The 72,089-nt window shown below is 42.5% G+C and overlaps 1 long non-coding RNA gene across 1 annotated transcript; it reads left to right on the forward strand.

Moving 5' to 3' along the window:
• Positions 1-13,120: 13,120 nt before the first annotated feature.
• On the forward strand, positions 13,121-38,006 carry LOC123364479. The gene is made up of 4 exons (XR_006577123.1): positions 13,121-13,188; positions 21,843-21,967; positions 35,561-35,612; positions 37,828-38,006. It is a non-coding gene; the product is annotated as an uncharacterized LOC123364479 (long non-coding RNA).
• Positions 38,007-72,089: the final 34,083 nt, after the last annotated feature.

Consider the following 72,089-nt stretch of genomic DNA (forward strand, 5'->3'; position numbering starts at 1 on the left):
AGCACCCTGATCTCATGAAAAAATCAAGTTAGTTTGACAAGATCCATATACCCATGTTGTTTGGCATTAATTATATTTCCCTCCTTTATTTTTTTATTAATCCAATTGTAGATCAGTTGTTCCATTCTTTTGCATGGGACTGATGTCAGGCTCACCCTACTTGCCCCTTTTAAAATATTTGTACAACATTAGTTTTCTTCCAGTCCTCTGGAACTTTCTCACAGTTCCAAGATTTATTGAAAATCAGCATTAATGGTTCAGAGAGCTCCTTGGCCAGCATTTGAAAAATCTTGGATGCCAGTTATCCAGACCTCCTGATTTTAAAGTGTTTAACTTTAGCAGTCGCTATTCAATATCCTCCTTTGTTATATTGCTATTGGCACAAGGAAATCATTTGGCTGCTGGTTATGTTCCTAGAGAACTGTTTGAGCATAAAACATATGAGTGTTACCTGCAGCCCTCTGAGCTATTCATGGTGCCAAAATTAGGATAACCCATATAGATCTTCCAGATGCATCATAAGGGTAAGTTATAGAAGATTGCAACTCCTTAGATTTCATTGTGACTCTTAATAGGGATGTTTTGCAGCTCTATTCAGTAAAAATGATGTCTCTATAATCACAGTTTTGACACTATGTCTAATAATTCCTGCCCCAGAGAGCTCACAACCTAATACTATGACAAGTTGCAGCAAGTTAAGGAAACAGACAAACGGAGGAACGATGGAGGAGGAAGAGATAACAGCAAATTAAAGATATGATGCATAATAAGTAATAGTTTCAGCTTGCCACATGTTTATGCAGTTGTACTAATGGGAGTTCTATATGTACATATAAGAAGAGCAGATAGTGGGGAAAATACCACTGCACCCATCTTTTTAAAAGATATATGCGCTAAATCCGGAGCAAGTTCAAAGATTTTTTAAATATGGGTTTTGAGGGGGCGGGGACAGACATATTCAAGTATTAAAGAGCATTTGAACAAACATAACTAGTAGGGAGGGTAACTTTTTCATACTCAATAAAAGCCAAAGTGATTTTAAAAAAAAAAAATCTGGAATAATTCACCTTTGGTCTGATCATTTGTTGAAAAATCTTATCTTAAAGGGTAATTTTATTTTCCAGTATGAATAAAGGTTTCTGAAAACAGAGGCTTATAAAGCGTATAATACCTTTTCAGCATTAACTGTAATATCTTGCTTCTGATACTACAATGCATAGCCTGATACATTTATTTGTTTGTATAAAACTGATATATCACCTGCTTAAATTCACCCTACACTACTGATTTGGAATAATAGCCTCTTAAACCAAGCATTTCTTGCTCAAATAAACTGTTTTGTGATTTGGAGCCATCCTACCCAATATGATTCTCCATATATTGGATGGAAGACACCACAAACTTTGTTTTCTAATAAATCTTATGAATGTTCAATCAAATATGTAGCATGTATTACCAGGTGAAAGGTGTCTAATAGAACTTTCAGACAGCAAATACATGGTGAACTAAGACCATTATGGCAGCTGCTGAATCTGAGCTATCCATTTTTGAACCTGGCAAATCAACTTTGAGAAAAATCTGTCAATGACTAGAGAGGCATTAATGTCAGTGTCAAGAAGTCTCAAGATGAAGAAAGGTAAACACATTAAAACATCACTCTTGTTGCTGCTTTAAAGCTGAGATGATTTGTAGTAAAATATTAGCACGTGTAGACTCAATGCTCCCTAAGAATGATTTAATAAATCCTTATGATAAAAGGTAATAAAAAGACAGATTAATCTGTTGTGAACTCTTCAGTGAAAAGAAAAATATATTGTTCCCTTCATGTGAAAGGAAGCCAAGGAAATAGCCAACAAATATTGTCTTTTGAAGTTAGGTTATTTTTAAGAGGATACAGTTCAACAATGTATATCAGTGCAAGAGGGAAAAATTTTTTTTCCTGTTTCTTTTTTTAGAACAAGTAAGGTGACTAAATAACTAGCTTGATGAGAACTGCATATGCAAAGTCCCTCTGAAAATCAGGTCAGTTATCAATGCCTAACTTTAGGCTCCCAAGTTGGAACATTTTGCCTCAGACTTGGTGTTTTTTTCCAAACAGAACCTGCAAGTCATCTGCGATTTTTCCCATCACCACATCGCTAGGGAATACACAAGGTTCTATGTTGTGATGGAGTGAATTTTCAGTAGAAAGTATTTGCCAATAAGGAAAATAAAAATGAGTCACTTGGTTCCTTTTTTTTATGACTTTAATGCCACATGTGCAAGTGCACAGCTGGCTTTTAGATAAAATCAAAGCCCACTTTACATAAAAGAACAAGACTGATCAATAGATTAGTTTTTATACCCTTTCAGAGGGGGAAAACTGTTAAACAAAATTAAAATAGTTGGCAATCTGGCTTTGGAAATTACAACAGCAACAAAACATTATCATTTGTTCTTCGTCTACATTAAACTGGCAGGTGCTTATTCTTAGAATTATGTGAGGTGGGGGGAAGAGTCTGACACAAATTTACATTCACACAAAAGGGAAAATAAGCTGCTTCTTGATCAAAGCTGATAAGATAAATGTTTTGCGTTTTGCAGCATAAAATGTTAGTGATAGTTTTCATAGTCTGAATGTCTTGATATTAGATCAGTCAAATGTTCTCTCCTTGCTTTTCCAATGCCCCATGCTCTTTTTTCAGACCATTATTTGTTTTTAGATCTGATCCTGAAAAGAGATGAGCATCTATTCAAATTTACAACACTCAGGACCTCACAGACTCTGGTCCTCTGTCTTTATAAGATGCATGTCTCAATACTATATATTTTCAAGGTGAGTTTTTTGATCATTAGCATGGAGAAATTAGGGTCTCACTGGAGAGCTACAGTTTTTTCTTGGTAGCAGTAGCACAGTCTATTCTTTATCTGAGAACAGCTCACACTGTAAATACAATGTACCTGTCATGGGGAGTTCACCCCTACACTAACCCAGGTGGAGTTAATACAGTAACTCCTCACATAACGTTGTAGTTATGTTCCTGAAAAATGTTACTTTAAGTGAAATGATGTTAAGATAATCCAATTTCCCCATAAGAATTAATGTAAATGGGAGGGGTTAGGTTCCAGGGCAATATGTATATGTACACACAGTATAAGTTTTAAACAAACAAGTTAATACTGTACATAGCAATGATGATTGTGAAGTTTGGCAGCACAAATAGAGGGAGGAGACACAACAGACGCATGGGATGGCAGTGACTGAAAACATATCCTGCAGAAACTGAATGTGCTGATGAACCCACGCTATCCCACTGGAGTGCACCAGTCCCTCTACTGTACTTTCCAAAGTGCCAAGGAGTGCGTGTGTGTGTGAGACAGACAAACACCATGTGTGTATGTGTGTATGTGTGTGTGAGAGAGAGACAGAGACGTGCATTGCCCCTTTAAGTACGCTGACCCCACTCTAAGTAAACTGAATTTTAAGTAGATCAGCAAGTTGAGACAGCAGCTACTGCCAGCAAGCTTCCTCCGTCCTGAGCCCTGTAGTTTCCCCCCCGCACTCTGTGGAAATAGGGTACAGGAGCAGGGGGCAGGAGCGGGTGGGGGGGAGCGGCACACCCTGACATCAGCACCTCTCTTCCCCACCCCCCACACAGCAAGCAGGAGGCTCCTGGGAGAAGCTCCAATGCAGAGGGCGGGAGCAGCACATGGTGGTGAGGGGAGGGACAGCTGAACTGCTCAGCAATTGATAGCCTGCTGGGTGGCTGCCTCACAGGGAACTTAGGGGAGCTGATGTGGGGGCTGCCAGCCCACCCTGGATCCAAGCTCCCACCAACTAGCTCCAATGGGCTGCTCTTCCTGCAAGCAGTGGACAAAGCAGGCAGCTGCCAAACAACGTTATAAGGGAGCATTGCACAACTTTAAATGAACATGTTCTCTAATAGATCAGCGACGTAACAACGAAACAATGTTAACCTGGACAACTCTAAGTAAGGAGCAGCAAAGAGTCCTGTGGCACCTTATAGACTAACAGACGTATTGGAGCATGAGCTTTCATGGGTGAATACCCACTTCGTCAGATGCATGTAGTAGAAATTTCCAGGGGAGGTATATTTATGCAAGCAAGAAGCAGGCAAAAAAAGCTCATGCTCCAATACGTCTGTTAGTCTATAAGGTGCCACAGGACTCTTTGCTGCTTTTACAGATCCAGACTAACATGGCTACCCCTCTGATATCTAAGTGAGGAGTTACTGTATAGGCAAGTGAGGCCAATAAGCCATAGGTGGCACCTGGAGGGGAGCAAGGATCCAATAAGGCTTAATTACAGATGAAGCTCACCTGGGCAGAAACAGGTGGGACTTCTATAAAGCCAGGGAGTTGGCAATGCAGAAGGAAGGCCCGCAGGGAGGAAGCCTGCAGTCATGCTTCCTGATGCAAGAGGGAGAGTAGAAGCCTGTAACAGGCAGTGTAGGAAATAGTCCATTCTTTGGTGGCAATTCGGCGATGGGTCCTTCCCTCCGAGATAACATTGGTACTTGTTTAATCTAGTTACTGAGCATGCTATCAAAGCACAACTAACTACAACAGCAAAAAAGGACCCTGCTTCATTCTTTGGTGGCAATTCGGCGATGGGTCCTTCCCTCCGAGAGGGACCCGCCGCTGAAGACCCAGCCCTGCCCCAGGCCTTCTGGCCGGCCCTGCATAGTAAATTAAAGTGGCCTAATATAAAAGAATTGATATTAGATTCTAGAATATTTCTGAACTGCCAAGTCACACACAACAAGGTTTTAGAGAGTCTAAAGCAAATTGTCCCAATTAAAACTAATGAAAGGCCAATTAGTCTTTTGGCTGATGAAATAGTAATCAAAGTTCTTTTTAAAACTGTTGAAGCTTCTAATGACTGTATTGTTACAGCTGAAGACATCCAACTGAAAGCAAGAAAAACAGCATTATTTTATGACAATAATCCCAGAGTTAATATTAGAGCAACACTCAGTAGCGCCACTATAATTAATGTTATGTCAGCATTTCCATTATAAATCCTGGTTTTTCAAGGGTGTATAATTTGGCTGCAAAAATTCATTTTGGCCAGAAACTACTCTTATAAGGCTTCAGCTTTGCAGGGAAATATTTACCATGTCTTTTTTCTATAAAATCAGTTCTGATTCATTTAAGTTATGGAGGTATATAGGAGAAAGCTAGCCTTCTTTTCTATGCCTAAATGTCCTTATCTAACTTAAAAGGGAATTTAGTCTCAAAAAATGAAATTTACTAAGTGATTTGTCCACAATACTTTTGATACTACTTAACATTTTAAATATAACATTGGTACTTGTTTAATCTAGTTACTGAGCATGCTATCAAAGCACAACTAACTACAACAGCAAAAAAGATACAACTATATAAATGTAACCCAATTTATATTAAAATTGCATAATGTACATAATGCTAACAAAACATTAATAAAGTATCAAACACTGCATTTCTTCCTCAGGAAAATCTCTCATTAAAGTCAATTGTCCTTTTTGGCCTGAAAAAGGACTACAGGATTTGGCTTATTATTAGCAAAATCCAAACATATTTAAATAATCCTAATAGAAACTAACACTGATTATTATGTTGTTATGCTGTGTTAATCCAGTGACCAATTAACTGTCATTTCTATACAGGATACTACCTCCTTTTTCATTAATTTCAGATAATAATCTGAGAGACAAAGTTTCAGAAAGACCATAACCTGGACGCTAATTATGCATCCACATATTTGTGTGAACAATTGTTTGTAAAAACAAATGGTATAATTTCAACATGCAATAGTAATTATCTAAATTGGGGGTGTAAATGGTTGCGTGTGCAAAATTTCAGATTTAAAATGCAAACATTGCTTTTTGGAATTTGACACTGAGAGTTATTTTGATGGCGATTTGGTAATTAGAATTTTTTTTTCAGAAATGCAAGATTTTTGTTGTAGTTTTAAGAAAGTATACACAAAAGTGTAGTAGAGTTAATATAAGATAGTTATAGTCTATCTAGTGTTCAAAATATATAATCTGACAAATTTTTAAAATGTGTGTGTGTGAGAGAGAGAAAGAGCAAGAGAGAAAAATACATGATGCTGTTGCAGAACATAAAATTTTATCAGCATGAGTATGGGGTGGCTGCATTATTCACAAGTGAATTATACAGGTCGCGCCAACCTGGGCCTGCTGAAAGCCTAGTATATTGTAACTATAATAGAAGAGAGGGATTTTGTTTGGACATTAAGAACCCTCTTATTGCGGTATGCCATTCCAGTAATGGAAAGAAGCCATAAGCCAAGTATAAGGCTGCTTTGCCTCAATGGAATATTGGAAAGGAGCATTATTATACCAGTGACTTCATAAAAGTATTTAATAAACATTCTAGGGGCTTCAATGAGCTGTTAGAACAACATTTGTTTTCTATTGTAGACAAGTCTAAATAAACTAGTTCAAATAATTTAATTACTCTAAAAGTGAGAATAGTTTAGAAGTTCATTTTTATTCACTGCACTGACAGCAGTTACACACCTACCAATTAGTTAATACTTTTTTTTAAATGTCTATTTTAAAGATTATGGACTAAATACTAAAGTGAACTCAACAAATTAGGTCTAAAAGATACAATTTAACCTTAAAACATTCAAATTAAATAAAAGATACTCACTCACTACAACATCCACCCAGCCCAAACTCCCCTGCTTTCCCTCTGTCAACATTTCTCTCACTCTGTGTGGGGCCTTTCTCCTCTCAGTTAATAATTTTTTTGTTTGACCAGAATTAAATATAATAGCCTGAACTGATAAATGAAGCACCATAAAGTCAGTGATCATATATTATATATCTAGAGTAGATTGGATGGGGTGTGCATGTGTGTATATATATTTATAGTCTGTAACTCGTGGGTGGGGCTTTCTCACTTGCACCGGGAGGGTGGCTAGAGAGGGTATTACTGGATTTCCAGCTAATATGAAGAGAGTGGATGGAGTAGAATGCCTTTTCTGTTTCATTACAGAATAGTGGATGAGTATGGGAGGAGGAGAAAGTGGTTATATATGGAGAATAAGATGTGACTATATTGTAGTCTCTGGGTAACTGGGATGGGGAGGGTCATGTCTCTGAACTGTAGAGCAGAAGGCAATAATTTGATTTCTCATTATATTAATAGTTGGGTATAGTAGAAGGCTGTCTGTGGTTGGTCTTTGCACTATTTTGGGGGGACAGGTGGTGTTTTGAGAGAATTTTCAGTCAATACTGGAAATGTATAGGGAGTAGAGTGTGTGAGGATAAAAGGTTTTTTGATCTATATGTTGAAACAGTGAGAAGATATAGGGGAAGGGGAAGACAGGTTCTGGAATATGCAGTGTGATAGATGTGATATTTTACATGAGCTCATATCATTTAGTATATGAACTGAGAGTGTATCTACATTCTCTTAAATCATTTCCGTAATTTTAAAGAAGGTGTTTAACAGAACTTTTTCTTTTTGTGTGTACACTGTAGCAATATAAATTTAATGTTTAAAAAATTATTGGCTGCTCTAATTAATATGTTAGAATTCTATAGAGTTCTTGGAGTCATTGTGGATACTTCTCTGAAAATCCCATCCTCAATGTTTAGCCGCAGTCAAGAAAGCTAACAGAATGTTAGGAACCATCAGAAAAGGGATAATAAAACAGAATAATATAAAACCAGGATAACAAAACAGAAAATATCATATTGCCTCTATATAAATCCATGGTATGCCCACCTCTTGAGTACTGTGTGAAGATCTGGTCACCCCACCTCAAAAAAGATATATTGGAATTAGAAAAGGCACACAGAAGGGAAACAAAAATTTGTGGAGTATGTAACAGCTTTTGTATGAGGAGAGACTAAAAAGACTGGGATTTTTCATCTTGGGAAAGAGGTGACTAAGGGGGGATATGATAGAGGTGTATAAAATCTTGACTAGTATTGAGAAAATGAGTAAGGAAATGGTATTTACTCCTTTACATAACACAAGAAATAGGGGTCACTCAATGAAATTAATAGGCAGCAGGTTTAAAACAAACAACACACAGTCAACCTGTGGAACTCTTTACCAGAGGATGTTGTGAAGGCCAAAACTATAACAGGGTTCAAAAAATAACTAGATAAGTACATGGAAGAGAGGTCCAGCAATGGCTACTAGCCAGGATGGTCAGGGTTACAACCCCATGCTCTGAGTGTCCCTAGTCTCTGTTTGCCAGAAGCTAGGAATGAGGAACAGGGAATGGATCACTTGATGATTGCCTGTTTTGTTCATTCCCTCTGAAGCACCTGGTATTGGCCACTGCTGGAAGACAGGATACTGGGCCAGGGCCTGATGGAGTATGGCCATTCTTATGAGCATCATGGTACTAAGCATCTCTGAATGCCAGGCCATTTGTTTAAGTGTCTAAAAAAGAATTTAGGAGCCTATCTTTGGTGTTCCTATTTTAGAAAATCTAGACTCTACTGGTCTAATGCTGCCCTCAGTTGCTTGAGGTCCTGGCTCCTTACATGAAAAAGAGGCTGGGTCACCTGACTCCACATCCTAAGATTTAACAGATAAGTCCCATTGCCTCCCACTTCAGGTTACTTTCTAGTTATTGTCATCTGTATCATATAAGATTTTTACCAGAGTCTTCTTAACTGGAGTACATAATTTAAAAGTGATTTGTACTTATTTTCACCCAACTGTTTGGCTGTAACTGATGTGAAGTGCAACTGAGGTTTTGTTTTTTGTTTGTTTGTTTTTTTAATAAAACAAGAGGAAAAGTATTTGAATGCTTCTTTTTATTTGATGTCTGCTACTGCATGAAAGGGATACAAGAACTGTATGGTATGGTAATGTATAGGGCTCCATGTCTGTCACAGGGGTCACTGAAGTCATGGATTCCATGACTTTCTGAGACCTCTGTGACTTCTGCAGCAGCCAGTGTGGCTGACTCCAGGGCCACCCAAGCAGCTGGCTCTGTGACCAGCTACTCAGGTGGCCCACGGGACAGCCAAACCAGCCACTGCTCTGGCGACCCCCGGTAGCGGTTCCAGGACACCTGGATCAGCCGCAGTCCACTGGCCCTGGCAGCTGGTGCCACTGGCCCTGAGAGTCCCCCAAGGAGCAGTCTCCCTGTTCCCCCCGAAGCAGTGGCCCCCTGGATTCTGCCCCCAAAAGCACCTCCTCCCCCGCTATGGTCCTAGTGCTCACCCAAGATTTAATCATAGGTATTTTTAGTATAAGTTATGGACAGGTCGGGGCAGTGCATTTTTGTTTATTGTCCATGACCTGTCCATGACTTTTATTAAAAATTCCCATGACTAAATTGTAGCCTTAGTAATGTACCATACTAAACATCTGTATCTCGTTTCATTTAGATAATACATATTTTTAAAGCATGTTTCAGTGCAGATTTAACAGTGTGGATTTTTTTTTACAGAAATAACAAGATCCTGCTGTATTCATTTTTTCTTTAGAAAACAAATGACTATATAAAGCTCCAGCTTAACAAATTGTTAATGATGTGCACTCAGCTACTCTTCTCTGTAACATGAATATAGCGCATATAATTCGAGAGAGAAATTAAAATGGAAACTTTTGACACTATACTTTAGAATAAAAATGTGGTGTTTTGTTCAACTGGACCTTTAAGAATTGTCACAGGAGGTTTGGACAATCCCTTATTCCAAAATTCTAAATTACCCTCCAACTATAATTGTGAAGTTTTGAGAACAAATCATCACCGTGCCCTTTACAACAGTCCTTAACATATTTGAAGGGTGTTATCAAGCCCCCCACCCCATCCCCAAGTCTTCTTTTCTCAAGACTAAAGATGATCAAATTTTTAACCTCTCCTAATAGGCCAGATTTTCTAAATCTTGTTTTCATTTTTGTAGCTCTCCTCTGGACTCCCTCTGGTTTGTCCACATCTTTTCTAAAGAGTGGCGCCCAGAAGTGAACACCGTACTACAGCTGAGGCCTCCCCAGAGCGGAATAGAGTGGGACAATTACCTCCTGTGACTTACATATGACATTCCTGTTAATAAACCCCAGAATAATATTAGCTTCTTTTTTTTTTTTTGGCAGCTGCATCACACTGTCAGCTCATATTCAATTTATGATCCACTGTAAACACCAGATCCTTTTCAGCAGTACTGCTGCTGAACCAGTTATTCCCCATTTTGTAGTTGTGCCTTTGGCCTGGTCTACAATACGTGTTTAGGTCGAATTTAGCAGCGCTAAATTGAATTAAGCCTGCACCCGTTCACACAACGAAGCCATTTACTTCGACATAAAGGGCTCTTAAAATCAATTTCTGTACTCCTCCCCGACGAGGGGAGTAGCGCTGAAATCGACATTGCCTGTTTGAATTAGAGTTAGTGTGGATGCAATTTGATGGTATTGGCCTCCAGAAGCTATCCCACAGTGCACAATTGTGACCACTCTGGACAGCAATCTGAACTCGGATCCACTGGCCAGGTAGACAGGAAAAGCCCCGGGAACTTTTGAATTTCATTTCCTGTTTGCCCAGCATGGAGAGCTGATCAGCACAGGTGACCATGCAGAGCTGATCAGCACAGGTAACCATGCAGTCCGAGAATTGAAAAAGAGCTCCAGCATGGACCGTACAGGAGGTACTGGATCTGATCGCTGTATGGGGAGAGGATTCCGTGCTAGCAGAACTACGTTCCAAAAGACAAAATGCCAGAACATTTGAAAAAGTATCCAAAGGCATGAAGGAGAGAGGCCACAATAGAGACTCACTACAGTGCCGTGTGAATGTTAAGGAGCTCAGGCAAGCGTAGCAGAAAACCAAAGAAGCAAACAGACTGTCTGGTGCAGAGCCGCAAACATGCCACTTCTACGCTGAGCTGCATGCGATTCTGGGGGGGGGCACCACCACTACCCCCCACAACCATGGATTCCGAGGATGGAGTACTCTCAGCCATGCCTGAGGATTTTGCAGACGGGGAAGATGAGGAGGAGGACAAGCTTGCGGAGAGCACACAGCACACCGTTCTCCCCAACAGCCACGATCTTTTTCTCAGCCTGACTGAAGTAGCCTCCCAACCCTCCCAAGGCGGTATCCCGGACCATGAAGCCATGGAAGGGACCTCTGGTGAGTGTACCTTTGTAAATATTACACATGGTTTAAAATCAAACTTTTTTAATGATTAATTTGCCCTGAGGACTTGGGATGCATTCGCGGCCAGTACAGCTACTGGAAAAATCTGTTAACGTGTCTGAGGATGGACATCTCCATGAAGCTCTCCTGGAGGTACTCCAAAAGCCTTTGCAGAAGGTTTCTGGGGAGAGAAGCCTTATTCCGTCCTCCATGGTAGGACACTTCACTACGCCATGCTAGTAGCGAGTAATCTGGTATCATTGCATGACAAAGCATGGCAGAGTATGGTCCCGGTGCTTGCTGGCATTCAAGCAACATCCATTCTTTATCTCGCTGTGTTATCTCAGGAGAGTGATATCGTTCATGGTAACCTGGTTGAAATACAGGAATTTTAATTAAGGGGACAGAGGTGGCCATTCCTACAGGGCTGTTTGCCTGTGGCTGAAAAGAAATCCTTCCCTGCAGTTAGCCAAGTGGGGGTGGGGGTGGGGGTGGAGGGAGGAATTGGCGCTGAACTGTTTGCGTTTGGTTAGCAGGGATCTTCCCTGATACCAGCCACGTGGTGGGGGAGGGGTAAAGCGATCATCCCAGAGAATTGGATGGTGTGGGGGTTAGTTTGGTTTATGCTGCTGCACGTTAACACAAAAAACACAGCACTCAATGGGCTTTGCTTGGTATGGGAAAGGAGGGTGCTGCTTTTATGAAGGTTGCAGAAGCCGAAAGACAATGGCTTACCATGGCCGCATGCAAGCCAAATTCTGTTGCCCGGCCCTGCGTCTGTGATCTCTAACACCAAAGCCACAGGCACTCAATATTAAGATGCAAAATGCGACCTTGTACCGAAATCACATGTGCTATGTAATGTGAATAGTGTTGTTCACTGTGAAGGAGTACATGAATTGTTCTGTAAAATGTATTTTTTTAATATTTCTCTCCCTTTTTTCCCTCTCACAGCTGCAAATTTTTCAAGCCTCACTCCTCCATCCTGAAGGCTATCTCAGATAAGGCGGTGAAAAAAACGCACGCGAGATTAAATGTTCTCTGAGATCATGCAGTCAACCCGCAGTGAAAGAGCTCATTTGAATGAGTGGAAGGACACAGTATCACAGTACAGGAAAGCGGCCAACGAACGTGAGGACAGGAGGGATGAACGTGAGGACAGGAGGGACGCTCGAGATGAGAGGTGGCAGCAGGAAGATCAGAGAAGGCAGGATGCAACGCTGCAGCTACTGCGGGATCAAACGGACATGCTCCGGCATCTGGTGGAGCTTCAGGAATGGCAGCAGGATCACAGAGTGCCACTGCAGCCCCTGTATAACAGCTCTTCCCCCTGCCCATGTTCCATAGCCTCCTCACCCAGATGCCCAAGAACACAGGGACGGGGCTTCGTGCACCCTGCCACTCCACCCCAGTGGACAGCCCAAGCAAAAGGCTGTCATTCAACAAGTTTTGAAGTGACCTTTTCCTTCCTTCCCTCCTCCTGTCCTCCCACACCCCACCCGGGCTACCTTGTCAGTTCTCTCCCTATTTTTATAATCAATTAATAAAGAATACATGTTTTTTTAAATGATAGTGACTTTATTTCCTTTGAAAGCAAGCTGTGATCGAAAGGGGGAGGGTGGGTGTCTTACAGGGAATGATTCAAACAAAGGGGCAGGTTTTCATCAAGGAGAAACAAACAGAACTCTCACACCGTAGCCTGGCCAGTCATGAAACTGGTTTTTAAAGCATCTCTGATATGCAGCGCTTCCTGGTGTGCTCTTCTAACTGCCCTGGTGTCTGGCTGCCAGGGGCGGTTCTAGGCACCAGCAAAGCAAGCACATGCTTGGGGCAGCCCATTTGCAGGGGCGGCAGGGAACCAGCATGGGAGCTGAGAACCAACAGGGGGCCCTGGGAGCTGTAGTTCCTTGGTTAGCTCCCTGCCTATAGAGCCAGCTCTGGAGCAGGGAAAGAACTACATTTCCCAGCATTCCCTTGGCCACTACCAACTGGAAAGGAAGGGAGAGAGGTAGCTGAGATCTCATGCTGCAGTCTAATGTGAATGGAGAGCTGCACTGTGAAGGGTAGGGATACCATAATTTAACATTCAAAAAATAGGATATTCCAAGGGGAGGGAGGGAAGCCCCACCCTGCCACCATCCACTCCCTCCGACTGCCCCCCACAGAAACCCCAATCCATCCAACCCCCCCTGCTCCCTGTCCCCTGATCACCCCCTCCTGGGACCCCTGCCCCTAACTGCCCCTTAGGACCCAACCCCCTATCTAAGCCTCCCTTCTCCTTGTCCCCAACTGCCCCCTCCTGAACCCCCCCCCAACTTTCCCCCTAGGATCCCACCCCCTACCTGTCCCCTGACAAACCCCTGGGACTCCCATGCCTATCCAACCACTGCCTGTCCCCTGACTCCCCCCCCGAATCCCTGACCCATCTAACCCCCACTGCTCCCAGTCCCTTGACTGCCCCCTGGAACCTCCTACCCCTTCTCCAACCCCCAGCCTCCTTACTGTGCCACTCAGACCAGCGTGTCTGGCTCCGCGCAGCGCCAGACACGCTGCTGCATACATGCTGCCGTGCTCCCCCGCGGAGCCACAGCCCCACCCCCCAGCACCTGCCTTCCAGATTTGAACACCTCAAAATTCTGGAGTGCTCAAGTTCAGTTTGGGCAGCTGTTACTTCATTTCTCCGAAATTAAATATACTGATCCACTGTAACTAGCTGTAGAAAAAGTAGGATAAAATTGAGCAAGAAATGCTTCCCAGTGGTTATTAGGACTGGAATTGCTATTTTCAGCAGCCATTGCCTTGTTTGTTTGTTTGTTTGTTTGTTTGTTTGTTTGTTTGTTTAAAAGGAAGACAGTGATATTGCATTGGCAAATTCCCCATAGAAAGAAAGAGTGGAACAAAAGAATAATAAAGGCACCTCAACTTTTCCTCATTTATGTAGGACAGTTTTATAATATGCATCCAGATATCCTCCAATCACACAAGCTGAAAATTGTTCCACTTTACTGCAGTTCTGTAGCTATATGGCAGCAAAAAACCTACAGCCAGCCCTGCTGGCTGCGCATAATCAGTGGCCAGGCAATTTGCCTCAACCTCCCGCCCCACCATAAAGGTCTCCCCCTTACTCTCACAGAGATTGTGGAGCACACAGCAAGCAGCAATAACAATGGGAATATTGATTTGGCTGAGGTCTGAGCGAGTCAGTAATGTGCGCCAGCGACCCTTTAAACATCCAAAGGCACATTCTACCACCATTCTGCACTTGCTCAGCCTGTAGTTGAACAGCTTCTGACTACTGTCCAGACTGCCTGTGTATGGCTTCATGAGCCATGGCATCAAGGGGTAGGCTGGGTCCCCAAGGATAACGACAGGCATTTCAACATCCCCAACGATTATTTTCTGGTCTGGGAAGTAAATCCCTTGCTGCAGCCGTTTAAACAGATTGGTGTTCCTGAAGACGTGAGCGTCATGAACCCTTCCCGGCCATCCCACGTTGATGTTGGTGAAACGTCCTTTGTGATCCACTAGTGCTTGCAGCACCACTGAAAAGTACCCCTTGCGGTTTATGTACTGGCTGACCTGGTGCTCTGGTGCCAAGATAGAGATATGGGTTCCATCTATCGCCCCACCACAGTTATGGAACCCCATTGCAGCAAAGCCATCCAATATGACCTGCACATGTCCCAGAGTGACTACCTTTGGTAGCAGCAGCTCAGTGATTGCTTTGGCTACTTGCATCACAGCAGCCCCCACAGTAGATTTGCCCACTCCAAATTGATTCCCGACTGACCAGTAGCTGTCAGGCGTTGCAAGCTTCCACAGGGCTATCGCCACTCGCTTCTCAACTGTGAGGGCTGCTCTCATTTTGGTGTCTTTGCGCTTCAAGGCAGGGGAAAGCAAGTCACAAAGTTCCATGAAAGTGGCCCTATACATAGGAAAGTTTTGCAGCCACTGGAATCATCCCACACTTGCAACACTATGCAGTCCCACTGGTCTGTGCTTGTTTCCCAGGCCCTGAATCGGCATTCCACGACATGAACCTGCCGCATTTACACCATGATCTCCAAAGCGCAGAGGCCCATGGTTTGAGAGAATTCTGTGTCCGTGTCCTCATCACTCTCGTCACCACGCTGCTGCCTCCTCCTCGCCTGGTTTTGCAGGTTCTGGTTCAGCATAAACTGCACGATCGTGCGCGAGGTGTTTACAATGTTTATGGCTTCTGCGTTGAGCTGAGCGGGCTCCATGCTTGCTGTGGTATGGCGTCCGCACAGGTAACCGAGGAAATAAGGCGTGAAACAGTTGTCTGCCGTTACTTTCACAGAGGGAGGAGGGAGGGGGAGGGGGCCTGATGACATGTAGCCAGAACCACCCGCGACACTGTTTTTTGCCCCATCAGGCATTGGGATCTCAACCCAATTCCAATGGGTGGGGGAGACTGTGGGAACTATGGGATAGCTGTGGGATAGCTACCCACAGTGCAATGCTCCAGAAGTCGACGTTAGCCTCGGTACTATGGACGCACACCACCGAATTAATGTGCTTAGTGTGGCTGCATGCACTCGACTTTATACAATCTGTTTCCAAAAATCGATTTCTGTAAAATTAGAGTAATCCCGTAGTGTAGACATACCCTTTGATTTTTCCTTCCTAAGTGTAGTACTTTGCATTTATCTTTATTGATTTTCAGACCAATTTTCCGATTTGTCAAGGTTCTCTTGAATTCTAATCCTGTCCTATAAAGAGCTTGTAACCCCTCTTGGAGTCATCTGCAAACTTCCATCTCCCACAAAGTCCAGTTCTGCTGTTACCCCTCTGGACACTGCTATAAATCTATCCCCTGAGCTCTTAATAGTGCATTACCCCCATATTCCACCCAGTATACTCACAAATGCAACTTTTGTTAGGCTCTGTCCAGCTTCCCACATCTACCGCCATTGTCTTACCCACTCCAGCAGCCCCCAACCACCCCTGTCTTCTGCTAAACTTGGTGACTAAGGAACCTGAGAGACAGATTATGATGTGGGTAGTCACAATGTCTCTCCTGGTCTCCCTGCCACTCTGGGGCAGGAATAAACTGTGCTAGGTCTATTCTCCACATGATGCATACTCCCTGATGCACTGGTGCAGCTAAGCTGAAGGCCCAGAGTCAAAATTCTGCCCATTTCCTGCCCCCTTCTCATCCGTCTATGTGAACAGGGAATATAGCCATTCTGAGAAGTCTGTTTTCCCCCATCTTCCCTACTGCAGTGCAAGGGGCATTATGGCATACTGGCATAAGTAGTAAGAGTGTCCTGTGCTCCTTTATTTCTTTTGGCCACAAATGTGGCACTAGGGAAGCAAGAAATAAGTGGGTGAGCTGATTAATATCTTTTCATTCATAAAATGTTTTCATTCAGTTGCTCATGAATTACCTGTCAGTGATCTCAGATCCATGTGACAGCACTTCTGTAAAACATTGCTTTAACTATTATATTAAAGCTCCAGGGTGCTTTGTATAAACACTGAAATGTCATTTTTTGGGTCCTCTTCTAGCTCAATTCCTTCAGAAAATTACACAGCTATATTTTATCTCATACTCTGTGGCAGTTATTAAATAGATTTTCTCTAGTTTCTGAGAAAATCTTCTTTCAGGTTAAGAAGACACTAAATTATTACTCTGCTGAAGAACTTCTCTTCAGCTAAAAAGGAGTCTATTAATTATTGTCCCATCCCAATTTAACCATCTGCATATAGTATTTTGAAAGGATCAGGTTAGGGCAGCTGTAATTCTATAATCTTGTTTTGGAGCTGATCCAGGTCAGGCTGGTATTTTTCTGACAGGTTGATTCTGGCGTAGTATTTGTTTTCATCTTTTGGACATATTGTACACAGGAATGTAAGGAATCAAATGTCTTTTTATGGGATCATTTAAACTGACTGGAACTTCTGGTAGGTTTATTGAACACTGCATGAAAATTATTTTTCATTTATGCATCTCAGTGATACTGAGTCACTTTTTAAATAAAATATTCATGTGGCCTTGTGCTGGTTTAATATAGAGTTCCTGAAATGTCTGTCCTAGCCTCCTTTTCATTCAATATGTTTCCCTTTTCTCCCATTTTAACAAGTTTTGTTCAAAATCTTTATTAATGATCTGGATGATGGGCTGGATTGCACCCTCAGCAAGTTCACAGATGACACTAAGCTGGGGGGAGACGTAGATACACTGGAGGGTAGGGATAGGGTCTAGAGTGACCTAGACAAATTGGAGGATTGGGCCAAAAGAAATCTGATGAGGTTCAACAAGGACAAGTGCGGAGTCCTACACTTAGGAAGGAAGAATCCCATGCACTGCTACAGTCTGGGGACCGACTGGCTAAGCAGCAGTTCTACAGAAAAAGACTGGGGATTACAGTGGACAAGAAGCTGAATATGAGTCAGCAGTGTGCCCTTGTTGCCAAGAAGGCCAACAGCATATTGAGCTGTATTAGTAAGAGCTTTGCCAGCAGATTGAGGGAAGTGATTATTCGGCACTGGTGACGCCGCACCTGGAGTATTGCATCCAGTTTTGGTCCCCCCATGACAGAAGGGATGTGGACAAACTAGAGAGAATCCAGCAGAGGGCAACGAAAATGATTAGGGGACTGGGGCACATGACTTATGAGAAGAGGCTGAGGGAACTGGGGTTATTTAGTCTACAGAAGAGAAGAGTGAGAGGGGATTTGATAGCAGCCTTCAACTACCTGAAGGGGGGTTCCAAAGAGGATGGAGCTAGGCTGTTCTCAGTGGTGGCAGATTACAAAACAAGAAACAATGGTCTCAAGTTGCAGTGGGGGATGTCTTGGTTGGATATTAGGAAACACTATTTCACTAGGAGGGTAGTGAAGCACTGGAATGTGTTACCTAGGCATGTGGTGGCATCTCCATCCTTAGAGGTTTTTAAGGTTTGGCTTGACAAAGCCCTGGCTGGGATGATTTAATTGGTGTTCGTCCTGCTTTGAGCAGGGGGTTGGATTAGATGACCTCCTGAGGGCTCTTTCAACCCTAATCTTCTATGATTCTGTGATTCTAAGTGTGAACAATCACAGGTCAAGAAGGGATAACAAGTTATAGTTTGGTATTTGCACATGAATTCCGCCTTAAAGCTGTCTCGGTTTTCTCATCATGATTGTCAAAAATCTAGATGTGGATGTCACAGACTTACTTCAAAATTATCAATATACCAAACCAGTGGCCACCTTACACTTGATTGAAGTCAGTGTACTCTTCACCAGGGCCTCTTGGAACTCCATAGCGGAGCAGAGAGATCTAGATCTTCCTGCTCCAAAAGTACAGGTGTCCGCCACTTAAGGCAAAGAAGAATCTGCTTTAGCTGTTAGCAGCTAAAAATCACAGTTGGGCAGTTCTGTTTACATCCAGTAGAGGGCTATGGAACTGTGCACTAACTAGTGTGTTAAATAGAGCTACGTATATGAAAATCAGAATCTCTATCCTGCAGGAAAATTCAGTATTTTAACATTAGTTTTTATCCTGAATTAGAACTAAAAGTTGAAATATAAAAATTATTAATGGAACAAAAAGTTTTAAATAATTTCAATTTGGAAATATCAAAATGTTTTGATTCATGTCAGTTTCATATTAAAATGTCAGTAATTTCGTAGCGACTGCATTTTCCACTGAAAAACTATTTCAACAGAAAATTCCCAACCAGCTCTATTGTTAACATATATTTTTAAAAAGGTGGGGAGGGGAGACAATTTTCAACCTTACTTTTAAAAAGAATAATCTGGCACCCATCAGAGCTTTTATGAGGTCAAGAATACAAGAGTCGTTTGAGCTTTATGATAATGAAGCTCTTATCTCTTTTTTTATTTATTTTATTTATTTAATTAATGTTTACCATATAAATATAGTTCAACTTCCCAGTTTTTTAATGCTGACTTTCAATGTAATGGTACTGTTTGCTTTTGCAACATCGAGAATCAAACCAACAACAGGCCACTGCTCAGTGTGGTAATTCTAGCATGTGTGGTTGCAAAAGAGAACAGGCACAGGCTGTGAGGAGTCACATTCAGCTGCAGCTGACGAGAACTGGGAAAAGTTGGGGACAGAGGCTTTTAGAAGGCAATGGAAAGGAAGGGAGGAAGAGAAGCTTGAGGAAAAGGACTGGCAGAAATGGGGATTTTGTTTGTTCAGATTTATAAACCACAGTAAATACACAAATATGTCCCATCAGACACAATAATGTAAAACTCCTCCACAGAAGGCATGATGATAATAAAATCTCTCTAAGTCTTAGACCAATCCCTCCCCAAGTGATTAGGAGAAAAGATCAGCCTTGCACCACATCTCGAAGGTTAACAAATCCCAACTTTGATTAGCCTAGAAGGGAAGCAAATTTCAGTGATTCCAGATGGACTTCTTTTAAATTGAGGTCCCAAGACATTCAGGGCTTTTTCAGTTTTAACTAGAGCTAGTCAACAACAATTGATAGACATTTCCCATAAAAAAATTCAGCTTCACAAAATCAAAACATTTTGTGGGAATGTATCAATTTTGACAATTTTTTTGATGGGAAAAAGTCAAAATGAATCATTTCATCATTCTCATTTTGTTTTTCAATGTCGAAAGGTTTCATTTCAATAAAGTTAAAATGTTTTGTTTCAATGTTATTGTTTCATTTAGTTTCAATGTTTACATTTATATATACTTAATAATTTATATATCACATTATGTCATGTTTAAGATTTTATATTTTATTTTAGTGTTTCCATGTTATTGAGAGGAGATATTTGTACCTTATCAAAATGTTTGGATGGGGAATTTTCATTTTGTGGGAAATTTTGAAACTTTAGTTTTTTGTTCTGATTTTGAATTTTCAGAATTTCCTGAGGAATGGAAATTTCCTTTTCTGGCCAGCTCTTTATTTATATACCATAGCACCTCGGAGCCCCATGCTCTAAGTAGTTTAAAAAAAATAAAATGAGACTACGAACTAAGGCCACATCTACATTCTGGCCCACTTGCGGCAGTATGTAGGTTAAGTGTCGCTACAGGCTGTGGTGAAAGGCAGGCTGTGTCCTCACTGTGATATGTAGTTACATGTCAGTGAAAAGCTCTGTCAGGGGGGAAAGGCTCAGCATAAGGGAGCTGCTGGAGCCTTTTCCTTCCACATCCCCCATGTCAGAGTCTTTCACTGTTGCAAGGAAAGGCTCCAGCTGCAGGGAGGCAGCTGTGGGACAGCACACTGCTAAAAATAACATTGGAGGAGGGGTGCCTCACCATCTACATGGCTATTGATACCCATGCTAGGGGGGCATGTTGTATATATACTCAACATGTTGCCAAAAGGAGCGTGCAGTATAGACATATCCTAAGGTGAACTGGTTTGTCCTAGCCTTCAGTTTCATTTTAATAATATGGGCCTTATTCGTATGTCTTTGAATAATGGTGTAACTCCACTGACTTCACTGGATTGCTTACACTATATGAAAGGAGAATCAAGCCCATCATGTTTGCTTGTTTATGTAATATAACCAAAATGATATGTAAGTACTCATTTTTAAATAACCTCTAAGGAATAAAATCTTTTATTCTGTCTCTTTCAGTGGTCGTTTTACTTTCACATTAATTTCACTGTGCCTGAGATATTCAGTAATACAGGTACTATAAAACACTATAGAAAGGGCATCCGACGAAGTGGGTATTCACCCCCGAAAGCTCATGCTCCAATATGTCTGTTAGTCTATAAGGTGCCACGGGACTCTTTGCTGCTACTATAGAAAGGGGAAATTGTATTTTATTGTGCTATATAAAATGCTAGAATTTTCAGATTTTTTTTTAAACTGACTATAATGTATAGTGGAAGTACCGGTAGATCCCAGCCATGAACCTATATGCTAATTATACATGCCACTGATCAACTGTTTGGCAGCTGGAGGAGGTGCTTGGGAGAGAGTAGACAGCAGCAAGTGGCTGGGGCAGGTGGGGGCCTTAGGGAAGGGGTTAGAGTGGGAGCGAGAAGAGGCTGAGTGAGAGCAGTGCCTTGGGGGAAGGAGTGGGGGTAGGGCCTTGGGGTGGATTGGGGGTGGATAACCCCAGGGAAAACTAAAAGTCAGCGCCTATGCCTACAGGGTTCAATGGGAGTTTTGTGCATTTCAGTAATCCCCAAACTGGGACTTGGCTGCCTAAACCCAGAATAAACCACCTCAATCTGGGATTGAGGTGCCTAAGTACTTTTGATTCTAGGCCTGAAAGTCTTGACCACCTAAAAGATATTTGATGGCCTATGCAAAATGACTTGTTAATATCAGTCAGGCTCACAAAGGATGGATGTCAACATCACTAAAGTATCAGAGGGGTAGCCGTATTAGTCTGTATCCACAAAAACAACGAGGAGTCCGGTGGCACCTTAAAGACTAACAGATTTATTTGGGCATAAGCTTTCAACGGTAAAAAACCCACTTCTTCAGATGCAAGCCAGATGCAAGTTTTTTACTCATGAAAGTTTATGCCCAAATAAATCTGTTACTCTTTAAGATGCCACTGAACATCACTAAAACAACAAAGTAATGCTTTGCAACGCTTTCCTAAAATTTTTCATTTATTTGACCATTTCTGTCAGCAAATTAATTTGCTGGAATATTCTTAGGAAACAAATACAAAAGGAATGTGAATGCACTGAAAACAGATTTGTTTAAAAAAGCGAATGAATATTCATGGGTTGTTTTTTTTTCAGTATTCACCCAATTATAGAAACATAAAAGCATGGGGATTGCCAAATTGGATTGAACAAGCGATCAATCTTGTCACTGATCACGGCCAATATTAGAGGATTCAGAGGAAAGTACAAGAAACCCAACAGTAGGTAGAAATGGAATAATGGAATAACTGTTCCCCAGGGAAAATCTCCTCTTAACTTTCCATAGTTAGAAGTTGCCTTAAAACCTGAGGTCTAATCCTTGTTGTTTGATTTTTTGGTTTGTTTTTTTGGTTTAGTTTTAGTCTGGTTTTTGTATTTACAGTTATTACTCTGGATAGTCTTGTTGTCCATACACATACCTAATCCTTTTTAAAATCATACTGAGCTTGTGGCCTCAAGAATATCCCCTGGCATCAGTTTCCACAGGCTAATTGTGCATTGTGTGAAAAACTGTTATACCAATATAATAAAAACCAGCAGGATCTTATTAAGCGGGATAAGGCAAAGATGCCACATTTATTGTAAATATAATAGTAAAGCAAAAGATAAAAGCAAACAACGTTGTTTTACTACTTATTTCTATCACTACTTATTCCTTATACACACACACACACATACACACACACACACACACATATATATATATATATATATATATATATATATATTCATTTACACAATCATTCATTCAGGTTATAGATGTTATGGTTACCAGCCTAGACGTTGCTCATGCCAAGTTACTGGCCAGGTATCTTGGTCATGAGGATGGAGCCGAGTCTGTGTCAGATGCATCTGATGCTCCTGGAGGCTGGCAGCAGAACCATAGACTCAAAGTCCTCAGTCTTCAGAGTCCAGTTTTATAGGAATTTATTCCTATGTCAGTCCATGAGAGTTGCTTCATTCTGCTGTTGCTAAATCAATCAGCAGGTGGCTGGCTCCATGTTATCAGATGTTTGTTTTTCCTTCCTTTGAGGTGTGGTGGGGTGGATTCCAGTTTGCCCTCCAGGGGTCATCTGGTTGATCCCACTTGACACCTTCTTCAGCGGACACTGAATTCTTCAGGCTGGTAACTCCCTAACCATTCATTCATTATTTAAACTAGGCACTCATTCACATACATTCTCTATCTTAATCACATCTATTTCACTGTCTCTTTACCTTTTGGGTGTTACCAATTTATGTGAGATTCCCTGTCTTTTAACAGTCAAAGATAAAGTGAGATGAAAACTTACAGAGGGTGGGGGTCTCTATCTATACATTATAACAGCTACTGTTTTGGCTTACTTAGAGTTAATTAATGTTTAACAAGTTTTATACAAAGTATTTCTTTGAGCAGGCTTCACACAGACACAGCTGGTGGCTTGCAGGTTAGAGGCTAAATGTTGGGAATCACATTTACTTCTAATATAAACCTTCAGTTATGAAGTATCATTTAAGAATAAATCATTTTTAACAATAAATCTTTTTTCATATAAACCATGTCTAATATAAACCTTCTTTAATATCCCTACATAATTACTTCTTTGTTATCTATTTTGAAATTGTCACTCTTCAATTTCATTTAATGCCCTCTTGTTCTTGTATTATGAGACACGGTGAATAATAAATTCAGATATACCTTCTCTATAACACTCCTTGCTTAGTCATTATCATTATAAAGTTTTTAGCTGGAGCAGTGTAACCCTGATCCTCTGCCACTGAAGGCAGTGGGAACTTGACCATGGATTAGGATTCAGGATCAGGCCCAATGTGCACAAAACAGAACTGTCTGCTCTCTCATTTGATGCTTCATTCACCTATGGACTTCTTATGGGTGCTCTGGGACAATTTTGCTGCATTGGTAATTTGTCCCATGTGTTCTCTGTCTACAGAAGGCCTTCTCTTTCACCTTTGTAGTTTAAAATGTCTAATGGGTCAGTGTGGCATTCTGGTGAAAGTAAATAATAGTGTATTCGGAGGGATCTGTTTTTGCACCCTCATTGTCTTCCTGCGCCAATAGGAAGTAAAGACATAGTGGAGTTGATGTTCTGAGCTGCAAGGAAAAAGGTGTTCTTTGTTGGCTCCCAATTGGATAATCTGAGTAGACTGCAATGCTCTGAAGTTGTGGTATTCATGTCTCTGAAGTTAAATCTGATTTATGACAGTTTCATGCCACTATTCAGATTTTGGCATGACACAAACTGGGTAGAATAGAAATATTGAAAAATGAGTGGGTGTTATTCCATAAAATGCTGCAACTAGCGCTGGCATTTTAAAAAATGTCGTTATTACTGACATTTATAATAAAAGAAAGAAGCAAGTTACAAAATGGTAACATACAGCAATAAGAATGGGACTATTATTAATCAGTTATAAAGATCAGTACAGCAACTATTATTAGAAGATAAACATCCTCCTCTCCCACCATTATACTGTTGACATTGACATAATAGCTTTACTCCTTGAGTGGTGATAGAGTTTAGATGACATGTGGGAGGTATGCTGTCTAGTAGTGAAATTAAAAACAGTTTGCATCCACTCCAGTCCAAGTGTCTTATTATCCCAGGGCTCCCAGATACTAATCACAAATACCATCCATTCAGAACAAAAATAATTATGTATATTCACAGTTTTGAAGGCCAGAAGGGACCATTGTGATCGTCCAGCCTCAACTCTTGTATAACACAGACCATAGAACTTCCCCAAAATAATTCCTAGAGCATAGCTTTTAGAAAAAATATCCAGTCTTCATTTAAAAAAATACCAGTGATGGAGAATCCACCATGACCCTTGGTAAATTATTCCAATGGTTAATAACTTTTACAGTGAAAGATTTATGCCTCGTTTCCAGTCTGAATTTGTCTAGCTTCAACTTCCAGCCGTTTGGTCATGTTCTACCTTTCTCTGCTAGACTGAAGAGCCCATTATTAAATATTTGGTCCCCGTGTAGCTATTTATAGGTTGTAATCAAATCATCCTTTAACCTTCTGTTTGTTAAGCTAAACTGATTGAGCTCTTTGGGTCTATAAGGTAAGTATTCTAATACTAAATCATTCTTGTTTCTCTTCTCTGAACTCTCTCCAATATATCAACCTCCTTCTTGAATTGTGGATACCAGAACTAGAGACAGTATTCCAGCAGCAGTCACACCAGTGCTAAATATAGAGGCAAAATAACCTCTCTACTCCTAGAACATTGATCCATAAGCATTCAAGATCATTTTCTTCTGGGTTGTCAATATCTCGGAAACAGGTAATGCCATTTTTGACATAGAGTGTTATTCCCAGTCTCCTTTTTCCTTCTCATTCCTTCCTAAATAGGTTATAAGCATTGATTTTAACATTCCAATAATGTGACTCTTCCCACCAGGTTTCAGTAATATCATTTTGGTCACATTTTTTGTCCATAGCTGAGCAATTCCAACTCATCTTATGTATTACACAGGTTCTGAACATTAGTATACAGGGAATTTAAGAATTTCTTCACTCCACATCCCTATTTTTTTATTAATTTTGTTCTCAGTAACTTTATTTTGTGCTCAACGAATACTCATTTGTTCATTCTTTTCACCCTCCCCTTTTGTCAATAGTTTAACACCCTCCTAACTACTTTAGCCAGCCTGTCCCATAAAAGATTGGTTCCTCTTCTACTGAGATGAAGGCAATCCAAATTATGTAGCCCCTTCTTCCCACAGAAGGTGGATCAATGTTATGCAAAACCAATACCCAGGGGTGAAAGTAACTTAACAGACTTACCTGTATGCAGGATGGCAGGCGTCCTGGGCAAGGTGTGGGTGGGTGTCTCTGGGCCCCTGGAAGGGGTGGGGCCTCAGGCAGAAGGGGAGGGGCTGGGTCCAGAATACCCCCCAGCCAGCCCTCCAGCGCATAGGTGCCGACTCCATGGGTGGTCTGGGGCTGGAGCACCCAAGGGGAAAAATTAGTGGGTGCTCTGCATTCACCAGCAGCCAAGCTCCCCTTCCCCCCACCTCACCTCCTCCTTCCCCCCAAACATGCCACATCTTCACTCCTCCGCCTACCTCCCAGCACTTCCTGCCCGGCCGCTGCCAAATAGCTGTTTACATGCTCCAGTGTGGGGGGGAGGAGTGGGAATATGGTGCGCTCAGGGGACGACGTGGGGCCAGGGTGGAGATTTGGGGAAAGAGTTGGAATGGGGGCAGGGAGGGGGTGGAGTTGGGATAGGGACTTTGGGGAAGGGGTTGGAATGGGGGTGGGGAAGGGGTGGGAAGAGAAGGGGCAGGGGCGGGGCCTCATGGAAAGGGTGGAGTGGGGGCAGGGCTTGGGGCAGAGGGGAGGGTCAAGCACTCACAGAAATGAGGGGAAGTTGGTGCTTATGCTTAAGCACTGCCTGGCTCATGTCACCCAGGGCTCCGGTGGTGATTTTAAGGGCCCAGGGCTCCAACCGCTGGTGCAGTAGCAGTAGCGGCAGTGGTGGCCGGGAGCCCCGGACCCTTTAATTGCTACCGGAACCCTGGGGTAGTGGCGGCCAGGAACCCTGTAGCTCCAGCGGTGATTTAAAGGGCCAGGGGCTCCGGCCTATGCCGGAAGTCCCAGGGCCTTTTAAGTTGCTGGGCCTCAGTGCTGCTGCCCCTTTTGCCCCTTCCCCCCTTCAGTGGCCCTGCTAGTACGGTCAACTGTGTACCAGCTTACTTACCGGTACGCCATACTGTACCATGCCATTTACTTTCACCTCTGCCAATACCCTACATCACAGAACAATACCCTCCATTTACAGGAGAGGAAGTTTCTTTGAGAAGATCACTTGTCCATTCTTCTTCAGCACCCTTCCAAGTTCCCTGAAGTCATCTATAATCTGTAAAATATCCTGTGATGCAATGTCATTAGTGCTGATATCCACCAATGGATCCTTGCCCTTTCACTTCAGAAACCTATCGAATCTTAGAGTGATGTCTCATGTCAAACAAACAAAATTTAGCAGCACAAATAACACACAGTTTTATTCCATTTACATTTTTTTTAAAAAGTCAGTATCTACAAAATCATAATGGTAAAAATTGACATTTGTTTAAAAAGCTGAATGTCTACAAAAATGTTTTGTGTGAAAAATTCCACTCAGCCCTACCCAGAGCAAGTTTGAAGCTTAACAAAAGATTGATTTTGTTGGCTAAGCACACAAAAGTATGGTGGTGATATAAAATTACTGTCTGGAGTATCTTATGGGTTACACATTCCTCCCCCAGCATAATTTCGTGAAACTGTTGAACCAAGATTAAAGACAGAGGTGACTGCATAGTATATCATGACCCTTAGAGTTGGTCCTGCAATCATTTTGTGATATCAGTTTTTCTATTGTACTCAATAAGAGTATGAGTACGAAGCAATCATAGGATCAGATAGTCTTCAAATGTAGAAAGTCATAGAGTTACTTTATAGATCTGTGCAGACACATACAGTTACAACGGAGTTAAATTTACTCAAACTGTTACATGTCCATATGAATCAATGTACAAAGGCACTATTTAACAGAACTGTGCAAATTGTGTACAGATCTTTCACCTAGGTGAGGCAGCTTTGGTGCTGCTTTGGTGGCGCTAAAAATCCTTACAGCTGGTCTTAGTAGCCATCTGGGTATTTCCCCATGGTAGGGAAATCTCAGGGTGATTCAGAGAAAGCATAACAAGTACTATATCTTCCCCTTTCAGCCCCCATCTTAGGGGAATGGCATATGGGGGATGGGATGGGAGGGGCCATAGCTGGAGTGCACTTTGTTCCCATGATCCCCAACTGCTGCAACAGCCCTTGGGAACCATTATAACCATGCAGCTATGATTTAAAGGGGTCCTGAGTCTGCCCTAATTTATAGCCCTATAGTCTGCCCTAATTTATAGCAGGGTGTGACGATGCGGTTCTGGCGGGACCCAACTGAGAGTGCCAATTCAGGACCAATTGCTCAAACAGGGCAGTCACAGCCCTAGGCTGGGGTTTTTCCACCTCTAAGGCAAACCAAACCAGCCAGACAAAAAGGACTTCAGTTTCACCCCACTGGCTAACCACAAGTCACACAAGCAATTTCCTTAGACACTCCAGTCTCCCAGTATCACCACCAGTCCCATTCGTCCTGGGGATGAATGGTTATGAAAACCAACACCCCAATAAAAGAAAACGGTTCTCTGGATCCCAAAGGACCAAGCCCCAGACCCAGGTCAATATACACATCAGATCTTACCCACAAATCACGCTGTTGTCAATCCTTTAGAATCTAAAATCTAAAGGTTTATTCATAAAAGGAAAAAGATACAGATGAGAGCTAGAATTGGTTGAATGGAATTAATTACATACAGTAATGGCAAAGTTCTTAGTTCAGGCTTGTAGGAGTGATGGAGTAAACTGCAGGTTCAAATCAAGTCTCTGGAACATCCCCCGCTGGGATGGGTCATCAGTTCTCTGTGCAGAGCTTCAGCTTGTAGCAAAGTCCCTCCAGAGATATGAAGCAGGATTGAAGACAAGATGGAGATGAGGCATTAGCCTTATATAGGCTTTTCCAGATGTAAGAACCTCTTTGTCCATACTGTGGAAAATTACAGCAAAATGGAGTCTGGAGTCACATGGACAAGTCCCTGCATACTTTGCTGAGTCACAAGGCATGTCTGCCTTCTCTCCATGGGTCAATTGTGTAGCTGATGGTCCTTAATGGGCCATCAAGCAGGCTAGGCAGGGCTAACACCAACTTGTCTGCGGTGTCACCCAGAAGCAGAGCACAATACAAAATACAGACAGTACAGATCCAATACTTATAACTTCAACTACAAAATGATACACAGACACACAGACAGCATAATCATAACCAGCAACCCATAACCTGGTCTTAGACACCTTAGCTTAGATGACCCCCTTTACCTAAGATTTGGTGCCACTACAGGACCTTGGTTGCAAACCATGTTGTATATGGTCCCAGTTTATATCAATAACGTCACACAGGGACTAAATTCTTGCCTATGGGATCATAAGACCACACATACAGCGTAACGCTACATTTGTTCTCCCATGCTCTTGAGTCCTGCACCAATACAGTTCATCTGGACATAAGAATTGGAGTCAATGTGTCCTCTTCTAAAGACTCTTATACAGCAAATAAGGGTACAAATTGCTATAACTGCTGCCAGTAGTTAGAGGCACAAAAGCACCCCACATTGACATCTGTATCCTAATGTGTGCCACAGTGGAGATCTTTGCAGCAGATCTCAGGTCAGAACTAGAGGGACTGTCATTGTGCCAAGATCGTGGTCTCCATACAGCTCCTCAAATAAACAAACATGCATTGAGAGGACACAGCAGACCACACCTGACAATACTCCTCTATTTCATTCAAGCTGTGTAAGTGTCCTGAACATTATTTCCTGTTTTGGCACAAGGATTCCATTCTCCCAACTCTCTTTTTGTTTCTGTAAGCCAGTGGTCCCCAACCTTTTTGTGGCCAGTAGCACATTCATGTTTTCAGAAGAGTGTGGCAGGCGCCAACAATTACTCACATACAGGGCCAGCTCCAGGCACCAGTGGAGCAAGCACGTGCCTGGGGCAGCACATGCTACGGGGAGGCATTCTGTCCATTCTGCAGAGAAGAAGCGTTTTTTTGTTGTTTTTGGGGGTTTTTTGGCGCCAGTTCTGGCCAGTGCAGAGAGAAGCTGGAGAGAAGCTGGGAGGACAGAGAACACTGGCGCCCGCAGCCTACATCCCCAGAGTACTCTGTCCCCAGCAAGCGTGGGTCCCCAGCTTCTCTCCCCTGCTGGGCACTAGGCGGGCCCCGTGCCTGCTGGGGATAGAGAACACCGGCACCCGCAGCCTGCAGCCCTGGAGTTCTCTGTCCCCGGCAGGCACGGGGCCATGGCTTCTCTCCGGCTTAAGCTGCGGCTAGGGTGACCAGACAGCAAGCGTGAAAAATCGGGATGGGGTGGGGGGTAATAGGTGCCTATATAAGACAAAGCCCCAAATATCGGGACTGTCCCTATAAAATTGGGACATCTGGTCACCCTAGCCGCAGCCCCGCGCCTGCCAGGGACAGACAGCACCGGCGCCCACAGCCCCGGAGTTCTCTGTCCCCGGCAGGCATGGGGCTGCGGCTTCTCTCCCCTGCTGGGCACTAGGCGGGCCCCACACCTGCCAGGAACAGAGAACACCGCACCCGCAGCCTGAGTTCTCTGTTCCCGGCAGGTCCCCTGCTGGGCACTAGGCGGGAACTCATAAATGCCCCGGCGGGCGCCATGGCGCCCACGGGCACTGCGTTGGGGACCACTGCTGTAAGCTAAGTCCTTTACTCTGGCATTTGACTGAGATAAGTAAAAATATTTGTTTTTTTCTCAAGAGCAAAAGATCATAAGTCATTGCACTTTTCTAGTTTTTTCTGTTTCTTTGTATTTTTAAACAAAGTAAGCTACTACATTTGTAAAAAAAATCTGTAAATATTAACAATATTTTCTACAAGCTCTTAGGCATTTTTTGTATTTTAGTAGCGTATGAAATAAAAAGTCTATTGCCTAGGGTTTGTTGTCTAAGGGTTTGAGCATTTTCCCCTTTATGTTCCAGATGTTTTTTTTTCTATAGATATCATAATGGTTCAGCATTCTATGATACTAACTGATCATCTGGGTTCACTATAGTTTTGTTCCTACAATAAGATTAGAAGCCCTTATTTTGATTTTTAAAGTATGAAGAGGAAAAGATTAGTGTAGAGAATTGCAAACTGTATTTCAAGTTCCTGTCTCAATTTTATGGTCTTCTGTTTACATATTTGTTCCCACTTGAAAATAATTAAGGTACATCAGTTTACTCATGTGGCCAGTTGGAATGCTGGTAATGAGAGTTCACAGAAATGTCAGTGAATAGTGTCCTTCTAATCAAAAATGTGATTTATATGAATTCTTTAGAGCATTTTGCAAAGGGAATTAAAGTTTCCAAGCTGGATCACATTGATGTGCTAGAAGATTCCAGTAGGTAACCACTGAGGATAGCCCTTAAGACTCTTGTAATTTAAAGAAATGTGAATAGCACACATTTGTTGGAATTTTGACTCAGAGAATGTACCTATATTTGCCTGTGTTTAACCTTTTTTTCAAGTTACTGCACACCACCTTGCAAAATCAGGTAATACATTAAATAACTAATTAACATTAATAAGCAGTACTTGATTGCACTGCAGATTCAGAGAGGCTCTACAAGCCTGACATTACATGATATGACTGGAACAATCCCCTGTTACCATCTTCAGATGGATACAAGGAGTCAGTAATATAACGTAGATTTAATATCCTATTAATGTTAATTAGGTTTGCTTCAGTTGATTCACTTTCTGCTGCATCCTTGTCCTATAGCTTCTCTGTCCTTGATAGATGTAGGTATCTAGAGATGAAGTATAGTCATTGCCAGTTAACACTTGCTTTCATCAAGAAACTTTTTGAAGTGTTGTATATCTTATTCTTTTTGTCTGCTCTGTCATACAGTCTGCCTGTATTAAAATGAGTCATGGTAATATCAGTTTAGCTACAGTCTGTAATGTATCACCTTAGTAACTCCTCTACAATCAAATAATGCTCATATAGCACCATAGAGATATGAGTTTTGTCTTCCTTCACAACTCCATGACCTCTCTACCAATTATCCGAGGCTCAAGATCAACCAGAAACAGTGAGAAACAGCATGAGGCAGTAGCTGAGTGTGAAAGAGAAGCCTAAACATTTCCAGAATAAACAACTGTGTTCATCTGTATCAGGCAGGGGGTCAGTCTCATCAGCAGAGGATGAATAATTGCTTACTGTGGGTATAACCAGAGTTTCAGAAGCAACCAAGGTTTGGCTGCTTCTCCAAAAGCCCACCACTATTTAGCAGCTATCAAAAGAAGACTAATGGCTGCAGGGAATACATCACATCTCTCTATGTGAGACAGATGCATGTATATCTATCATTTTCTATAGAGATAGAAAGATAGTCAGGTACCTTTATTTGCTATTTTTTCTCACTGTCTCTGATACTATGGGATAGTATTAAAATGGAAAAAAGTCAATAGTTTTAATGATGGTTATGAAGGAGATTAGAGAGATACAATATCAGATAGTAAACAGTCAGTATGAAAGTTTTAGACTTCACTTAAATAGCTGAAAGCTTAGAAATAAAAATGATGACACAAGATGACAAAGCACCAGGTTTAATTTTTAAAGCAAATTTTACTTAACATTTTCAACTGATGTCCAGGCAAATTTCCGTGTATGCAGAGCCCTTCCCTTCTATGGTGACAATGAATACACGATGTCAAGTAACGCACAGACTGAAACAATGTTAATGGCAGCTTTTGCCTTTTACCCCGCTCCCCCGGCTGGAGTCCTGCTGCCCCGGCCGGAGCCCTGCAACCCCGAGGCCCCGCTCTCCCTGCCGGAGCCCCGCTACCCCGGCCGTAGAGGGGCAAGTACCGCGGCCCCGCTACCCCATCCAGATCCCCACAACCCCGCAGCCCCGGTTTCCCGGCTGGACCCCTGCAACTCCGCGGTCCAGCTCTCTCGGACGGAGCCCCTCAACCCAGCGGTTGTGCTGCCCTGGCGGGAGCCCTGCAACCCCGCGGTCCCGCTGCCCCGGATGGAGCCCCACCCCCACAACCCCACGGTCCCGCAACCCCGGCCAGAGCCTCGCAACCCCGCAGTCCCGCTTCCCCGCCCAGAGCCCTGCAACCCCGCAGTGACGCCTGCAGAGTACAAGCCCCACTGGGTAAAGCCAGCCCTGATTCCTGCAGAATTCAGATGAGACAGAGTGACTGCCCCATGGCTCTGTCCCACACCCATCACCCCTCTATAAAACATACAGAGTCCCAGTCATGTGGTCAGGGCCAGCTCTAGGTTTTTTGCCGCCCCAAGCAAAAAAAAATTTAGTTGCCCCCCACCCCAGCCCTGGGATCTCACCTCCCAACCAGTGCCCTCCCCCACCCACACCCCCTGCCTCCCCAGCCCTGAGCTCCCCCCCATCAATGCTGACTCCACCCACTCCCCCCTTGCCTCCAGCTGGTCCGGCGCTGGCAGGGTTGGGGTAAGCAGTGGGCCTTCCTAGCTGCGCCTCAGCCCAGGGTCCCTCCAGGACCCAGGAGGGCAGAGCCGGGCGACAGCCCCAGCAGGAGCCTGAGGAGCTGTGGCAGGGCAGCCCCAGAGGAAGGGGAGCCCCAGAGAGGGGGATGCGGCCCCTGCACAGCAGCGCCCCCCCTCTATGACCCCACTGCTGCTTCTGGCTGCCCTGCTGCAGTCCCTGGGTGGCTCAGGCCACTTTGCCAAGCCCCAGCTGTGGCAGTGGGAGGGGGGGCGGTCGCCCTGCAGCACCTGCAGGTGGCTTCATGTGCCCCACAGGGCGGCCCCGAGCCTGAATGTCCCCCGCTCAGAGCCTGCTCAGCCCAGCCACAAGGTGCGGGCACTGCTCCCCCATGGTGCGAACCACAGTGGCCCCAGAGCACCCCCCGCGCATGACACGCTGCTGCTGCCAGGGCCGGCTCTAGGCTTTTGCCACCCAAAGCACACACACACAAAGATGGCTGGAATGCTGCCCCTGAAAAGGTGCTGCCCCAAGCACATGCTTGGTTTGCTGGTGCCTAGAGCTGGCCCTGCATGTGGTGCTCATCTACAGGACCACAATTCCCACTTCAGCATCTCTCAAGCTCTTAACACCTAATTTTGTGCACCTTTTCCCCACAATGTGCCATGCAGCAGAGGGAAGCATTTAGGTCTAAGTTTGTATCTGTACACTTCAATGTACATCTGGTTATTGGCACTGGAGTTCTCCCGGAGTAGGTACAGAATATATGTGTTAATTACCCAGGTACCTGGTGGGCTGACTTGCGGATCTTTGTTGGTGTTTTGAAACACCTACACTGTCTGAAATGACAGGTTTAAGTCCCTTAACAATGTCAGCTCAAGTCTTTGTTCTTATGGGGTCGACTGAATGACATTTATTTATGTTGGTCTTTTGGCTGAGAACTTTAAAAACCAAAGACCTGTGCAATCTGTGTGGAAATGAAGGGATGGATTTCAAAGAATATGATTTGGTCTGGGACAAAGGGGCCAGTCCCAGCCCCAGATTTTGTTTTGCTCCCCCATCCCAAGATTTTTCATAGGTCTATATGCTCCATTTTTTGTGCACGTGCACACACATACACATACACACACACTTTGTAATGTTCCATATAACTCTGCCTTCCTCCACCAGAATTTTTCTGAAATGGTGCCCTGTCAATTTCTAAAGCTCAGCCTCCCCTATTTACATGTATTATGAATTTCATGTAAACTAAAGTCTGTAACTGTTACTAGAAATCTGAAGATGCCAGGACTCCCTCTGTTCTAGTATGGTTTTGACCTGATGTTTTTTAACATAGTTCCCACTCTTCCCTACTCTTGTGCGTCACCAAGGGCCACCCTGTGTCCCAGACGGTTACACTTCCATGACATTATATGTACAAAGTCTCCGAACTTCTTTGAAATCCTGCAGTATGGAAGGCTTGATGCTTGTTTACTTGTAGGTTGCTGATATTCATGTCCTGGGGCCACATCGTAGTGCCCCCCTCACCTCTGCCTCCCACACACACACTTTGGTACTAAATTATGTTTGAAATCTCTTTGAAAATGTTACTGTCTCTTCCTTACACTACCTACATTTCTGAAAACGAACACCCTGCAGCAGACTGTGATATGCCTTTATGTGAGTGGGGGGAAATTGGCCCAAGGAGCCCCCCCCCATCTCTTGCACAGCCTATTGCATAATGGAGGTGTACCTTACCTCCCCCCACTAGCTTAGCAGCCCTCGTCTTCATTCAACCCCTGCTATGCTCACAATTTGGCAACTAGTAGCTTACAGTTTGAAAACCACAATTTGGCCCTCTGTAAGTAACAGTGCAGGTCAATTCCTAGTAAGCCTAATTCCTTCATTCCCCATTTTCTGGAGTTCTCTTTCTGGGACCAAGGATGCGTTGTACTGCTGAATGCTTACAACTCCTATTGAAGACAACACGCCCAATACTGCATTCTGTGGACTGGGGAGTTGTGTGTTCAATTCTTAGTTGTGCTGCATACAGTCTCCCACTTAGACCCTCTGTGTCTCAAGTCCCTATTGGTATAATAGGAATACTACTACTTACCTATCTCACAGATGTTGTGAAGATGAACTCAATGTCTGATGGGAACCCACACTATGAAAATAGGACATATCTAGGTGGGGAATGATTCTAAGATCTTTTGAGACTGAACTTCCATTGAAGTAAATGAGAATTTTGCCTGAGTAAGGAATAAATAAAAACTTCCAGTTTTAGCCAAGTAAGTGTTGCTGATGCTCAGCACATCTCAGGATTTGGTCTTGGTCTATAACTCTTTTTATCTTAGCCCCCCTAGATACAAAGAATGGCTGTTTTGTGGCACACCATTATTTTTTCACCATACAAAAGTTATATGGTCCTAATTTCTGTGATAATGGCATTTTTTTTTTCTCTTATGAGGCTGGCAGAGTCCATTCTGATTCATGGCTGCCTAGAACACAGTAGCTGCCCATCTTTAAAATAACTCCATGCAGACTTTTTTAAATTCATATCATATATGTTGTAGCTTTTAAACTACACTAGGGAATAGTGTTCCTTTTTGTGCACTGGCATCATTTTGCTGTCCTGAGTCTTTGTATAAATTTGTCATTATTGTTGCAACACATCTCAAGGTGAAAATAGAAATATTGTGTCTGAATTCAAACTAAATATTTTGAAACAGTTTTCTTTTGTTTTATTGACTTTCCCAGCCAAATTGAAAGGCTGAGGTAACAGAAGTGGAACACGGCACTGATGTGACAGGTAGGTTAACATTATTAGAATTTTTCTTACAAATGCCAGCAAGCATTAGAAACAAAAAGGACCTGTTCCTGCCTGTTAAAATCAATGGGAATGTTGAGCACAGAAGGCAGTCTGGGAGTTATGTGTACCATGCAAAGGGGGGTAAGAAAGGCTTTTTACACCTTCCTTGTCCACTGCACACTGGCCAAGCAGAATCAGGTACTAAATGATTCTTTACAGAGATGATCTGATGACCACAGTCTGGCCACAATGGACCAGACTGTAGCCTTTGCTGCATTCCAGTGCAGAGGAGTAAAGTAATGTGGTATGTGGAGCCTCCTTACTCTCCTGCAGCTGTAGGGAAGGAAAAAGAGTAGCAGGATCGGAAGGAGAAGAGTAGCCTCTGCAGGGCCGCCATTCCCCCTACTATTCAGGTGAGCAGTGCCTTGCTCTCTCTCCCACCCCCTTCCTTTGCAGCTGGAGCAGCGGAGCCAAGTGCACTAGGGAAAGTAATCTGTGCCAAGTGCATGTATACAGACGTCTGACAAAGTGGGTATTCACCCATGAAAGCTTATGCTCCAATACATCTGTTAGTCTATAAGGTGCCATGGAACTCTTTGTTGCCGTATACAGGCAGCGTAGATTACTTTACTTTTCTCCCCCTGCTCCCCACCCCAGAGCAAATAATGAGCTAAAGAGCAGATTGCAATTCAAGTACAATTTGATTAACGGTCAGCTCCTCCTCCATCACCATGGTACCTATGTGCTGAAGGAACCTGGCTCTACCAGAACTTATCCTGTCCCTCTTGAAATGGAAGAGGGACTGCAGGACATGGGCAATAGGTCTGCTTTCGGGACCAAGCGAATATGTGTAACCCACACACCTCCTGGGTGTGGTGTTCCGTCCCATCTAGTGGCACTGAGACCACTTAGAGAGAGAGATAAAATGAGTCTGCTCTACAGCCTTAGCTAACAGCTAGTTGTCTTTTAGCTCATGTTGTAGAAGCTCATGCACTAAGCTCCAGAGGTCTCAGATTTGATCCCACCTGCTGACGACTAGGTCTGTCAGCATTACATATGCACTACCCCTTGCCCATGGTTTGTGGAATAACCATAACTGAGTCCTTCAATAAAAAAATCAGATTTAGAGCTCTCCAAAGCCTGCCAAAATCAGTTGGAGTCTTTCCATTGACCTAAATGGGCTTTGGATCAGGCCCTATGCACCTAGGCTGTGATTTTCAAATGAGCCAAAAAGTCACCCAAATTTCCTTGTTATTACTAAGGGAGTTGGGAGCCTAGCTCCTCTATAATCCTTTACAAAACCCAATCTTTAAGCATATATATATATATATATATATATATATATATATATATACGTGAATAATGTAGCTGAAGTCGACGTACTTAGATCGACTTACCATGGTGTCTTCACTATGGTGAGTCGACTGCTGCCGCTCCTCTGTTGACTGTGCCTGCACCTCTCACCGAGCTGCAGTACAGGAGTCGACGGGAGAGCACTCGGGGATCGATTTATCGCATCTAGACTAGACGCAATAAATCGATCCCCGCTGGATCAATCGCTGCTGGCTGATCTGGCCAGTAGTGAAGACATACCCTTAGTGTGTGGTAGCAGCATCTACTCAGCCACTTAGTGCATAGCAGGCTAAAGAATTGTAGATTTATCCTGGAGCTTGCCATGGACTTCCGCCATGTAGACAATTCCCTAAGAAGTTGTCCATACTATAAAAAAATGTAGCAAGATCTGCTCTTTGGGTTTGGGTGTAGAGTGAATGATTGAGTTGTATTTAAAAAAAAATCTAGTAACTTACATTCAAATGAGTCATTATGGGTGGCTTAATTCACCATTATGGTTAAAATTAAAACATCCAAATGAGATAAAATAATGCTTCAAATATTCAGGCCAACAGTGTGTGTGCCTCAAGAGATAAGACTGTCTCTTAATTAAACTAACAATGAAAAAAGAAGCAAACTGCAAGAGTTATTTTCAGGTTCTTGACATCTCCACTAATGAACCATACAAAGCCACAAAGGTTATTTTAGACATCACAAAAGGAGTGCACAATGCTTTTTTTGTAACAAACTTCATTTGTAAAGCTTGTTTCTATTCTTTTTATATAAGATAGAGTACAGTAGTACATTAACTCACATTCTCTGCCTTGCATGAGAAGCTAAGAGACATTTCAGCACAGTTCCCACCGCTTTGTATTCTTCACAGGTCTGAACCCAGTTTGAGGAACATCAGGAATGTTTGGATATTGCCTCCAGTATACCAACCAATCAAGAAAATCCAAAATCCAATGAATTCTCTGCTTTGAGACAATCAATCTTTATTCTCTCTACATGCACATTTATCAACAAAAGTGGCAGTTTTTGTTTCTTTTTTCTTTTTTTGTCTTTAAGGTTCAAAGTTCCTCATGAGTCAGATGAAAATATTAATTATTTGGTCAGACATTCATGTATAGCATTAGACAGTCTCCCAGCAAAAAATAAGATTCTAAATTTTTCTGTGGAGGGGAATTGGGGGGAGGGGGGAATTGTTGATAGAAGTGAAATTGCATCCTGCCTTTGATGGAAGGAGTGTGAGTAATGTAATATTTATTCTCAACAAAACCTGCTGTACCACACAGTCAGATATTAAAAGAAACTTGTTCTAAACTCAACATGTCTTAGATCTGGACAGTTTCATGTTTATCTGCCTGCCTTTGCTCTCACTTATTCCAGTATCATTGAAATTTCTAGGGGTCCCACTGTTATGGTTGTTTAAATTAGAAGTAGTGCCTAGAGCTTCCAACTGGGATTGGGCCCCATTGTGTGTGGCACTGTGCAAACACATAGTAGGAAACAGTCTTTGCCCCCAAAGGCTGTCTAAATACTGATGCCAGAAAAGAGACAGCACCCACTATGATTTTGACTTCTTTTGGACTAGAGAACCACCCTTGGTTGTGAAGCATACAGCAGCTGGGATGGATGTAAGATGGTCCCTGAGGTGGATGGAAAGAAGATCCATCAAAGGCTGGTACTAATGCCCATGGCAATAGAACTGGTTAAAGCTGCAGTTAACATTTTCTGCTGTGGGTTAGAGCAGTGGTGGATTAGCCATAACCAACTGTGGGGGGCCCAGAAAAAATCCGCCGCTGTGTGGGCAGGGGGGAAGCCCTCGTGCCCCAACCCCACTCCCTGGTAGGAGCACCTGGGGGAGCAGAATGGGGAAATACCCATGCCCCAATCCCACTCCCCCTGAAGCAATGCCAGGTGGGCCGGGTAGGATGAGGGAAGCCCCCTCCAACCCTATCCCAGGCACAAGCTGGGGACAGGGGAAGCCCCCAGCGCCCCGACCCTGCTCTCCGGCAGAAGCCCCAGCACCAGGACCCCTGCTGTGGCCTTGGGACTAGGGGAGCTCTCATGGGGGGGCAGAGGCGCAGAGCTTCTCCAGTCTTGGGGCCACAGTGGGGTGGGGGCAAAAGGAAGCAAACTGGTTGTGGGGCTCCAGTGGGGGGCAGAAAGGGGTGGGGCCATGTGCAGGGCTGCAGGCAGACGGGGAGGAATGGGAGTGGGACCACAAGTGGAAGGGGTGGGGGAGGAGCCCCACACTTACTCTGGCCGAGGGCCCCAGGAAACCTTAATCTGCCTCTGGGTCACAGTGTACCTTTAGGCTCAGCACTGAACAAAGCAATGGTGCATAACACCTGCACCACTTCAAGAGTAAATCTGGAAGACATTGTGCACAATTTTCTCTCTGCTTCCTTCTTGTCCCAGTTGGCAAGATGTGCCTGTGGGGAATGAGCCTTAGCTCCGCACAGTCTTTCCTATCCACCTGCTTGAGGTGGGGAAAAAGATGCAGCGTGCCTACTTTTTCCTGTACAACCATACATAATGCCTGGGTAGCCTGTGGGTGCGGGGGTGTTCTTCTTATTCCCCAGCACTGGTCTGTAGTTAGGGTGACCAGGCAGTAAATGTGAAAAATTGGGACAGGAGGTCGGGGGGGGCGGGGGTAATAGGAGCCTATATAAGAAAAAGACCCAAAAATCGGGACTGTCCCTATAAAACTGGGACATCTTGTCACCCTACCGGTAGTTCAAGTCACAATCTAAATGTTAGTATTTTGTAAAGATAGACCTGACCCACAACATTTCAGAGTTTAAGGATGTTCGCAGCTGAGGTTTTGGTAGATGATTAGCATATAGCAATGGGTTAAGGCAGTGGTTTTCCACTTTTTTTCGTTTGTGGACCCCTAAATTTTTTTTAATAGAGGTACGAACCCCTTTGTGAATTTTAGACATAGTCTGTGGATCCCCAGGGGTCCACGGATCACAGGTTGAAAACCAGTGGGTTAGGCAGATGGTACTTAATTAACTTTATAGCACACAATTGCTGCGTTAAAACATATATCATACAAAGCCAATGTGAATAAATGAACTCTAACCTTACTTTTATTTAGTGCCATAGGAGTTGCTGTTAACTCTGAAGTCAACATTAATAATATTTAGCATTCCAATTAATGGGCTAAAACAGCACCTTAATAATAGAATCATAGAAATGTAGGGCTGGAAGGGACCTCAAAAAGTCATCAAGTCCAGCCACCAACACAGAGGTAGGATCATGTAAACCTAGACCATCCTTCACAGGTGTTTGTCTAACCTTTTCTTAAAAACCTCCAGTGATGGGGATTCCAGAGATTAACTACCCTTACACTTCGAACGTTTTTCCTACTATCAGACAGAATTCTCCCTTGCTACACATTAAGCCCACTACTTCTTGTCTACCTCCAGTAGACATGAAGAACTATTAATCACCATCCCCTTTATAACAGCCCTTAATATATCTGAAGACTGTTATCAGGTCCCCCTGGGAATTCTTTTCTCAAAACTAAACAGGCCCAGTATTTTTAACCTCACCTTACAGGTCAGGTTTCCTAAACCTTTTATCATTTTTCTTGCTCCTAGTAGATGCTGCTAAACTGGCAATAATTGATAAAGTCAGTGAGAAAAGAGAAATTTTACAAAGAAAACTGAAGAAACTAGATATATCAGCAGAAATTAAAGGATGAGATTCAACCTGGAAAATGCCAGTTAATACTGTGCGTTGGAGGAAATATAATCCATGCCACACTCACTCAGTGGAAGGGAAAAACCTAGGGAAAAAGCTAATGTTAATGGTCTACTGTTGCGGTGAAGGTTAACAGTAAATTCGATATAGCTTGCAGTGTGTCATAGCTGAAAAATGTTTCTTCTTCTTCATGCTAAGGTCCCCAAATACATCACCAGACCAGTCAATTGGTGGCAGCAGTAATTAGTGTGGTTTATCATGTCCACAATACCCTCCTTCTGCCAGTGGTGCACGTCCTCACCAGGGCCACTTGCACCCACTTAAGTGGGGCAGTGTGAGGGGCTGTCAGCGCTGAGTGGGGTCATAGTTGGGCACTTGCTGCGAGGCCCTGACAGCCCAGGCTGTCGGCTCCGCATGGAGCTCATATTACCTGTCAGCACTGCATAGGGCTTACAGCTGAGAGCTCCGTACAGAGCTGACAGCCCAGACTGTCAACAACCAGCAATGGGGCTCACAGCTGTGAGTTCTGTGAGGTGCTGACAGGCGATGTAACACAGACACTGTGTCGCATTATCTACATCGACCTACGTGCTATGCCTCTCCTGGAGGTGGAGTTATTAGGTCGGTGTAGTGGGGGGACGTACATCTGTGGGCACAACCCTGTAGTGTGGACACTTACAGAGTTAAGTTGACGTAAGTTGCCGTATGTCAACCTAACTCTGTAGTGTAGACCTGGCCTGAGAATCACACTATTTTCAGGTCTCTTTGAGTCTCTATCCCTTCCCTAGTTCCCTTGATGCTCCTGGGGGAAAATAATATTCAAGACTCACTTAAAAAGCGCAGCACACTCCCCATCACCACCCCTTGTGCTGGCTCAATTGAGCTAAGGATGTGACCACTCCTCATCAGACATGGCAAACCTGTGGAAAAAATGCAGAAATTGGGCTTGTTTTTGGCTTAATTGGCTTGTTAGTTGCTTGTTGGCTAGGTTTTGGCTTGTAGCTTGTTTCTTGTAGCTTGTTACTTCTTTTTGTTTGATCGGCTTCCGACAAGCAGAGGCAAAGGGGGTCAAGCAGGGTCAATGTGGGGAGAGTCAGGGGTGCACAGCAGGTGTACTACAGTCCCAGACTGCACAGCGGGAGGATCTAGTCACATATAGTGTTGGGGTTCTTAGAGATTGGCTTGTTTTGGCCTTTATTTGAAATGGGATTAGCTTGATTTTTGGCTTATTGTCAATGTTGGGGTGCTTGTTTACCCCGTGAAAGTTGGCATCTGTGCTCCTCATCCCTCTCCACTAATTTCTTACTCGTGTGCTGGAGGGAATGTAGAGGCCCCACAAAGACTACTGTTCCTCCTGTGTGTAGAACACTGATCTGCTTAGGCTGTCAGGGGGAGGGGGTAGAAGACTGTTTACGTCTCCTCATCTCCATGAACAGCATCATAAAGTCCAGTTACAATCTGGCCTAAAGAAAGGAAATGATGTCATAAGCAAGAACAGAATACTGTTCCAGGGTGATACATTCCAACACTTTTATTATGAGCGAACTCAATGCCAGTGGAACTGAGGAAACGAATAGTACTGACTAGAGCAAGAATTGTGAAAGCTGTCCATATGCCTCTGCCAATACGTCTCAATCTTGGCTTCTGAGATTTTTGTAACTGAAATGCTTGAACTATTCTTTATATTGTCTTGTGTTACGTGTATCCTTCTACAGTGAAATGAACTATCTTATTTTCCTGCGTGACCCTGGCAAGATTTGAAGTTTGGTTTCCAAAGAGGAAACATTAGGGTACTAATGTGGGGCCTCATCCTACTGCTGCCAGTGGGTCTTTTGCCATTCAGCACCCTGGGAGCAGGATGAGGCACACCATCTATTCTTGCCTTTTCCAATATACCTAGTAAGTGGAATAACTGAGTGGTTGTTTTGGGGAAATACGTCATCACCTGATAAAAATCCTGTTGCTGATTAGGATGGATGGGGGCATTTATCTCCTGTTGACAGCTTTGGAGGAAAGGGAGATAAGTGAAGCTATTGAAACTGTAAAGAGACCTTTCAGCTTTAACAACTCTGACAGCTATCCTCTTACCTCCATACAGTATGTTTGCCATCATGATAATTAGATTTTTGTTAGCCTATTGTTGGTTCCTGTATTTATAATGTAGTCTTCCTGCAATGTTTGTAGATTTCATCTGGCTTTTCAAGATAACGTTAACTATAAACCTGACAAAACACCAATAAATCCTAGTACACATTTTCTTACGAGAAGCCTCTCTTTCTTTCATGTTTACAACAAACAACCATGATTTGGCAGACTAGAACAAAACCGAGTTTGTTCTTTTGAGCTAAAATAAACATTCTTCTTTTTGCATATCCCTTTGGGATTCACCCAGTTAAAACACTTGAGAATAGACTGCTATGTCAACTACATATATTCATATATATGAGGGAAACCACAAAATTCCATTTTGAATTTGAAAAATGAAGGTGTATTTGTAGTCCAAGTGGCATGAACCACTCACATACCGCAGACAAGCAGAGACTAGGAATTTGTAATTTGAGTGACAACTTCAAATAAAATTTAGCTGACTGCAAAATCATGTTTGGGGCTATTCTACATGGGTCACCTGGTGGGGAGGTAGTGGGAATGGGGAAAATCATGTCTTCACTCTCACCTGGACATAAATACTAGTTGCCAGTGCAGTTGAATCAACATGAGGAATATCATAATCTGCTGCTGTAGGCCAACCAAAAATTGCCACACCGTCAGAGCAAGGAGGACGTGGGAGAGAAATTGTGGTTCAAAGGTATGTGCTCCCACCAGCAATACAGTTGGCCTTTGCCTCTGCGAAGACACTGAAGCAGTAAAATAATCATACATGGAGTTCCAAAATATACATAAAATTTGATGGTAAACTGATCCTACACAATTTCCCTTGGAAGAAGCTATGTACTGTACATCAGAGTGGACACTGGGGAAAGAAAGAACCAGATAGGGAAACATTTGGAACTCCCTCTGAAGTTGGTGGGAGTTTTTAATGCAAATTAATTGCAAACTCAAGCCTGCAAAGTGGCAAGCGTTCAGTTGTATATCAGTTTCTGTGGCAACGATCAAGCACATAACCCACAGTTACCATAGTTAAATCTATACAGCATGCATGTACATTCCCCAGATACTGTTTGCCTGTAATCAGATATAAATTAATCCCAGCATGGAGAAAAAAGTGTATACAACACAACACATAAAATAAGCTATGCACTTACCTGGACATATTGACAACCAGTCAAAAGGATTTTCTTTTTGTTCTTTCAAGTGTAGCAAAAAAAACAAAACAAAAAAACCCAACAACAACCAAGAAGATGTGCTCATTTGTTCTGACAGAAACAGTCCTTACTGTGACAGGTATAGTGTGAGCTAAAGAGACAGAAGACAAATAGATAGATAGATCATCTTCTTGGCAAAGATTGTAATGTAATGTAATGTAAATTAGCCCTTTCAGGTACAATCATGATCATCCCAGGCTTTATTTTTCCTATTAGCACTGTACAAGCAAAGAAACATTTTCAGTTATTCTATATCTCGGCTCTCTGAGCTAAGAGGTGAAAACATTATCTAAAAGTTGTAATCTGGAGAAATATTTCAGAGATATGGGGCACAGCCACAAAATTTAGATCTTGACTTAGATCTTCTTCAAAGACTTGGAAGTAGGTAGCTCTGGCAATTGGGTGCTGCCCCCATCTCTAATTTCAAAACTAATCTTAGGCTAGGTCTACACTATGGATCTCTTGCCAGCATAATTAAACCACCCCTAATGAGTGGTGGTGGCTACATCAGAGGAAGAGCATCACCCAGCGACATAGCTCTGTCCACACTGGCACTTTTGTCAGTGAAACTTATGTCCATCAAGGATATGGGTTTTTTTCATACCCCTGACTGAAAAAAGTTTTACCAACAAAAGTGCTACTGTAGACGTAGCCTTAGAATATCTTCACTATTTGTCTTTTACCAACACTAGCCACTGCTAAATTCATCGAAGATAAATTTGAGTTATCACTGCTAATACCCAAAGATCTTATAAATAACATCTTATACATAACGTATTTTAAGATAAAGTTTAATGCACCTTTACCTCTACTGTCATAAATAGTTTGTATTAGCTTTGTCTGTGCTACAGTATCTCTCTAATGCTCTTAGTTGTCTACTTATTTTCTAGGGCAAAATCCTGTAGCCCATACTCAGTCCTTACTCCAGCAAAACTGCCATTGAAGTTACTGAGTAAGAAGTATATAAACACAGAATTTGGCTCATACCAGGTCTGATCCAACATTGGGGTCCATATTTCTGCACCTGCCAAGAACCAAATGTGGGATATAGTGAATGGTGAGGACATAAAAATTAACCATGCTAGAAACATAAAATGTTGTGCTGAAAATACATTGCTTTAGCACAAATAACTCCCCCCATCCCCCGATGTGTAAGGGGGCTCTTGGCTCCTTACTGAAAATTAGGGGGGGGTTGATTGGCTCTCTCCCAATACTAAAAGAAAGGGTAAGGGCCAAAGAGAAATCAGGATCCTGAGACTGACAGTCCCCAGGGACAATGGAGATAGGCCAACCCTCCAGCTCAGCTCAATTGACAGAGCAGGCAAGCTGATAAGAGAGTCAAGAGCCTGGAGGCCTGCCCTCCAGGTGAACTGCAGCTGCCTGAGACAGAGTAGGGCAGAGCTAAGGATAGAGCAGCAGCAGCCAGACCAGAGGGGCCACAGAAGCAGCCCAGAGGAGCCAGAGCTGGGTTGGAACCAGAGCTGAGGCTGGAGGCAAAGCAGCAGCACTGAGCCAGAGATGGAGAGCTAAAGCTGGAGCAGCCCAGAGCCAGGAGTGGAAGCAGCACAGACCAGCTGCACTTACCGGGAGCAAAAATGGGAAAGGGGGTGGGGGGTAATAGGTGCATATATAAGAAAAGTCTCAAAAAACCAGGACTGTCCCTTTAAAAACGGGACATCGGGTCACCCTAACCATGAGTCAGGGCTGAGCTACAGTGGGGAGCCGTGGGACCAAAGCCAGGATAGCAGACACCGGCTATGCCACAAGTAACTCTACAGCCGAGTGTGGTGAGCAGCAGGGGAGAGCAAGTTGTGGATCTTGGACAGAGAGCCCGTTGCAGGGAGATGTCACCAGATAAGAGGGCCAGCACTGGGGAGAAGGGTCCCTGCCACCTAGACCCACAGGATGTTTGGCCATCATCAGAGCAGGCATCTTACCTACGGTATCACCGGGGCACAGCCAAGACCTGGGAGGGAGACCTGGGGCATGTGAGGAACAGACTGTGATCTTTTCTTATATTCCCTGTGCCCATTGGGAGGGCCCCTTGTTCCTTTAACACATGGGTGGCAGGTATCAAAGGCCAGGGGAGGCTAAGCCTTCCCTAACCTGGGCCATGACCCCGCCCACACTCCACCCCAAGGCTTGGGCCGGTGGCCAGGGGCGGGCCAGGGCACCTCGGTTGGGCCAGGCAGCACAGCTTGTGTGGCTGAGGCCTGCAGGTGTGGCTGGGGTAGGCTGGCTGGGACTCCTCTGGCTGAGCGGGGGCCATCGGAGCTCTTCCAGCTAGGGTGAAGAGGTGTGGGGCTCCTCCGGCCACTGGGTAAAGGGAGTTGGAGTGAGAACTCAGATCCTTTCGCTATCCAATTCCACCGGGGTAGTGCAGAAACCAGGAAAGTTCCCCATAATTGCAGGACCATTCCCCTGCTTACAGATGTCAATAACTTTAAGGAATAAAAAGGAGCAGGGCAACAAATTGGTTTGGAAGGTAGGTTACACAGAGACCAAAATGTGTGTGAGACTGTTTCATTACAAGACAAAAAGAGCTTTGATATAGAAAAGAAGATAAAAATGCTTCAAACAGTACTGAGAAGCAGCTGTCCTTAATGATTTCAAAAATAAAATAAAATGAAAATAATAAAAAATTGTAACAATTATATTATGACATGTCAGTAGTAGCACATATTATTACAGTTATTGAAATAATATAAAATAATATAAAAATGAAAACATTTTCTAAAACTGACAGTTTTTGGAAATTCCATTTTGTGGAAAATTTTGAGAATACTTGTTTTTTATTCCAATTTGGAATGAAACTTTTTTTTTGAAATATTGAAATGTCACACAAAATGGAAATTCCATGTTTTGAGGAGCTCTACTTTCCATAGATCTTATTGGGAGCTGGATCAGTCCCATTGGGCCAGATATTGAAACCTTTATTCTGCTAAGTAGCACCTTATACCATGAGCAGTCCTTTTGTTTCAGTGTGGCTGCTTGTGTAGCAAAGTACTACTCAGCGTGAGGACTCACTACTCTCCTCATAGTGATTTATTTATATAGCAATCCTAAAACAGCCATCTCCCACCAAAGAGAAGTCCCTCAAAAATATAAAAAAGTAAATATATTATTATTATTATTATATAAATATCATATTAATCATAAGGATGCTTTATTTTCAACTGCAAACAGTTACATGCAGATCCATTTTATTAAAGCTAATGTAAAAATTATATAATACACAGGTTAAGTTTGCTTGTTTGTACATCTGGGTATAATGCTTAAATTATTGAATAGTACAAAGGTTGGTTTAAAAGTCATACAATACATATAGTACATAATCAGCAATAACCCACATTTAGATTAATAAATCTAACAATACAGTTTAGATATTAGTATCCAAGTATTCCAGTATATCACTCATGAAAAGTTATACAGAGAGTTGTTTGTGGAAAGCAAATATAGCAATGAGTGAAGATTGTCCGTACTAGAGGCTGACCTAAACCAAATTACAAATCCAAACAACCCTGAATTTTGAGGATGTTCCACTCTAGAGACCCACTCTGCTATTCAGCTCCAAATATCACAGAAGAGCAAATGTTTTGATTTGGGCCCCAGTCCTACAAATTATTGTGCATGGACAGCCCTTGCGCTTGCACATTTACTGCAGTGGGATTCCACAGGGGTGCAGGGGTCTGTACATTCATTGTAATGTGGTTAGGATCCTTAATGACTAATTAAGCATTCCTCCCTAAGGGCACTCTCTGTTAGTGGGCCCAGCCAGTCCACTCTCTCCCCTCCCTCCTACACATTGCCCAAAGGGTAGGCATGGAGCTTTTTCCACCCTGTGCATTTTCTGTGGGGCCAGGGAAGTGGGATGCAATGCCATACAGCCACTATTCCATCATTCCACACTCATCCTGACCTCACACCGGCATCTCCTCTGGACACCGGAGTGAAAAGGGCAATTTTTGTCTTCCTTCAATGCAACAAGCTTCCCTTATTTTTGTTCTTGAGTGCTGTGCCTATCCAGGTTATTTCCTCTGCTATTACATTAGCTAACACAATGTACAAGTGATATTAAAATGATCTTCAGACCTCTGCTTCAGCGAACTGTTAATATATTAGTCAGTTAATCTAGGAGACCTATTGTCACTTTTTTCCCCTCATCTTCTCCCTACCCCCTCAGGAGAAGCTTTAACACTGGAGGCTCACTCTTCTGATGCTGTAAGACAGTACAGAAGGTCAAGAAGAAAAACGAGGAAGAATTTACAGGGATGGAAACCAATAAAGCTGGCCATAAATGTGCAGCCACTCTGTACGGAATGAAGATGAGTTCCTCCTGTAATGTAGAGGGTAATTTCTTTTCTAAATGCATCTTCCATTTTACTTCTGTACCTTTGCCCTGCCTCAAACTTTCAGCTTTTCCCCTGGCTCCATTATTTAATCTTGTCATTGTTTCATTGATCACTCGGCTCCCACAATGCAAAGAGTTTAAAACCTTCTCTGCTATCTCTGATTCTTTGCCCTAGTGCCAGCTCTAAAATATAACTCTTTACACTCGATATAAAGATGAGAAAGCTAATGGTGTTTGAAGAGTAGTATAATTTGAAGTTCGGGTTTTTTAATTCAGATTTCAACTAACATCTCCCATCCCCACATCTTCTGCACCACTGTATCTTTAGCCATTCCTTCTAATATCTAGCCTATATTCATGAATACACAAACAACAAAAGTGATAGCAAGGACACAGTTACAATGTGGTGCTGTCACACTGTCAATTTGACTTTAGATTAGGAGTGTATTTTAAGGCCTTGATTGTGTCCTGAAGGCACAGTGGGGTAGCACAGCAACAGTGATGCTTGGATGAATTCTGGCTGGCTCAGCCAGGTTGGAACCGCTGGAGTTGCTGTTCCACCACCCTTAGGAAGAGTGCAGCTTGTACTCCCATCCACATCCAGCCAACCCTATTAGCCACTGCATAGGGGTCTGAGGCCATCACGCCACCCTCACTCTACTGCCTTCTGCCTCTTTAAAGAAGCTAGCACCACTGATGATGCTAGCAAGGATGCTTAGCACTGGTAAATCTGATCCTAAACATTTTTGAAAATCTGGCCTCTGTCTGCTGGTGTTTGTATGGGGATGTGTGGGTGTGTGTGGAGAGAGAGTGAGAAAGAAGGTTCCTTATCCCCTTTTCCTCCTTAACACCCATTCAAGCTCATCCACAGAATAGGCTGAAGTGTACATATTCCCAACCTGACCGTTACACTGATTGCAATGACATATAGGCATGCAAAAGATGAGAACCACTATGATAACATTTGAAGAGATAAAACATGATGGTACTAACAAGTAACTTATTTATCAAAAGGTATAAAATATTGTCGTTGTTTTATCATATAAATAACTCCATTTTTAGAAGTTATCTGCCAACTTCACATTAAATAGAAGCAGCAACTGTACTTTTAAAAGAAAAAAACATGCAGTTTTTCTTCAAGTATTGTCAAGTATATATGTAAGCCCTATGGCTAGAAACTCCAGAGGAGAAAGAGCTCTCTACTTCTTTTATTGGTTAGAAAGGAAAAGGTTGCTGCTGTACAGTGCTTCATTTGCATAAGCTACCAACCCACAATTCCTCTAGTGACACTAGGGGAAAAAACATAAATGAGAGAGCTAGGCAGGAATCAGATTTTCGTTGCATGGTGATTTCAATTATTTTCCTTTCTCAAACAGAATGAAAATAAAACAAAAAAAAATAGAATTTCAGGCAAAATGAAATTTAAAAAAAATGTTTTTTTTTTAAATTGAAATGGTTTGTTCTGGTTTTGATTTTTTAAATATTTATATATATATATATATTTTTAGATAACATCACATTTAAATTAAAATAAAAAGCCATTTTGAAATGGAAAATCTAAACATTCCTTTTGACCATATCTGAATATTCCAATCTCATTTTTTTCTAAACAAAACTTAATCAAAATCAGTCTGTTTCTGGAAAATGTTTTGCTCTCAAACATAAGCATCTTTCCAATAGAAAAACATTCTGATCGGATCTAATGGCTATACATTAACGTATATGTTCAGTGGTAGTGAGCTCCAGAGAGGCTCAGAGTGGGCAATGAGCTCATACTTTGTGGTAAAGAATTCATTTTCAAGCAGCCAAGACTCTGTCCAAGCGTTCCACATGCTCTTTGCTCCCCTCCCGTGAAGACATTGCTGTGAGAAGATAACACAGAGGACTCATCTGTGAACCATGATATTGACTGAGGACTTTTGCTGCAACAGATAGCATGGAGGACTTCACAGAAGAGACAATGGAGAGGACAGCAACAGAACTAAGTGGACTATAGAAAGTACGTCTATGCAACAACAACAAAAATCCCAGAGCAGCAAGCCTCAGAGCCCATGTTAACTGATTTGGGCTTGTAGGGTTTGCACAGTGGGGCTAAAAATAACAGTGTTAGATGTTTGGGCCCAGGCTGGAGCCCAGGTTCTGGGACTCTTGCCTCTCGCTGGGTTTCAGTCTCCATTCCAGACCAAATGTGTACACTGCTATTTTTAGTCCTATCGTGTGAGTCCCATGATCCTGAGTCAGTTGACCCAGGCTGAGACTTGCTGCCGCACATTGTTTTATGGAGGTGCAGTCAAGTGAAATTATCATCATGCTAAAATTTCTGCCGGGGGGGGGGAAGGGGAAGAGATTACTCTTTCTTTGCATACATATTCTATTGTTGTGTTTTCCCACATTTGAAACTGTGTTCCTTCTCCCCCAGTAAAGAGTTACTTGTTTGTACATGCTCCTGAGTGCTTGCAAGTGGAGATGCTCTGCTTGGTAAAGGCACCTAGGGAGGGTGCTTTTACCTTTCCCAGGTTTCTTGGTTGGTGGGGGGGACTCTGGAATGGGCTTTGTTATTTGTCAAGAGGGACCCTGCATGTTTTGAACTGAGGCCTTTTTGCTGTAGAAGGGTTACATGTGGAAGGAATGCAGCCTTCTTGAAAGAGACACACCACATGCAGGGTGTGTGCTATGCCCAGATGGCCAATTTAAAGACTCCAAAATGAGGATGATGGACTGGTCCTGCAGTTCAAATATGATGAAAAAGCCCTAATAGAGGGTTATACTATTTACCCTATGGAGTGATTCTCCTTGCATCCACTGTTCGATGTGTCTGAGTACCAGCATGCCACACAACATTGGAATGAAATCACTGAAAACTCTTTTTGATTGGCTGCACCTTAAATAGAGAAAAAACTAAAATGCCATTCAGAAAAGGTCAGAAACACCTCTTCCCTGGAGTGGATATAGATGGGGACATGCACAGGGTGAGAGGCTTTTCCTTAAACGCCATAAAAGAGGATAGATTTTGTCCACAATAGAGACTGTGTGTGTGTGTGTAAGGACAAGGGGTGACAGTTTTGCCTTCAAGAATCAGCCAGGCAAGGCCCTCCTGCTTTGTTGTCAATCATACTCACACAGAACTCCTAAGCTTCAATGACTATGTCGACAGTACCACTAATGTCGGTCTAACTTACATCACTCAGGGATGTGAATAAGCCACCCCTTGAGCGACATAAGTTACACTGACCTAAGCACCGCTGTATATTAATGGGGACCTAACTGAAAGACAGGTAGCCGCCTGAACGTGTCAATTAACTCCAACTCTGCCACTGTAAACTCTCTAGTGTAGCCATAGCCTTAGAAACATTCTCGAGAGCCAGCCCCTCCACCTTACAATTGCAAGACAGCCACTTTCCTTACCAGTAGAACTGAGGGGTTCACATTAGCCTTAACAAAAGGATGGCAATTGTTCCTATTCTGCTGCTGAGGAGCAATGCTGTGGATTGAATGGGAACTGCTTTTTTTCACACCCACAAATGACCTGGCTAAAGGTTTTGTAAATTATGATGTAAATAATGTCATAATGGCCCAAATGATCTTTTCTCACTCTGATGAGTACAAGTGTCTGTAATGAATTCTTTTTATAGAAACCAGAAGACATTTGATGTGAAAGGCAGAATTGGGACTCAACTGAGAGACAGCAATGGCCAGTGGACAGGGCGTTGGACTTGCACTTAGGTGATCTAGATTGTATTTGCCCCTCTGCCACTGACCTGCTGTCACCATAGTCAAGTCACTTTGCCTCTGTTTCTCCATCTTTTGTCTTGTCTGTTTTGACTGTTTTGATTTGACTCTCTTCAAGGATGGAATGTCTCTTACTCTGTGTTTGTATAGCAGCACTTAGCACAGTGGGATCCAATGGGATTGGGGAACCTGGGCATTCTGTAACAGGATATGCTGAGTCAGAAACCACCTCAGCACCCTGCCACTCTAATATCCCTCAGTATATAGTAATTGGGACCGAACTGGAAGACGTGTAGTTGACAGAGGGTGTCAATTAACTGCATAGAGCTACATCTGAAGGGCTAATTGAAGAGGAAGCAATCCCAACAAGTGGGATTATATAAACTGACAGGAAGGAAGGCCTGGAGGGCAGTGGAGTCTGAAGTTGGCAGGACTAGATGATGCTAGTACTGGTCCTTTTGGTAGAAATGAGTGGGGAAGCTGGCTAATGGCTGTAAACATATGTAAATAATACTGCAAATTGTGGCCTGCGAGAAGACAACAATAAAATATGGTGGTGGTGAAGGAGACCTGGAGTTGTGATAAATTGCTGAGGCTGGAAGAGACCTCCAGGGCCCTAACCTGTGACACTTTCTTAACACAAATAATAATTCAGATGGTATCTGAGCACATACTGGGAAAGGTACTGCTGATAAATTTTGTAGTCAATTACTTGACCACACTTTGGTTTGTTATTCAATATACCCAAGAGACCAGTATCAGTCAGGTTTATTTCTAAAAGTCTATACTAGTATAGTACAGAGAAAAATGTTCAATTTGATAACAGTTTCTGGGAAGCTGTCTTGTGCAGCATTGTTAAATTCACCTTATGCAGAAGTTGTGCTCCCAGAGTTACACATATCAGCTAGGAGTGATTATAGGATGACTTTACAAGTTACAAAACTCTTCACACGTTACTAAAATCCAAACCACCAGTTAATCCTAGTGCTTTAATTTGATGTTCTTTATCTTCCTTATCTCTGTTTTGGATATTACAGTTCCTAGTACTGGTCTGTGAAGGTATTCCCCAGCTTGTAGTGGGGCAGAAATTAACATTTTGCCTTTGACAAGTTTCCTGTTTTGTAATGCCAAAGCTGAAATCAGCTTTGCAAAGTGTTATGGCATATTGAGCATAAGTTAACAGGATTATAGACAGACATTGGCCAGTTCAGGTCATGTAACTGCTAGAAGTATATACAAATATCAATATAACATTACATAGTGTGTGTGTGTGTATAATGTAATATTATATTGATATTTTATGCTTAGTGAATATTAATATATTTAGTGGGACTCATACATATTGATAATTTATGATGTGTAAGTCTAGCGTATATTAAAGTCCACAATATTCAGTAGAAATGCATCAATTTAGCTAGTTAGTAGCTCTTCAAAATGGAAGGTATCATGGCAGTGTCACACTGGGGATGGTGCCATCTTTCCTTTATTGTTTTTCATGCCCCTGTCCATGGGGCTCAGGATGGGAGGGGTTCTTGCACAATCAACATCATACTACAGATGAATGGTTTATCTCTAATAGTGACATTTATTTGCCAGGTCCCAGGGTGCATAAAGCATCCACAATCTGTACACAGTGTGAAAAGATGAGGACGAGCAAGAAATATACAGGATAAAAAGACAGAAAATGACAACCAGACACTGCTGTTAGGCAAGAGTTAAAATTCAGTTAGCAGCTGAAACAGAAACCCACGTAACTAACAAGCAGAAACACCAGAAGACCAAGGACACTGACATCTGTAAACACTCGATAAACTTATATGGCCAAATGTCCTCCCAGTAACTCATCTCTTAGAACAGAACAAACCCTCCCTTCACAGCCCTCCAGATATCTGTAAACACTCCCGCCCACCCCACCCCTTCGCCTTAAGGGGGGTAGTCATGGATAATTGATGTAATCAAAATAGTTTTGATGCGTATGTTCTGTTCCTGTCATGTTATGTGCATTCTCTGTCTCTGAAACAATGTTTGTCTTTGTAAGAACAAAATAAATGCAAATAAAGTAATAAGAAAAAGGTATATATTGGTCACTGTAACCCCACACCTTTGAAGCTGCTTGTCAGTCTTCTCAGTACCATAAATGAACCCCTTCAGTATTGTCTGTGCTTGCCTGATTCTTGGGGGAAAGAATCTCTTTGCTTCACACTGCAGACCATCAGGGAAACCTGGGAGACATCCTGAAGTAGTTCAGAGTCTGCCTCACACCCACACCTTGCAGAGATTGAGATTCACTTCTCTTTTAGGGTCAGGTTGTGAATCCTTAACTCTCAGTGCTGCGCAGTTACTCTCCCAAGTAGTACCCCTGATGCCAGTGGGACTGCTTGTGCGAGATAGATTTCACCACAGTGAGCAACTTCTTCACGGTCTGGCTCTTTGTCCCTCCCAAAATGGATATGGTTTGTGCACGCTTATGCATGTTTCCTCTGTTCTATAAAGGTCACCATGTGCCACTCTTACTCTGACTGAGTGATGCCTTGTGCTAAAACAGGTGTTATTGACATGAATGGCACTTCATGTTGAATAAAGTACTACTCGAAGTAAGGAAGGATGACACAATCCCTCACTTCCATGCCATAGAAAGAAAAAACTAACACTTGTCTCTCTGTAGCTGAGATCCTAACAACAATCAAATCACATGCATCAGGATTTCAGCTGATCAACTGCACAGGGACGAGGAAGAAACTTTTTGTCCCCAAATTGAGAATTGGCTAGCTGAATTACGGTTTTTTGTTTTTTGTTTTTTTCATCTTTCTCTAAAGCATCAGATATTGGCCACAGCTGGAAGCAGGTGCCAGGTGTAGATGGGACCCAGAGCCTAATGTAATTCCATGAATTCTATGGTTCCGATCCTTAGCTATGTCACTCTTCTCTTGTGCTCAGTGTTAAACCAACCACCAGATTTGGGATGTCAAAGGAATTTTCCTCTTGTTTGAACAGGTTGAGAACTTGGAGGTTTTTTCTCTTCCTCTGCCCTATTGAGCAGGAATTATCTGATGGGATCACCTGGGCCCATCTCGCAAAAATTATTCCCTGCCATTTCAGGGGTCTCAGATATTGTTGGCGTCTGTGTTCTGCCTATTTTTCATCTGTGAAATGTGTAATAATTTAGTCTCCTCAAGACTCCAACTTTAAAGATATAACTGGCTCCTGACTGACTTCCTGGTGTGGATTTGTTTCAGTAAAATTAATCTGGAAAGAATATATAGTGAGGGGTGTTTGTGTCTATAGTTGGGCTCTGCCTGTGTTAAAAACACATTTTCAGTTTCCACAACCAAGACTTCTCAACCAGAGCTGAGATGTCATTTATACTTTCAAGGGCTGTCTCCAAAGGGGGATGGTGAAATTTCCTTTGAAGTGAGGGAACGAATGGTGAATAGTCAGGGAAACAACTGGAGTGTGGTCAAGGTGAGACCATGGGGAAAGGGAAGAATGTATGGGTGACGTTGCGCTCCATATGTTTTATGGAAATATGCTTATGAGTGTGAATATAATGTAACTGGAATATGCTTTATGCAAAAGGTCTCTTGTAAGGTATCATTACAAAGCTTATAATCTACTGAGTGTGTTCATCCTATTTGTATGCATGTATCATTCTTATATTTGAAGCTAGAAATATGAAGTATAACTCTGAAGTCCTATTTTAATTATGCAAAGGGTGGGCCATTAATGGTGGTTTGGAAGCTTGCTGGTTCCCATTGACTAGGGCAATTGGTTTTAAATGGCTCTGTTTACTTGCAAACCTCCCTAGGTACGTGCGAGCCAGCCCTGCAAGAATGAAGAATGAGGTCTCACGGGACTTGTGACCATGTCACAGGATACCAGAACCCATCTTAAACCTGGTGCTTTTCCATTTAGAAGGAGGGGTGGGGATCCAGAGAGACAAAGGGTTTCTGCCTTGGGACCAAGCTATAAAAGGGGGTGGAACAGAACAAGGGGGGGCTGCCTGTCATGAGAAACCCCCTAGTTACCACCTGAGCTGGAACTAACAAGGATTGTACCAGGGGAAAAGATTGGACCCAGATTAGGAAGAAGTCTAGTCTGTGCAAGAAGCTGATTGGAACATCTCTAAGGGTCAGACTTTACCTGTAAACAGTTTCTTAATGTACTAGGCTTAGACTTGTGTGATGTTGCTTTATTTTGCTTGGTGACTTACTTTGTTCTGTCTGTTATTGCCTGAAACCACTTAAATCCTACTTATTATACTTAATAAAATCACTTTTGTTTAATGAATGAACCCAGAGTAAGTGATTAATATCTGGGGGAGCAAACAACTGTGCATATATCTCTATCAGTGTTATAAAGGGCGAACAATTTATGAGTTTACCCTCTATAAGCTTTATACAGAGTAAAATGGGTTTATTTGGGGTTTGGATCCCATTGGGGGCTGGGTGTCTAGATGCTTGAGATAAAAAACCTGCTGAGCAGTTTTTGGTTATAGTCTGCAGCTTTACGGGGTGTGGACCAGACCTGGGTCTGTGTTGCAGCAGGCTAGTGTGTCTGGCTCAACAAGACAGGGTTCTGGAGTCCCAAGCTGACAGGGAAAACGGGATCAGAGGTAATTCCAGCACATCAGGTGACAGTCCCAAGGGGGTCTCCGTGACTGAACCAGTCACAGTATGACACTTAGAGCTATCCAAGAAGGTGCAGCACAAAGACCTATGTGTAAATCCAAGCAATAAACCTCTGAGATGTCAGGTAGGGATATATCAATGAGACCCCGAAGATGGAGGAAGCTGAATGCTGGCTTATCGGGACATAGGCAAGCACAAATACAATAAAATGGTAGTATGACCAGTTTTCACTGTCTCCAGTCTTCCACTCCATAGATCAAACAGAAGAAATGCTGACTATGCCACAAATGGGCCAATTCTGATAAAATTGCCAAATCCAGAAAGCAAAGGGGCAGGCAGAGTCTAAAACATGGGACCTTGCAGCAAATCCCCATAATTGGGAATCAGGTTCCAAGACTCTTGGGAATGGTTGCTGAGTAAGCCATCGTTTCTATTAACAGGATCCCACAGGAATAAATGCTGCCCCTTATGCTGAGCAGGTCTACTGGACCTCCACATAGTGCTTCCCTGAGCTCAAACATCATAGTTTTTGAAAAGCGGTGAAAAAGTACAAGGTGATCTTAGGAGACCTGCCTTTCAGAGAAATCTTAGCACATGATTGGAATGATCAAACTGCTCCTTGCTGCCATGGTAACACAGTCCAAAGTGGCCAAGCACAACAGTTTGTCCTGAGAGCTCCTCACACCTGGGGCAGCTCACACAAGAAGACTCAGAAGTCAGAGAGACTCAGATCCTCAAAGATATTTAGATGTCTAACTCCCATTGAAATTCCAATCAATGGGAGTTAGGCACCTACATGCCTTTGAGGATCTGAGCCAAAATGATTTCCGTTCTTTAATTTTTTCTTGCATGTATAAGCCCTATGGCTAGAATCTCCAGAGAGGAACGAGTGATCCTAAAGAGCTTTATTTGCACAGGCTACCTACTCACCATTCTTCTTGTGACATGTAGGTGATTACCATAACTAGACATGAAGTTGGATGCTGGGGGGTTGTGGGCTCTCAGCAAGGGAAAGAGATCTGACTTTGTGACAAAGCAATTCTAAGCAACCAAGATTCTGCTTATGGGTCCTAAGTGCTTGTGGCTCTTCAGCAGTGGGGATTTTGCTGTGAAAGATGACATAGACTGAGGATTTTTATGGCAAGTGATGATACAGACCATCAACTTTGTAGATAGAGACAACATGGAGAACAGCACTGGAGCTAAAACCTTAATAAAGTTGAATCACTAAATCAGCTTGTATATTGGCACTTCCAGTAAGCCCAGTCAAGCAGTTCCTTTCAAACAGGGAACAGACCTATGGAGAGATATCTGGGATACTGTTACTCACTGATCCCAAATGTGAGTCGGGCTCAGTGAGTGGGGGAGGTGGTGCCACCAATGGGACAAAATCCCTGTGGGACAATCTCACAAGCTATACTGACTATTACCGTAGATACTGTGTGTGTGTCTGTAGGGGGGTATTTTACTCCTTCTTTGCATATATATTCTGTTGCTGGGTTTTTCCAAGTTTGTCACTATGTTCCTCTTCCCCCAAAAAAGGTTTATGTGTGTGTACATTCTGCAGGGGCACACACTGAACTTTCTCTACCTTCTGGGTGGCACCTTGAGACATATTATTTAATTATAAAGAGGGACTCTAGACATAATGAATCCAGCCCTTTTTGTTTCTATTGTCCCCATGTAAGAAATATTACATATAGTATAGAGTATATATTACATATAGCATAGAGGGATTCATGTGCCCTCAGCAGGAAAGTCAGAACCCTTTGGAGAGCAGTGATAATTTTAGCCATGTGTATATTCCCTTAAAGGACCATATTGAAGTGTGAGCTTAAATAAGGAGTTAAGGTCCTAACTTCCTTCTAATCACAGCAGGCAACATAGACAGAACTCCCTGTGTTTTTTGCTTCATCAGTGCCATTTAAGGTACTTTAAAAATAGCTTATAAATGGTTGCTATGTACTTATTAACATATTTAATGTTTACAATGCAAAGCTAGTTGTCAGTTAAGTCTGTGCGAGCACAGAGGCCTGTCCATCAGTTCTAGTGGCCTCCATTTTGATCTGTTCTTTTGTTCCATCAGCCACAGTTGTATTTATTCTAGGATGGATGATTCAAAGAGTGCCCATCTTGCGAAATCAAAAAATCATTAGCTGACCTGCATACGCAGTGCCTTAAGTGCCTGGATGAGGGGCATTGCCAGGGAGATCAGAGACTTTCATGTCTTCACCCCCTACTGACAGTTAGAGATGTGAGGCTGGGCTCTGAACCTTTCTGATGAAAAGTCTTTGTCAGACTCTGGCAGTGTGGCCACATCAACTCCTGGACTTCATTCAAAGTCCTAGTCCCAAGGCAAGTTGAAGTCTGGATCTGATAAGAGATTGGATATATTTGAAAATGATGAGATGGGATACATTGAAAACTGCTCTCTGATCTTCAGCAGGGAGAGGCAGTGTGGTCTGTGGATAAAATACATGGACTGGCAGGCAGGATACTTGTTTTCATTCCTGTTTCTGCCACTGTCTCTGTGTGGCCTTCAACAAAGCATTTAATCTCTCCACTCCTCAGTTTTCCCACTTGTAAAATTGAGAAGATACTTACCACAGATCCTTAGATGAAAAGTACTTGATAGAACTAAAAGTTATGATCTACCCCTTCCTTCATTAGTCATTACCAGATACACTGATCCTCACCTCCTGAAGGTTATTATGGTCTCAGAGTTATCCAGGCTACCATTTAAGACAGTTAAGATGACACACTGCTAATCTGAACCACTGCAGCTGCAACTGCAGTCATTGAGGAATAGGACAAGAGTACATATATCATCACATCAGTTTTACAAAAATGAAAAATTAATTACTAGTAGTTCTATTTGTTAGATTTGCCTCTTTGCTCCCTGGAGTGGGACATGCAGACATGTGAGTCTCCCAGAAACTGTTTTCCTGTCCCCAGAAAACACCCAGATCCTGAGTCAGTGACCAAACTCACCCCCTATCCCTTGGAGATTGATGTTATTTATAACAGTCTAAAATAGCTAAAAAAATGCCACCATGGCTAAACAACAGAGTAAGAGAGGTGGTTAGATGCAAAAAGACATCCTTTAAAAATTAGAGGTCAAATCCTATTGAGGAAAATAGAAAAGAGCATAAACTCTGGCAAGCCAAGTGTAAAAGTGTAATTAGGCAGGGCAAAAAAAGAATTTGAGGAGCAACTAGCAAAAGACAAAAAAACTAACAGCAAAAACATTTTAAGTACATCAGAAGCAGGATGCTTGCAAAACAATTAGAGGGGCCACTGGATGATTGAGGCACTAAAGGAGCACTGAAGAAAGACAAGGCTGTTGCAGAGGCTAAACGAATTCTTTGCACCGCTCCTCACTGCAGAGGTTGTAATGGTTTCCCACACTTGCACCAATATTTTAAAGTGACAAATCTGAGGAACTGTCCCAGATTGAGGTATTGATAGGTATGGATTTAGGAAGTTTTGGATTAATTAAGCAGTAATAAGTCACCTGGACCAGATGGTATTCACCAGGAATTCTGAAGAAACTCAGGTATGAAAATGCAGAACCTACTGACCGTGGTATGTAACCTATGATAGGTTACATACCACTTCTGCACCAGATGACTGGAGGACAGCTAATGTTCATTTAAAAAAAAAAAGCCCCAGACGCAATCCTGGCAATTTCAGTCCAGTAAGCTTAACTTTTGTACCAAGCAAACTGGTTGAAGCTATAGTAAAGAACAGAATTATCAGACACATAGATGAACACGATTTGTTGGGTAAAAGTCAACATGGCTTTTTTAAAGTGAAATCATGCCTCACCAATCAAGAATTTTTTGAGGGGGTCAACAAGCATGTGGACAAAGATGATCCAGTTGATATAGTGTATTTGGACTTTCAGAAAGCTTTTGACAAGATCTCGCACAAATTAAGCAGTCATGAGATAAGAGGAAAGGTTCTCTTATGGATCCATAGCTGGTTAAAAGACAGGAAACAAAGAATAAATGGTCAGTGTTCACAATGGAGCCAGGTAAATAGTGGGGTCTCCCAAGGATCTGTACTGGGACTTGCGCTGTTCAACATCTTCACAAATGATCCAGGAAAAGGGATAAATGATGAGGTGGCAAAGTTTTCAGATGATACAAAATTACTCAAGAAAGACTGCAAACAGTTACAAAGAGATCTCACAGAACCGGGTGACTGGGCAGCCAAATGGCAGATGAAATTCAACATTGATAAATGCAAAGTAATGCACATTGGAAAACATAATCTCAACTGTACATACAAAATGATGGGGTCTAAACTGGCTGTTACCATTCAAGAAAGAGATCTTGGCGTCATTGTGGTAGTTTTCTGAAAATATCTGCTGTATGTGCAGCAGTGACCAAAAAAGCTAACAGATTGCTAGGAATCATTGGAAATGGGATAGATATTAAGAAAGTAAATATCATACAGCCACCATCTAAATCCATGGTACGCCCACACCTTGAATACTGCATGTAGTTCTGGTTGCCCTATCACCAAAAAAGATATATTAGAACTGGAAAAGGTACAGAGAAGGGCAACAAAAATTATTAGGGATATGGAACAGTTACCATATGAGGAGAGATTAAAAAGATTGGACTGTCCATCTTGGAAAAGAGATTACTAACGGGGGGATATGATAGAAGTCTATAGAATCATGAATGGTGTGGAGAAAATGAATAGCCCTTCATATAACACAAGAACCAGGGTTCGCCCAATGAAATTAATAGGGAGAAGGCTTAAAACAAATGAAAGGAAGTGCTTCTTCACACAACGCACAGTCAATATGTGGAACTCATTTCCAATTAGGCAGGTGCAAAAGTGACATACTAACTGCGGTGACTATATGCTGATGTAACTTGGATTAACATAAGTTTGTAGTGTAGATATGGCCTTATGTCTGTGAATTGTTTGGGAGAGGTAACAGCAAAAGTCTGAGGAGAGGCTAAGATTGACTCAGGAGTTTAGGCTCCTACTTTCGTGGAGCTGGGTGTCCTGCATTAAAAGTTCAGGAAAAATAAGGCACATAAAAAAGAACCGAATATCATTTATTTCTTTTTTTAAAATTTATGACTTGTAAGTATATAATTCATTATTTTTTATTTCTTGTGCTTGTCAAACAATCTTGGGATTGTACATTTGTGTTTATTGTGTTGTGACGGTCAAAACTATAAGTAGGTCCAATAAAGAATTAGATACGTTCCTGGAGGATAGGTCCATCAACGCCTATCAGCAAAGATGGTCAGGGATGGAACCCCATGCTCTGGGTGTCCCTATCCCTAGCCTCTGACTGCCAGAAGTTGGGAATGGATGACAGGCTCACTCAATGACTGCCTGTTGTTTTCATTCCCTATGAAGCACCTGGCACTGGCCACTGTCGGAAGGGCAGGATACTAGTCTAGATGGACCATTGGTCTGACCCAGTATGGCCATTCTTATGTTTAGTAAAAATTACAGTAGATTTTTGCCTGTGAGAAAGATTTAATATGAGATAGTATTAGTGCTATTACTGCCCTTAGTGAATATCTGGGAACCACGTTCTGCACACAAGCCAGTGACATGCGAAAAAGCACTAAGGGCTGGATTGAGCGGCAAACTAACAACTGAGAAAAACAATCCTCACTGGCGGATCAAATGAAAATGAAGAAGTTTTGACACCAGGCTTGGAAATCTGTAAGACTGGAAGTCACCTGATGGAATAGAATACATTTGTGCTATAAAAATAAAAAGAAATTTAGAATTAAAAATTCCAAGTTAAAAATCACAGTAAAAACATAGGAAGTGCTATACTAAAAACACAGATGCATTGCTAAAACTACTAGCAGCTAGTGAATTGGAGATAGTTCACCTCCCAATGACTTCATAAATAGACCTCTACCCCGATATAACACTGTCTGTGGGAGCCAAAAAATCTTACCATGTTATAGGTGAAACTGCATTATATCGAACTTGCTTTGATCTGCCAGAGTGCGCAGCCCCCCACAACCCCCAGGGCACTGCTTTACCGCATTATATCCGAATTTATGTTATATCGGGTTGCATTATATCGGGGTAGAGGTGTATCTGCTTCAATTATCTTTGGTAAATGAAATAACCAAATAATCATTCATTCTCTGATATAGCTGTAAAACCCATCTGAAAAGTTTTCAAAATAAATTATGGTTTAAAAATGTATAGTGTGTATCTTCTAAAAATGAAACCTACATCTATCTCTGAGTTGTGAAGAATACGTATTAAGGTTATAACAACCAACAAGAATGGACTTTTATGTAGAAACCCATGATTAAATCGAGTCTTCCTAACTAGTGATTTAAATCATGATTTAAATCAAATCCACTCTGCCTGCTGTGCTCTTGGCCCCGGCTTCTTCATTCCCCAGGGGGGGCCACAAATATATTTGGCACTGGGCCAACAAAAAGTTAATCTGGCCCTGACCAGCCACTGTTGACAGTCAGGATACTGGGCAAGGCAGATCATTGGTCTGGCCGTTCTTATGTTCTTTTTATATTCAGTAAGTTTTGATGTTCCTGGTATTTACCTGCAGGACTTATAGTGCCCTAGTTCTCTCTTCCTTGAGGTCCACTTCCCCCCCACTGCTATGTTAGCCAAGTTTCCATCAGTGAGTCACACTTGCTCCAGTGAGTCGATATGAATCAATTAGCATCTCCTACTGCTAACAGGTTGGATGAACAGCAGAGTCCTGCCCAGGAAATTATTGCTGCTGTTATAGAATCTTATCTTAGCATAGGAAAAAGAAGAGGACCGAGACAGACAGGATTATTGGTAAAGACGTAGCAGGAAGGCCTTACCATTTGAAGGCCTGTCCAAGAATCAGTCTGTCTCCCTTCTGCTGCTCCCCCTGACACCCTTTGAACAATTTTTAAAATTCCATAGGGAAAGATTGCACCCAGTGTAGTGCAGGTCAACCCAGGGGAGACAGTTCAACTAACATGATCCATGTGATCCTGTAAATTAAAAGGACTATTCCAGACAAACACTGCTGCTGGCACTAGCCTCTAAAGGAGATAGGGAGGAGTGAGGAGAATGGGGATGTGCTCCCTCACATGAGGAAGCACAGATGGCCAAGAACAGAAAGAAGCAGATGCTGTTCAAGGGTGGTGCAGCAGCTGCATTCCCTAGGTGCATCCTCAAGTTGGAGACATATGTTTCTTGAGGCACAACTCCACACACCAGCTTGGGCCCGGGTTCTAATCTAAAGGAACAAGAGTCCTTAATGTGTAAGGATTTATATAGTTCTCCAATGTCTCTTGCAACTGGCAAAAAGCATTGTTTTCCCAAGCTAGAACTTAATTCCTGACTGTAAATCAGAGGTTCCTTATTCCTGATCGCAAACTGCTATGAAATGATATGCTCCCCCCTATGAAGTCCACATGGGAGCCACAGTGTGTTGTGAAATTCATGTTTTGAAATGACCTAAGACATCTACACAATGCTGTTGTTTATGAAAAAAGGGAAATATACAAACTTGTTTTTCCATTTCTTAGAGCAGATGATTTGTTTAAAGGAGTCTGCTTTGTGGATTTATACCACCTTCAGTCAAGGACACCACGTTCACATGGTCATATCAGTTTTATGCAGTACTTTTGTCAGTCTCTCTCAAGCAATCCATTACTGCCAACACTAAAATCCATTTGGATTGATAAAAAACATTATGAAAGTATGTTCAGCAACTGAACACTGTCCAGGAACCAACAATGTAATTATACCTTCTTTCCCCTGTACATCATGATGATAGACTGTGTCATCTGTGAGAAGATGAATAGGGAAAATGTGGGGACATACTTTTTATTTATCTGACAAAGATACATTTCCCTGATAGCATCACTTTAATTCCAAAGGCTTATTTTCTCCTTGCAAAAAGAATGACAGCACACTTTCCCTAGCTTCACTGTTCAGTTTAAAGCTATATTCTTCGCCTTGGCTTCTGTCTTATGTTGAAAGACAACTATAGGTTTTAATAGGACAATGAATGTGCAATTTTTTTTAGATAACTCCCACAAGAGTAACAAAGATTGAACTGAAATATTTTAAAATGCTCACATTCTGCTGTTCTGTTTTATGAACATTTCTAAACCTCAGGAGTTGTATAATATAAAAAGCAGGTATCTTATGTCTTCATTCAATGACCCATGTGTAAGTATGAAGGAATCACACAACCTGAGGCATGGCAAGATTCTATGGAAAGCGAGCATTGTGCCTTAAGAAGCTACAGCTCTGCTCAGAGTCCTAGAGAAAAATGTGCAGCCCCGAGGAAATCTTGGAAAATCAATTCTGCAAAGACAAAGAGACCTCTCAGGATTTTGATACACACACATGCAATTGTAGTAGTAAGCTGATGCGTGTTGATAGCCCGCCCATTCCAGATGTGGAGATGTGTATCTTAGGCTGCCTATAAAACCACCGGAGCCTCCTTACCAGTTTCCATTCTACACATATTTGCTAACAATACCTGAAATGTACAAAAAAAACTTTGATAGAAAGCGACAAGTTTGAGAAAAGACCAGTCAATGCTACTCATTTACTATGAACATCTGGACACAAAGCTACAGCACAGAATATTCTCTGGGTCTAAGAGCAAACTGAATAGACAAGGAGTTTACAAAAAACAATTAGCATTGCATTGTGATGTTTCCAAGAGTAAATACAGGGGAACCCCCATTCTAAAGGAATTTCTGTGTCTGCTTGCAAACTGACTGCTCACCAAATAAAGCATTACCATGATGCTCTAAAACAATGGAACCAAACATAAGAAAAGATTTAAATGACTAATGTATACACCATGGGATGCTTTGTACTTGCTCTGGTTCAAGGATAAATTTGAGCCTACCATCTTCAGAGCCAGAAGATGAACATTTCAAGAACATTGCTGATACACAGCTGTTTCAAAATATCATGTCCAAATAGTACTCTACTTTCATCATATTTAGAAGCCTTCCAATAATAATAATGATTAATAAAAAGCAGATCATCATTGTATTTTTTTAAAAGATAGTTGTGCTATGTCACTGGAGTCTTGGTTTCTGTTCCTGATGTTGTTGAAGGAGTACATTGCAGTCAAGCCTATATTCAAGATTGCATTTCTGTGATCTCCTTGTTTGTAAAAATGACAACCACCTAAACAATGAAATGGCAGATCATTGTATAGCTTTTAGGGTTATTGTGATTCAGAGCACGTGACCATGCAAGGCAGTTAGATCATCTCCTTACATTTCCATGAGGGGGTGGCTACCTGGACCTTGGCTCCAGGTACACAGGAGTAAGTGGGTTACTGGTCCACTTACTCCTTCCCTGAAGCAGATGAGCAGAGAGGGCAAGGAATGGGTGGAACTTTGGCGCCTCCACTTACTTGCTGCCTAGAATAGCTGAACAGTAGTCATATAGGTGATTAGAAGTGTCTACCTGCTGGAGCAAGGATGAAGCAGAGTAGGAATTGTGTCTCAGGGGGCATCTCTGAATCACAAGGCCTCTCAGGCATACCCCTGGGATAGCGCTGCTTTTGCACCACCCTTTACTCAGGGCTTTTCCCAAAGTCACAGTCTGGACCTTAGAACATAGTTCAGACCAGCTCAACCACAGCAGGATAGAGCAAAGATATCTACAGCTGCTGTGCTGGATCCAAATTTAAATTATATCCATTTGCTTCAAATTCACCCCATGCTGCTTCAAGAACTGCTCTCCTAGAGCTGATTGAAGAAAACATACACAGAAGAGGCAGAGCAGGAGAGCACAGAAACAAGGTGGAGAAGAGAAATAATTATTCAGCAACCTTTTAAAGAAAGCCAGAGTGAATAGTGCAAATGTATAAAGCTGCTGGGAGAAGATAATGGCTAAGTCTCAATCTCCACATAATGACAATGCATTGAAGAGGGAATTCTCTCTGTATCTGTCACAGCTGCGGACAGCTGACCACATAGACTGGTGAAAACAAATTTCAATCAGACTTCAATTTTTTTCTCCTCTGGTGATGTCTTTCCATTGAATTCTGCCTAGGCAGTATGCCCTCAGAGAAGCAATGTAAATAATAGCTGTGCCAATCACATATAAAGGCTAGTCTCAGATAGTGCAAGAATCATAGAAGATTAGGGTTGGAAGACACCTCAGGAGGTCATCTAGTCCAAACCCCTGCTCAAAGCAGGACCAATTCCTAACCAAATCATCCCAGCCAGGGCTTTGTCAAGCCGGGCCTCTAACTATGGAGAGTCCACCACCTCCCTAGGTAACATATTCCAGTGCTTCATCACCCTCCTGGTGAAATAGTTTTTCCTAATATCCAACCTAGATCTCCCCCACTGCAACTTGAGACCATTGCTCCTTGTTCTGTCATCTGCCACAGCTGAGAACAGCCTAGCTCCATCCTCTTTGGAACCCCCCTTCAGGTAGTTGAAGGCTGCTATCAAATCTCCCCTCACTCTTCTCTTCTGCAGACTAAAGAAGCCCAGTTCCCTCAATCTCTCCTCATAAGTCATGTGCCCCAGCCCCCTAGTCATTTTCTGCAGAACTGCAGAACTGCAGAACTGCTGCTTAGCCACTGCCAGTCGGTCCCCAGACAGCAGCACATGATATTCTTCCTTCCTAAGTGCAGGACTCTGCACTTGTCTTTGTTGAACCTCATCAGATTTCTTTTGGCCCAATCCTCCAATTTGTCTAGGTCACTCTGGACCCTGTCCGTACCCTCCAGCTTATCTACCTCTCCCCCCAGTTTAGTGCCATCCATGAACATGCTGAGGGTGCAATTAATCCCATCATCCAGATCCTTAATAAAAATGTTGAACAAAACTGGCCCCAGGACCAACCCCTGGGGCACTCTGCTTGATGCTGGCTGCCAACTAGACATTGAGCCGTTGATCTCTACCCTTTGAGCCTGATGATCTAGTCAGCTTTCTATCCTTCTTATAATCCATTCATCCAATCCACACATTTTTAACTTGGTGGCAAGAATACTGTGGGAGACTGTATCAAAATCTTTGCTAAAGTCAAGGTATATCATGTCCATGGCTTTCCCTGCATTCACAGAGCCAGTTATCTCATCATAGAAGGCATTCAGATTGGTCAGGCATGACTTGCCCTTGGTGAATCCATGCTGACTGTTCCTGATCACCTTCCTCTCCTTCAAGTGCTTCAAAATGGATTCCTTGAGGACCTGCTCCATGATTGTTCCAGGGACTGAGGTGAGGCTGTACAATCACATCAGCCAACTCCCTCAGCACCCTCAGAAGCACTGCATCTGGCCCAAGGACTTGTGCATCTCCCAGCTTTTCTAAATAGTCCTTAACCTGTTCTTTCACCACTGAGGGCTGCTCACCTCCTCCCCATCCTGTGCTGCTCAGTGCAGCAGTCTGGGAGCTGATGCTGGTGGTCCTTGTATAGAATTTGTCTGTACTGAAATTCCAATATGATATGTTGAATTAGGGCTGGATTCTGACTGGCACTTATGGGGGCAGGGAGTAAGGAATGTTTGGTACCCCAAAGGGCAGGATGTAGCAGAGAGCAGGCAAAAGAATGACTCTATTCCTCATGCAATAGCTAGGAGCATTGCCTGGCCACCTAGGCAGTGGGTTTGCTGCATTCAAGGAAGGAGTGTACAGAATTGACAGGCCCTGAAAATCAGGAGATTAGCTCAAAAATCCAGAGATTATAGAAATAATAAATGTTGGGCTCTTTTACTTGCTTTCTGTGGGGTTAGAGCCTTTAGAGGTCACACTTTGAAGCTTTTAGCTGCTACAATGAGACTAAAAAATTTCCCTCTTTTTAAATATAAAATGAAAGGGGAAATAAGGGATGATGTGTTGCTATACCACCCTAGGAGATTCCAGGGAGCCACAATCCTTTCCCTGCCCCCCACCCCACCCCCACATGCTGCCAGGGGACAATAATGCCACTTGCAAATTACTTCATCCCCTGCACAGGTCACTGCATTGGTGCATGTGCTGGAGTCAAGGCAAAGCCCTCCCCCACCACTGGATCAGGTGTCTGATGGAGCCACTCCCCTCTCCTTCCATACCACCTATTCCCAGGTGCAGGGGGTGAGGCATGGGGAACTGTAAGCAGGCATTGAACCCGGACTCCAGGCAGGGAGTTCTTACTCCCACTTGCTCGCTTGTGCAAGTGTGCAGTCTAAATCGCAAGCTAATCCTCATCTTTGTATACATGCGTTCTCCATGTACACACTTTTATTCCCATTGCCAACACAGCTGAATCTCTTGAGTACTTTATTTTTTTTAATTACAGCTGTTAAACCACTTTCATAATGACTGAGTTATTTAAAAAAATGTGTCATAGGTAACATTGTGTAACTTCATAGCACAAAGGATATTTTACATGTCACAAAAGTGTTTCCAGCTGAATAACTGTTTATGACCCTGTACTGAGAAGCATATAAAAACTCCGGTTGCTTTAATATCCTCTTTGCAGATAAAGTTGCTGTCATTCAGTACTACCCTTTTCTGCTTGGCTACATTTGCTTATATTATTGGTTTTAAGGAGCTAAAGCAATATTATTTAAAAATGCATATTATATTTCCACAGAGACAGAAGGTTGGGGAGGCGGACCAGCTATATATATCATGAATTTCTAAATTCAGCAATGATCATATAGTAAGTTCATTTAAAACTTATTATATGTAAACATATATTTTAGTCAAAGCAGTAAATTCATATTAACCTTTCTGAAGTCAGTGATGTTAATCTGGATTTACCGCAATAAGCAGAAATTGGCCCATTGTCCAGACCGTAATCTTTCTTTAAAAGACAATCTAAGTGATTGCTGTGCTGAGATATCATTCCTCACTGCACCAACTCTAAAAGGCAGTATACCTCGGATTGATGTTGCAGTGCCGGCAAATCAATATTCCCAGGGTTGTGATTTCTTTCTGGTTATAAGGATAATCTGTTAGAGGCAGTACTTCTGGGATTCACATCTGAAAACATATCTGTGCCCCCCAAAGATGTGGGAAAGACATTAATACTATCAAGAAACAGTAGCTGTGGCTTTGAGGCCTGTATTCTAATATACCTGTACCTCGATATAATGCTGTCCTGGGGAGCCAAAAAATCTTCCCGTGTTATAGGTGAAAGTGCGTTATATCGAACTTGCTTTGATCTGCCGGAATGCGCAGCCCCACCCCTCTGGAGCACTGCTTTACCGCGTTATATCCAAATTTGTGTTATATCGGGTCGCATTATATAAGGGTAGAGGTGTACTCAGGGGATATTTTGAATTTTAATAGTAGAATTTGCAACATCTAAAAATACCTATAGTGTTAAGAATTAAAGCTATTCTCCCTTTTGCCGCCACACAATGTACAACCCCAATATGGGCATTTTTCTTGCTTATTGTTTTTTATTTCCTTCAGACTATTATTTTTCTTTTTCTTGCTTGTCTTTGTTTGTACTGTTAACTTTTCTGCTTGTAGTTCTGTCCTTGCTTTTGCCATTCTTGCTCACTTTTAAATGAGTTCATGTTGCATACTTTTTTCTTTCCTGCTTCACTCTCCATACCTTTCCTTAGTACAGTTTTATATTTCCTTTTTAGTCCTTGATTGAGTTTATATTTTATTTTTAATTTACCGTTACTTTGTTTTTCCTGGCTTCTTTGTGTGCTTTGCTTTTTGTCTTTTGGTGCTTTGTTTGCACTATATTGATTTTTCCTCTCTTCTGTGTTCTTTGTTAGAAGATACTGAGACTAGTTCTGCCTTCAGATACATGAATGTAACCTCTGTTGACTTCATTGAGATTTGTACCCAAACATGTCAGGGCACTATTGGGCCTAGTCTCTGAATTTATTAGTCTGCTTATTTTTTCCTCCAAATCTTTCTTTCTTTATTTTTGTTTATTTAATTTATTGCCTCTCTGTCCTTCTTGTTTTGTTGTTTATCCTTGTGAGAATTTTTTTTAAACTGTGGTAGGAATGGGGTCTTGCTAGAAGTTTTACAGTGAAGCAGAGTAAAAGAGAATGCATGAGTGAGTAGCTTTAGGGATAATACTGTTTCCTTATTCTAATAAAGTTCCTTGTTCAGTGTTGGAAGAAAGCATTTCTTTCGGTGTTACCTTACCATTGTCCCACGACAAACCTCTGTAGTTTCATTCTTCTATTTTCACTGGGCTTTAAAGTGATTTGCTGAGCCAGGGCTCTGTGAAAGATGATCAGGAGTGCACTGATAACTCCCTGCTCATTCATGACACTCATTCCTCAGTGAACTGCTGGGCACTGATTCACAAGCGGGTGCCTAGTTACTTCCTACAAAGCCTCTACATCTGCTATTTCAGACAGAGCAAAGGGAAGAGCATAATGACTTCCTGTGGACAAGGAATGGGTGACTAATTTTAGAAGTGTTGAGCCATCACACATTTCCTGGATTCAAAAAAAAAATAAAAAAAATAGAAATGCACTAGGGAAAGGGTGCAGCAGAACAGTGAGAAATTTCAGCAGTAGGTTTTTCTCTTTTCTTTCCCTCTTCCCTGCTAGCAATAAGACAAGTAAAGATGGAGGAAAGCAGTAGACAGCTGTGCAAATAAAGGAACTGATTATCGGATACTCCATTCTGACACTTGTAACAGAGAGGGGATAAAAAAAGGCTTAAAAACACATTTTTGCTCCCTATATCTGGGGACCCTGTATAGGCCTGCCTGGATTGTTCCCATGTAAATTAGAGCAGGGACTTGAACTCAGGTTTCCAAAATTCCAAAATGAGAGTCTGAACCATTGGGGTCCAAAGTCAATCTCTCTCTCTGCTGAAATGAATAGTTATATGTTTTATACAAAGTGGAACCGCTTCAACAGGAGAGAGCCCCAGAACACCCCATAGCCCAGTAATTAGGGCATTCATCTAGGAGATGGGGGACCTGGGTGTGGAGTGTCCCCTCTCCACTTCAGGCTGAGGGCAGGATTTGAACCTGGTTGAGTGCTCTACCTACTGGCCTATTGGGTAGAAGACCACCACCATCAGAGCCAGTATTCTGTGCCAGGCCTGATCTGGTAGACCTATTCTAAGGTGGCCTCTGAGGACCTTTACCAGATTGAGCCCTACAGGCAAAATGGGCAGGGAATGCCTAGTTCATGAATTCCATAGAGGCTTAGATGTGAATTAGGCACGAAGCTACTTAGTGGTGTCCAGACTGAAGCTGCTGTGTGCCTGCCTGGCAGCAGAAATTTAGGCATTATGGGAACTTTACCTTTGAAAATGTAGGTATCTAAGAAATTTATGTGCCTACAAAGTTAGGCAGCAACTGAGTCAGGTTTTGGAAGATCTCAATTTAGGATTTAGGCTTTTAAATCCCCCTTGTGAATCCCACCCACAGTAACTTGCTCCAGTCTACGGTGAGTCAGTGAGACCTCGAAGGTTAGACTCCA

This window comes from Mauremys mutica, chromosome 2 (assembly GCF_020497125.1).
Source record: "Mauremys mutica isolate MM-2020 ecotype Southern chromosome 2, ASM2049712v1, whole genome shotgun sequence".
Classification (NCBI taxonomy): domain Eukaryota; kingdom Metazoa; phylum Chordata; order Testudines; family Geoemydidae; genus Mauremys; species Mauremys mutica.